The sequence below is a fragment of the Rhipicephalus microplus genome, chromosome 2 (assembly GCF_043290135.1).
Source record: "Rhipicephalus microplus isolate Deutch F79 chromosome 2, USDA_Rmic, whole genome shotgun sequence".
NCBI lineage: Eukaryota > Metazoa > Arthropoda > Arachnida > Ixodida > Ixodidae > Rhipicephalus > Rhipicephalus microplus.
The window spans coordinates 103,147,258-103,219,346 of NC_134701.1; positions in this window are offsets into that span (position 1 = coordinate 103,147,258).

Sequence of the window (72,089 nt, forward strand, 5' to 3'; positions counted from 1 at the left end):
TACAACCAATGGCAGCCCGCAGGGATCCCCTATCAGTACGCTACTGTGGAACATAGTAATACACACCTTACTCAATCTTCCCGTGCCACCCGGCGTACACATACAGGCGTACGCGGACGATACCATCATTGTCATCACAGATACACCAAGACTCCGGTTACAAGCAAAGGCTGAGCATATCCTGGCTTTATTATCCGGGTGGGCACGAGAACAAACAATTATGGTAAGCGCCGAGAAGTCCTTCTTCGTGTTCTTTAACAACGGACACATAGGTACATTGAAACGCCACCCATCTAACCTTATGGATGGCGTTTTTGTCAAACACAACAAAGAAAGTAAGATTCTAGGCGTAATAATTGACCCCTCTTTAAATTTTCATGCCCACATTGATTACAATGAAGGAAAAGCTGAAGTGTCCACGTCTCAATTCCTTGCGTTTGTTAAGTCGCACCATTCACTAAACAGTACACTAATTAGACGACTCTACCACCAAGTGATACTGCCCTCTCTCACATATGCATCTCCAGTATGGTGCCCAATGTTCCCATCAAAATTCCTTTAGGCTTGATTTTTATTGGTTCAGCAAACTGCCTTAATTTCTTTAACATTGGTGCATTTTACACCACACGTACGTCATCCCTACAGATTCTCGCTAACTCACCTCCGTTATCACTAGAGTTGGACAGACTATCCGCAGAATTTTTCCGTATTTATACTTCGGAACGTAACTTACTATGGTGTGAAAACATTCATACCGGCTGACCTACATTCATGCAGTCCGTGGGCTCAACACCCCAGCAAAAATATAAATTTACTTTCACTAATCTCTCACCATAACAAAAAGCGGCTGTTTTCCAAAGAAAAAGCCATTCACGTAGTATACACCAACAGCTCACACACGTCATACGGGGCGGGAGCGGCATAGATTGCTTTTACAGAAGATGAAAAAATCATAATTGTCAGGAATTTTGAGATGCGCAAGGCTACAAGCACATACGACATGGAAATAATTGTATTTCAACAAGGACTCAATTTCGTTTTTACAAATAGCTCTAACACGCTAGTTCACAATTACACAAACTGTCTATTGCTTCAAATGAAACTGTCAAGTCTCAGTGATAACGACGAAGGAATTTGGAACATCAAGCTGCTTCTTAGGCATATAATCACGTCAGGCAAAATTATAAAACTGTATCATGTACCTGGCCACATGGGAATTCTGGGAAGTGAACTAGCTGACGCAGCAGATGCATCAACAGGAAGATCAGGCTTCGTTCGTTACACCAAAATATCAATTTGTTCATTACGGACTCAGTTTAACCCTTTCAGCCCTGGATTTTTTATCTTGGTCAGATGCACTTTTTGTGCGCGTTTTTCTCGTAGTTCGGACCTCCGAAGACCACAAACAAAAAATTGAGCCACTGGTACGAGCAGTTTTGGATTATTTAGCGTGGCATCAAATTAGGTAATTAGGGCCCTGTGATTGGCAATTGAAAAAAGTGGCCTATTTTTTTCTGCCAATCGATGGTCCACACAAAATGGAAACCAACGTTTTACTTTTTAGCTTGAAACTCACTGAAACAGCTTCGGTACATCGTCCCGAAAATGGCGCTTACCCACCTCAACTTACGCGCCTTGGTTTCACGGAAGACCTCGGTCACGCTTCTTCTTCTTTGTGGTTTCTACCTCCACAAACGTGCCACAATATTGGTGTCAATTGCAGTGGGGATCATTGAAGAACTATGCCCCCCAAAATAAGCAGTATTGGTTACGTTTCCAAGATACTAGGAGAAAATTTGTGCGGTGGTGTCATTTGACACCGCCAGGGCCGAAAGGGTTAAGTAAACGTTGAATTTGTATTGGCACACACATTGGCAGACTGAGGGACCTGAGACAATGCTATTTTATTGGATCACAAGTCCGTACGAAATTTCTCAGCAGTTACCTGTTCAGGAATTTTGTATGGACTTGTTCAACACACTAAAATTTAGTATTGTCTTCATCGAATAATTATAACTGCATCGGTGTATCTGTGGTGCACCTTGCCTGAGCGAACAGCACTACCTTGATGAGTGCCCAAACACGCAGCACATTCTGACCCATGTCCGTTGGCACAACAGTGATGCAACACCACCCGCGCATTATTATAGGCTATTGACCAATAAAAAATCTCGTGCGTATCTACTTCAGTTTGTGACTGTCATGCGCAACTCTGTTTCTATGACATCCACATGACACGCATTAGCTATACCAATACCTTATCTTAAACTTTATCTTATACTTTATCCAATACTTTATCTTCTGGACGTCGCTTTATACTCCGAATCACCTCCCTTACCGTCGTTGTCCATCATAACTTTTGCGTGAATGCCCTCGATTATAGTCGCAGTTATGCCAACAAGAGAGTGAGAGAGAGATAAAGATGCAAGGAAAGGCAGGGAGGTTAACCAGACGCACATCCGGTTTGCTACCCTGCACTGGGGAAGGAATAAAGGGGAGAAAAGAGGTTGCAGAGAGATGAGAAAGTACACACAATCACGAGCACACTCGTGGAGCACACACAATCTACAGGCGGTCGCTCAGGTTTGTTGACTTTAGGTAAAGTAGCAGTGCTTTAGTTGCTTTCTGCGCAACTGAGGCAGTTGCCCAAGGTCCTAGTATCTTCTGCGCACAAAATGGTCCGGGGTCAAGTTGATTCAAAACCATCCGGAGCTGGCATCGCTGTGTGTCGTAGAAAGCGCAGCTGCACAGGACGTGTTCGATGGTCTCTTCAGCTCCACAGTAGTCGCATGTAGGAGTGTCTGCCATACCAATGCGAAAGGAGTCCACCTTTGTAAATGCAACACCCAACCAAAGGCGGTATAACAGTGTCGCATCGGAGCGGGAAAGTTGTGATGGTAGCTTTTGCTTGAGCGAAGGATCCAGTTCATAAAATTGGCACCTTTGGAAGCGTGTAGACGACCAGAAAGTGCGTGTGAGATCTTCATGATGGCAATGTCTATATTCTTGTACCAATTGTTCATGACTCCTCCTACGCATGGCAGACTGCAAACTCTGAAGCGCTGCCTTCGAATCACAGATTATGACCCTTTTTCCTGGACGTTCTTGAACGAGATATTGTAAAGCAGCCCTTATAGCAGCAAGCTCTGATGCCGTAGATGTAGTCATATGCGACAACTTAAACTTGATTGTCATCGCTGCAGCCGGAATTACAGCGGCACCTGATGAGCAGCTGGACGAGACGGACCCACCAGTGTATATCTGCATTCGGTCTAAGTACAACTCATGTAATAATAGCAGTGTTGCTTGCTTCAATGCTACTCTGGAGTGATTGCTTTTCTTTTTGATTCTCGGAATTTCTAGACGTACTTGCGGCTGGTCGAGGCACCACAAAGGACATGCTATTCACGCAGCTGGCGTATATCCTGATGGAATGCTGTTTAGGTGCTTGTCTATGACGTCTGAAAACGGAGCATGTGGTCTTCCGGAGGGTAGAAGGGCTAAGTGGTGGTCGGGGACACGGCTAGCATGCCGAATGTGCGCTCTGAGGCAATCCACAACTCTATATGTCCTGACCGGATGGTCTTTGGCAAGCATGATTGTGGCTTAAGTAGAAGCGCATAGGGGCAGTCGTAGGCAGATACGCAGTGCCTGACCATGCAAACTCTCCAATGAATGAGTATTGAATTTGCAAGTGTTAGTCAGTACCGGCAAGCTGTAGCGCAATAGACCCAGAAATAGGGCCCTGTACAGCTGTAGCATGGAGGCCTCAGAAGTTCCCCATGCTTTCCCGCACATGAATTTTATTATATGCACAATAGATAGCAGTCTCTTCTTCAAGTACGCACAATGTGGGCTCCACGAAAGACTTCTGTCGATTATTACGCCCAGGAAACGATGCGTCCGTGCATATGTGACACTCTGCCCATTGATGTAAACAGGGTATGGCGTCATTGGTTTGCGTGTAAACGCCATCAACACGCACTTCACAGTTGATATATTTAGGCCTTGTTTCTGAAGGTAGGCTGTTATGAGGGTTGCTTCCCGCTGTATTCGTGCACGCACCTAAGGGCGAGTAACTGCAGCACTCCAGAGGCAAATATCATCGGCGTATATGGATAGGCACACCGACTTTGGCAGAACCTTCACCAGACCAATGAGGGCAACATTGAACAATGTGGGGCTTAAAACATCTCCCTGAGGTACTCCGCAGTAGGTGTAATGTTCAGCAGTTGTACCCTCATATGTTTCCACAAAGAAACCCCTGCCAGTTATATAATCTTTTATTCATTGAAGCATTCGACCACCAATGCCCATTGCTGCGAGAGAAGTGAGGATGGCATCGTGAGCTACATTATCATATGCACCCTTCACGTCAAGAAAGAGTGCCACTGATATGCGCTTGCGACTTTTTTCTTGTTGAACAAATGTCGATAAGTCAAGGACACAGTCGATGGTGGAGCGGCCTCGACGAAGGCCTGCCATGCAAGAAGAGTATTTGGTGTATCGTTCCAAGTACCACTCTAGACGAAATAGAACCATTCTTTTCATCACTTTTTCGAGGCAGCTTGCGAGGGCAACAGGCCGATACGCTGTCAAGTCCAATGGTGATTTTCCCGTTAATCGACTTATTTTCCATTCTCGGGGAACACTGCCGCTGAGCCAGGAGTTGTTGAAGCATGTTAAAAGTTCTTTTTTGGTTTTTTGTCCAAGGTGTCCCAACGCACTATAAGTAATACCATCAGGACCTGGCGATGACATGCGCTTAGAAGCGACTAACGCACCTTCCGGTTCTTCCATGGTGAATGGAATGTCCATTTCTGGTAATCGCGTCTCAGGAACGATCACGGCGTCGATGCTCTCGTTCATAATATTCCCAGCAACTCTCGTGCAAAATTCTTCAGCCACCTCGAGTTCTGTTTTTCCATGATGGAGTGTCAAAGCTTTAAAAGGGTGCCGTCATTGCGGAGAGGAGCGAAGACCACGAACTGTTCTCCAGATATATGACAGCGGTTTATGAGGGTCTATAGATTCACGGAATGCTTTACAGCGTTCGCTCTCCAGCTTGTAAATGCGTCGTTGAATCTTTTTCTGAAGCCACCTTGCTTCCCTCAGATCGTAAATTGATCTTGTGCGTCTGTATCGTCGTTCAGCACGCCTTCGTATAGCTCGTAATCTTTCCAGTTCAATGTCAAACTGTGTTATTTTAGACGAAAATGGTAATTTACATTTGGACGCTTGCATAGCTTCCGCTATGGTATTTTCCAGGCTGCAGGCGAGGCCCTCTTGGCAAGCGTCCTCAACACGCGATGTAAACATCGACCAGTCAGTGCCAATTACAACACCGGAAGAGAAATTTTTTATGATACCATCGATCGTCACGTAGGTGGGTATGTGATCACTCCCATGAGTCTCAATATCGCAAAACCATTAAACTTTCTGAGAGAAGCACCATGACACCAATGACAGGTCAAGGCAACTGCCATACGTGAGACCCCGCAGATATGTGGGGGTACCATCGTTCATGATTGAAGGGTCGTAATTGGAAGTGAATGTAACAATGTTTCGGCCCCTTGCATTCATCCTAGTGCTCCCCCAAAGCATCTGATGGGCGTTGAAGTCACCGGTGAAGATCCAAGGCCCATCGGTTCTCATTAGAATGTCTATTATTCTGTCGCAGTCAAATCCCGATGACGGAGATATATATCCACAAATTAGCGTGAACGAAACTGCATTCTTCTTTACACGAAGACACACGTACTGATTGTCGTCATTTGAACTTATTGGGTGCGAAAGATAAGTCAAGTCTGTGCGAATGTAAACAATTACTTTGCTTCGTTCTTCACAAGCGGCTGAACAAAAAGTTTTATAACCGGACAATCTATAAGGCGTTGATCCGTTTGGTTCACATATGACAAGTATAGGGAATTGATTGGCCCGAACAAATTGGCGAAAATCCGAGATACGGGACTTCATGCCTGTGGCATTCCACTGAAAAATCGACGCACTTTTAACTTTAGTGTGGAAGATGAGATTTTGTTGAGGCATTGTGCTTATACGACGTTAGCAAGAACTGGAATCAGTGCATCCAGTATTTGCAGTGCACTCTTAGCAGACGGAGATTGTATGCTGCTCAGTAGCGTGCGAATCGTGGCAATTAATGATTGCACAATTGCAGTCACTTGCCTGTCTTGGTTGGAAAGATCTCTAACCGGGATCGCGGACTGGCCGTCATGAAACTCCTTCAGTTCGCTTGATGCTGCTTCCCTTTGAATTGCAGGCCACTCTGTCACAGTTAGGGTATGCTCACTGGCTTTGTCCTTTACAGCCTTTCCCACGGCATGTGGTCTGGGAGGCAAAGGAGATGGTACTGATGAGGGTTCTGACAAACGTGTCGAGAAGGTAGCGGGCGTCCTTGAAGACCGACGTCGATGTGAACGACGCCTTCTGACTTTAGCTGCGGCTTCTCGATGAGATGAGTGATCGCGCACCATCTCCTTCAAGATGGCAATTTCCTTCTGAATCCGCGGGCAGTCCTTCGATGTGGCTTCATGGGATCCATTGCAATTAGAGAATTTCTTGACAGTTGCGACGCACTTATCCGCTTCATGGGGCTCTGCGCAGCGGTGGCATACCACCGAATTCTCGCAGACGCCGCTCACATGTCCAAGTTTCATGAATTTACGGCACTGGAGAGGCTTTGGAATAAAAGGCCGCACAGTATGTCTGAAGTACCCCACCTTCACATGAGAGGGGAGTGATGTACTCTTAAACGCAATCTTCACACAGCGAGACTTGCCTAGCTGGTTGACATCAACAATTGGAGTATCAGTTGTTGACAAGAAATTGTAAGTCATTATTGGAAATAGCCACATCTATGTCGTAGATCACGCCGGTTACTACATCACGTCCCAAGGGAAGATGAGAGCACACCTGGTTGCCGTCTAAGTCAGTTACACTGCGCAGAACGCCCAACGCACTTGCGTGCAAAACGTCCACAGCCAGTATATTCTTTCTGGCGTTCACTCTTATGTCCGTGATCTCATTTGGCACGAGCGTTTCCAGAGACCTCGACACAGACTGTCTGTTAAGGCGTTTCATGCTGACAGGAAGTGCAGGCAGAAACAAAATGGTATAAGTGTTCGATTTTGGCGCTTCACTTACAGTTTGAATAGTTGAGGACGAGGATGTCCTCATGTTCCTCCTCTTCGCTTGGTTGGAAACCGTCATCAGCACAGGTTGGAAACCGTCATCTGAAAAGTCCTCACTGCTGAGATAGTAAGCATGAGTATCTTCCCTGTCGCTGTCACTCCCTTGTCCCATCCGCTTCCTGGAGGCAGCCGCCGCTGACGCCGCTGGCGCCGGCAGGCATCCGAGGGGGTCTACATCCATCCCCTCCAAGGGAGCAGCGAAAACTGATCAACTGACTTAAATTACAACTGGAATACGCCGGAGTTAGCAGAAGTAGCTCCTATTCAAACACACTTCTTCGTCTTCCGAACAAAGTCTGCCAACAAAGGTGGGGGAAAACCTATGCGACTGATAACGATAGCATCACTGCTCCATTTTTACTAAGTACATGAACCGTAACATCCGCAACGCTTGTGCGACTACCTATCACTGGCTTTTTTTCTAAAGTATGTCACTATTTCAAATGGCGCCTTGTCTAAGTTTGCAGCGGCAAACAGGCTGCTCAAGGTTTCCTGTCACATCGCTGGTTGGAACGACAGCCCGACGTGCCTGGCTACACTGCCCCTGGTGAAGAAATGGGCCTCGACATCAGAGAGGGTACTGCTACCATCCTCGTCAACGTTCAGCCCGTCCTCAATACCACTGGCTCGCATGCAACTTCGTGATTTTGTTTGGTGTTTCCCGCATTCAACGGCAACGCATTTTAAACACACACACACTCAAACACACACGCGCACGCACACACACACGCACGCGCACACACACACGCATGTGCGCACACATACACACACACACGCACACACAAACTCACACACGCACGCGCGCACACACACACACGCACGCGCGCACACATACACACACACGCACGTACGCACACACACACACTCACACACGCACGCGCACACACACACATACACGCACGCGCGCACACATACATACACACACACACACACACACACACGCGCGCGTGCGCGGGCGCATGTCAACCTTAACACTGAGCTTAGGGAAATACACTGCTGCTGCATGTAGACCTGCTCATTCCTGAAAAGCTAATAGGTTTGTTTATGGCACTTTAATGCCACACTCCTTAGCTTTTACCTTTGTCATTGTTTTTTGAACTATTTCGCTTTTTAAAAAATGAACTTGGGAAATTTCTCCTGTTCATTTATGTTAGCTTGGCTTGAGCCTATTACAGATCCTGGTGATATACGGGCTACCGCCTTTATTTTTTTAGTTATTTTCATATATAGGGCGCGAAAAAAGCACGCTCAAGCACATTAATTTATTTTTAAATGAGGTGTTTTTGAGCCCCACTCTTTTATATAACAGAAGAGCGGTCACGATACCTTTTGCCTTTCTGAGTAGCACTCGTCTTGTTCACTTCATTTTATTTATATATTAATTTATTTATTTATTTATTTATCTATTTATACAGGCTGTTTAAAAAACATGCTCACTATTATTGAAACGTTAGGGTAAAGACGTATCTACGTGTAACTTGCGGTGAACCCTTTGCTGCGGCAGAAGGCATCTACAGATTCGTAAAAGCATTAATTAGGCAGCGTACAATTAACTTTTAATCATGGTTATTAAGCGGGCGAGTCACATGGATGAGTTTAGGCCATTCCTGTTAATAGTCTCTAGCCGAAACCGAAGCCAACGCACCAGACAGCGCATCTTCGATCTACTTATTAAAGGTATTGCCCCCCCCCCCACTACCACCACCCATCGTGTGCACGGCTCTATCCTTGCGGAAGTCTCTCGCTCTCTTTCATCCTCGTTTGCTCTGCTGGTCATTCTGAAACTGGAGTGCGAGCCTAACAGTTGTGCTCCAAGAACATGATTTCTGTAGAAGTTCCCGCAATGGCAAAGGATGCGGTGCCTGTGTGAAGCGGTGCCCATGCGAAGATTCACTTAAGCTCTGAGATACAGCTTGTCAAGTCGCAATTTCACCGGAAACCAAAAGAGGCAGCACTCTTCAATCACCATTACTTTAACGTCATAAAATTATAGACTATGAGGAGTTTCAAGTCATCGAAAATTTCTTAGAGCATCCTAATATTTTTATATTGTTATTCCAATAAAACTGATAACAAAAATTTATTTTTAAGTTCCCTCGCATGCACCTTATTTTTTCGCTTACATTAACCACCAGCTTCCGGGCCAAGTTCTCGTAGGATGAAAGACACAGAATGAGGCTACGAAATTTAGAAACGTGCAAACATATGTGTTCAGTGCTGACGTGTAACCAATGGTGATTTTTGGATTTTCTTCTTTTTTAGTGCGTTATTCGTTGTGTGTATTTTGTAATATCCGGGATTTCACGTGTTTTTTTAGAAAATGCTAATTATTTTACTTGCTTACCTATGTTTTTGCTTAAGCGTTCTTTTCTTCCCATCTATGCTTCTTTTTATGTATTACCGCAGCATGGGCTTTTAAATGTTATTAAGTTATGATTAGGGTACTGGACAGAGGGACAAGCAAGCTATCAAGGAAGCTTTTTCAACGACATTCTCCCGAGCTTGAGTGATTTTATAAATGACACTAAAACGACATTCTTTCGTATAGTGCCATTAAACCTATCGAAAGAGATCAGACCGTAGACAGCTCCCGAAGTAACGCAACCAATTAGGATCTTGCCTTTCCCATGACTGCCATTGCGCTCGGACAGTCACGACAGGATATTTGGCACTAAATATACGACATGAAAGCTTATGGGTGATGGTCTGTCTGATCTGTCTTGAATACGATATGCCATTATTATGAGCTAAGAAAATATACAAAGCAAACTTCCAAAACAAACATTCAAACAACATTGCGCAGTACATGACGATGTGAGTAGCTGCTTCGTATTCAAAAAACGCAGGAACGGTGGGACTCAAAAGGCGTGGCTTATCAGTGAGAACATGGCCGAACTTCACATAAGATCGTTAACGTGAGTGGCGTAATTGTGATGCTGAAGCGGCTCTGTTACGGTATCATCAAGTTTTACGCTTGCTTTGTAATTCAAACTGCAGAGCACACCAAAGTTACGCCCATTCCTCGTAACGAGAAATGAAGCGGCTGTCTTCACGGTGAAGTCTCATTTTTTGTCAGTCGTTGTTTTCATTCCTCGAGTTTTTTTCGAATTCTTAACTATTTCATTTTTGTGTTTCAGTCAAACAGCATCGCTTTGTTTTTAGCAGAACAGACTTCAAGGTGGTTTGTGGACACAGGAAGTATACAGATCTCTCAATCCTCGCGTCGTCGTCCCCGAACTCACTCAACCATTCTACGATCGTGTGTATTTCTGATGGGAAAGACAGCCCACATTCTTCAAACAAATATTGCCTGCTGATCCAGCTAACATGAAAAATTTCATTTTGAGACCAAGATGACAAACAGTGCCGCCAACTTCTTAGATAAAGGTAAACTAATATGCGCAAATAAAGACAAGGGCAACGAAAATATTGGACAGGGACAAGATGTAACATCGGTTACGAATTTTTTTGAGTGAAATTGAGCGCCTTTTGTAGTTCAAGAATGGAGTTTTTGCCGAACACTGATGGCTTTCATTTTTGATGAGATTAGGTTACCTCGGGTAAATGAATTTTTCTCACACCTCTGTTGCCATAATCTTTTGTCGAGAGGCAGTAATATTGTCAAAATCATTCGCTGGTAGCACAGCAGAGGAGAACGAAGCGAGCATCACGAGACGTAGCTTCTGGCATTCCCAGGAAGACGACGTTGGGCGTCTGTTATTGTGTTGTGTTCATGTTTGCGAATATGTTCTTGTTATTCTCGTCGAAACGAAGTCGTGTGTCCTGTTCTTTTCGTGGGGCGACACTGGTGGATGTGCTGGGTGGGTGATCGATCGACTATACGGCTGATACTCGGGACACCTCCGCGGACTTACACTTTAAGTTCGACACCGCAACTCATTCCAGCAGTGGATACTACTGTCCACCACTACATTCGCCGACAGCGAAGCCTTAGTCCTGATGTGGTTCTCTCGGGACTTCTCCAGCAATGCGCTCCCCCCGAATAAGTGGCAACTACAGGTGCTTCACAGCTGACGTTTGAGCAGCTTCAAATCCCCGAGACCTCCTATGGTGAGGTATATGAAGACGTTGAGGACTCCTTAGCGTAGCACGAGTGACTCGCCAAGGCAAACCTCGGAAGCATCGAACAAAAGCTTTCAGGGCCTGTATACTTTGATTAAGCGAACAACGCTTGTACGTGGCATGAGAACTAAGGCTACGCTGTGTTCATGGAAAGAATTTCGGCAGCAGCTCCTTAGCACCATCTGAAACAGTGGCTGCCGTGATTCCGCCTAGCGACTCACCAAGTCACGCACCCAGAAACCAAATTAGTGTGTCGTTATGTTTGTGGAGGACTTGACCCGCCTATTTTGACTGGCTGACAATGAGATGCCTGAGCAAAGAAACTCAGACATTTGATGCGAGGCGTCAAGCACAGCGCTTTGCTGGTCTTCTTTGTAAAGCACTGACGACTGTTGTGAAATTCATCAATGAGGCTGCAGCTATCGAGTGAGAACCGCAGCAACGGTGTCGCTAATACGAACGACAAAACGGCGCCTCAATCATCGTCCCTTCTCTAATGGCCGGCAGTGACGGTTCTCTACGTGAGCTCATTTGAGAGAATATTCGCGAAGAGATTCGAAGCTTTTTTGTGACTTCACGAAAACCTGCGACTTCATTAGCTGCAGATGATGGGTGGCATGAAATTAAGTGATTACTTTCGCTCCCCAAATATCTACCAGGCCAGCGACCTATCAACTATGCGTCGGCCGTCCGTCATCGGTCACCAGTGCCGCACAATTAGTCTCCTCTGGCTCATTCTTACAACGCACCGATAGTGTCAGTCTACAATTCACCACCGTTGCCTGCGCCACTGACGACGACGACTCCCCAATATAAGGCACATGCGCAAGCATTTCTGGTCTACCCTCCACAGACCCCTAGAACTTTGTCGCCGAAGATGCACACAAGTCGACCATTCGATCGCCTGACGAATTTGCGGCGCACAGTCGACCACCGTTCACTCTGTTTCCAGTTCGGAGAAACTGGGCATGTTTACCGCATCAGCCTGTTGTGAGTGAAGTGCGCGAGTCAAGTGACTTTCAAATTTGGCGCGTAAGATGAACTACTGACAATGTGTGCAAGATGGCGTATTGCGCCAGTGCGGCGAACACTGGCGATTGGAAAAAGAAGAAAATTCAAGGGAATGGGAGAAAAATCCAGAGCCAGGGCATCGAAGAAAGAGGAAGAAGAGATTCGGGCTCGTGCTTGGGAGAAGAAGGCTAGGGTGCGGCGTGCGACCTCGTCGGGTGCGAGTACCTCCTGGGCGTCAGGGCATCCACCTAGCGGGCGACTGTTTCCACGGGGTCCTGGTGACCATTCAACCGCAGCGGCTATTGGCGAATCCTTGGCAAGACCTTGGTCTGATGTTCGAGCGGAAGACAGCGCAGCAGATGACGTCTACCGGGAGCGGGAGCAAGCCGTCGGGCTACGGGCCCGAGCTTATGCACTCTCACCACGGCAGCTTCCCCAATGGACTATTGAAGGGCGTGAACCGCTGGTGAGCCGTATCCGTCTTCTCTCGCGTCCGGACTCAAACACGAGGACTTTAACGAAAAGGACTGTTTAGACTCTTAGAGGTTTCCGCTCGCTAACGAAACTGACAGTGCTAGTTAGTTAACATTTTTCTGATCTTAGTATTTTCCTTTTTGTGGTTTTTTTTTGTGTGTTTGTGAAAGTATGATTTCTTTTTTGCAAATCAAACGCTCACTTCCTTTTCTCGTGAGAGATTAACGTTTCACAGCTAGCTCGACTGGCTTTATTTACTGAACCTGTCACAAATTGGCGTCCGCTACGACAGGACGTGAGTGTTTGCCACTAAAAAGTAGATTTGAGTAAGGCTAACTAAAAAAGTAAAATGGGCTCGCGAGAGTTGATGGCGCTGGCAGAACGCATGGGGTTGGAGGGAGCAGAATTGCAGGCTTGGTTTGACGCACGAGAAGCGCGTGAGCGCGATGAACGAGCCGCGGAGAGAGACGCGAAGAAAGAACAGTTGGAGCTGGAAGGCCGCAATTTACAGCTACGTCTTGAAGTAGCAAAAACGGAGAACCAAACCCGAGAAGCAAGCCAGCGACACTTGGAAGTAGAAGAGAGGACGCTGCAACTGCGCCTGAGAGTAGCTGAGGCCGGTGTCGGTCAGCCTATGGTGGCTGACACGGGCAACCAAAGGAACGCGCCTATGGTAGTGAACCCGCATAACTTTATACCCGTTTTCAACGAGGACAGAGACGACCTTGACGCCTACCTGAAAAGGTTTGAGAGAGTGGCGACAGGTCAAGATTGGCCACGGGAAAAGTGGGCCACGGCTCTTAGTTTGTGCCTTGGCGGAGAGGCTCTGAAGGTATTTGGACGGTTGTCACCGAACGATTCCCTGTCATACGACGAAGTCAAATTGGCACTGCTCCAGCGTTTTCGCTTCACGGCTGATGGCTACCGTGAGAAATTCCGGAAAAGCAAGCCTGAAGACGGCGAAACTGGAAAACAGTATGCCACGAGACTCCAAAGTTTCTTTGACAGGTGGATAGAAATGTCTCAGACAGAGAGGAATTTCGATTCAGTCTGTGACTTGATTGTAGCCGAACAATTCATGGCGAACTGCAGTAGTCAGCTGGCGCTCTTCTTACGGGAGAAGAACTGCAAGACTCTGGAAGCCATGGCAGAGGCAGCTGATATATATATAGAGGCAAAGAGATTGAAGAACTTATAATTAGTTCAGAATAAGAGTGAGGACACAACTGGGAAGGCTAAATTGATTTCAAGCCCGAGAGCAGAGATGCAATGTTTTGTTTGTGGCCGTAAGGGGCACAAGGCTTCTGACTGTCGAAGTAAACCTAAACAAGTATTTTGTACAAACTGCCGTAAGTGGGGGCATGATGTGAAGGGCTGTCAGAAAATGACTGGCACTTCGAAATCAACTACATCTTGTTTAATGCTACCCAAAGAAGAGACCGGTCCACAACAATCCATGATTGATGGCGACGACTCGGACCGAGACGACAATGTTATGGGCACGGTGAAGACGCAAGCGCAATGTAAGAAACGTCCCATGCCAGTGTTACCAGGGGAAGTGAATGGACAAATTGTTCGAGTCCTAAGGGACACCGGAAGCAACACGTTGGTAGTACGCCGGTCATTAGTACCTGATGAAGCACTAACTGGCACTACCGCGACGTTGTGGTTGGCTGATGGCAGCACCATCGTAACCCCTGAGGCGGAGATACGTATCAGATCTCCATACTTTTCCGGCATGGCCATCGTCAAGTGTATGCCGTCGCCACTGTATGACGTCATAGTTGGGAACGTACCGGGGGCCCGTGACGCCAATGACCCCGACGTTTCGCGGAAACTTTCTCAAGATCAATTCATTAAGAAAAAAGTTCATTCTGCGGACGAAGGTAACCACCCAAATTCTCAACTGGTTGGTGCCGCACGTCTCAATAGTTCGCGAAGGGCCATCTCTGTTGGGCTCCCTGGCCAGATGTCTCGCAAAATGTTTCGCGAAGAACAAGAAAAAGACCAGACACTTGACATCTGCAGAGCCAGAGTGGGTAAGAAGTTTCTTAGAAAGGGCTCGACATCTTTTTCTTTCGTAGCCAAGAATGGTATTCTTTACCGACAATACTTCCTGTCCCCTGGTAAGATCATTGAACAAGCCATAGTCCCGAAGTCCCTGAGAGGCCAAGTGTTACGTTTGGCTCATGAAAATGTCATGTCAGGTCATCAGGGTGTAAAAAAAACAATAGATCGAGTTCTGGACGCCTTCTACTGGCCCGGGGTACAAGAAGATATCCGCAGATATGTCCGATCATGTGACGCCTGTCAAAGGACTTTACCGAAAGGCAAGGTGGGCAAGGTGCCTCTAGGGCGTATGCCGTTGATCGACACCCCTTTTGAACGTGTGGCGGTCGACATCATTGGACCGATAACTCCAGCCTCGGCAAAAGGCCATCGGTATATTTTGACTCTTGTGGATTTCGCCACTCGCTACCCTGATGCAGTGCCTTTGACAGCAATTGACTCAGCTACAGTGGCCGAGGGACTTGTCGAGATGTTTTCTCGCATTGGTTTTCCACGAGAAGTCTTGGCTGATCAGGCATCGTGCTTTACCTCAGATCTAATGAAGGAGGTGAATGAACTACTGGCAGTCAAGCATCTTAGCTGCACTCCATACCATCCTATGTGCAACGGGATGGTAGAGAGGTTTAATGGAACACTCAAGCAAATGCTCCGCAAAATGGTTCAAGAACAGCCTAAATGTTGGGATCGCTTGCTAGCACCTCTTTTGTTTGCTTATCGTGAAGCCCCACAAGCAAGCTCCGGGTTCTCACCATTTGAACTTATTTATGGCCGACATATTCGAGGACCTCTGAGCATCCTGAAAGAGCTATGGACTCATGATCAGGAGAACGAAGAACTTAAGACGACGTACGGATATGTCCTGGATTTAAGAGAGCGAATTGAGAAGACACTAGAGCTGGTACGACAAAACCTGAGCCGAGCACAGGTGTCGCAGAAAAGGTATTACGACCGCCACAGCAAGCAACGGGACCTGAAAGCTGGTGACCGTGCATTGATCTTGCTTCCCACAAGCAACAACAAGTTATTGATGCATTGGAAAGGGCCGTTTCCAGTCATAGAAAAGAAAAACGACTATGACTACTGGCTGGACCTTGGACACAGCAAAAAACTTTTCCACATAAACATGCTGAAAAAGTATGAAGAACGCCGTGAAGAACAGCTTCCTCAGACATCCTCTTTTGTCGTTCTGGAGGAAGAGGAGTCTGAGAAACCACTACCAACTTTCAAAGTACAGGGTAGCTGCGGTATTGACTCCATAAAGCTTGGAGATGAAATCGGGGAGCGACAGCGGATGGAGATGACGAGGAAGATGGAGAAAAACAAGATTACGTGGACCACGGATAGAGAAGAAGCGTTTGAATCACTCAAAAAGGCTTTGTCTTCTGGGCCAATCGTCAAAGCACCCGATCTGAAAAGAGAATTCGTGCTTCGGTCTGACGCCTCTGATTCTTGTATAGGCGCTATCCTTATGCAAGAGCATGATGGCATCCTCCACCCTGTGTCATATGCCAGTCGTCAACTTCAGCCTCGCGAAAAGAGATACTCAGCAATCGAGAGGGAATGCTTAGCGTTGGTCTGGGCGATAGAAAAGTATCATGTTTTTCTGTACGGAACGTCATTTGTCGTACAGACCGATCACCAACCACTGCAGTATCTCTTAAGGGCAAAACACCTGAACAGTAGGGTATTACGGTGGAGCCTCGCGTTACAAGAATATTCATTCCGAGTCGAGCACATTAGAGGCTCTGAAAATGTCGGCGCAGATTATATGAGCCGGTTGTGAATTTTTACGTTTTCTCGAGACAAGCGACTACTTCAAGTTGTTTGTTTGTTAAGGACATCTTGTGAATGGACGACGCGTGGTGACTTCTCGCGCACTGAACTGCAGTTTATTTTTCTTCGCAAAAGAAACTTTTCAAAGGGGGGACTCTTGTTGTGAGTGAAGTGCGCGAGTCAAGTGACTTTCAAATTTGGCGCGTAAGATGAACTACTGACAATGTGTGCAAGATGGCGTATTGCGCCAGTGCGGCGAACACTGGCGATTGGAAAAAGAAGAAAATTCAAGGGAATGGGAGAAAAATCCAGAGCCAGGGCATCGAAGAAAGAGGAAGAAGAGATTCGGGCTCGTGCTTGGGAGAAGAAGGCTAGGGTGCGGCGTGCGACCTCGTCGGGTGCGAGTACCTCCTGGGCGTCAGGGCATCCACCTAGCGGGCGACTGTTTCCACGGGGTCCTGGTGACCATTCAACCGCAGCGGCTATTGGCGAATCCTTGGCAAGACCTTGGTCTGATGTTCGAGCGGAAGACAGCGCAGCAGATGACGTCTACCGGGAGCGGGAGCAAGCCGTCGGGCTACGGGCCCGAGCTTATGCACTCTCACCACGGCAGCTTCCCCAATGGACTATTGAAGGGCGTGAACCGCTGGTGAGCCGTATCCGTCTTCTCTCGCGTCCGGACTCAAACACGAGGACTTTAACGAAAAGGACTGTTTAGACTCTTAGAGGTTTCCGCTCGCTAACGAAACTGACAGTGCTAGTTAGTTAACATTTTTCTGATCTTAGTATTTTCCTTTTTGTGGTTTTTTTTTGTGTGTTTGTGAAAGTATGATTTCTTTTTTGCAAATCAAACGCTCACTTCCTTTTCTCGTGAGAGATTAACGTTTCACAGCTAGCTCGACTGGCTTTATTTACTGAACCTGTCACACAGCCCTTGTCGGGAACAAATTTGCCCGAGTTTTGCACAGACCACCTCACAAGCAATTCCAAGCGACAGCGCGCACCCGCAAGCACAGCCATCCGCTGTGTAACGTCCAGTCCACTCTTGGTCACTTCCGATGAGCTCTTCACCGCACCGTCATAGTTGCGCCGACGCTGTCCGGGGCAGGTCCCCAAGACCTCATCAGGGTAACTGAAAGCTGTGACTTTTAGGGCGAAGGTTGCTGCTCGTCCAGTTGCTGCAATACTTCTAGTATCAGTGGGATACGACGAACCGTGTGACGCCACTTACCCCAAACGAAATCGTAAGCGCCGACATAGATGCTTACATTTACGGACGTCCTGTCTCAGCACTAGTAGATTCTAGAGTAAATTTTTCGATTAAGAGCCGACAGCTTTCCGATTGGCTTAAAAAGTAGGAACTTCATGAAGAGGGCCTAACCTAAAAATCGTGGGCGGCCAACTGATGACGCCGACTGACAAGTGTAATGCAAGAGTTAATAAGAGTGATTCGGCTTTCGCGCCACGTTTGCTAACGAATTTCAGTGCTGAGCGATGAGATCTTGCGAGAGGTATGGCAGTAGCGTACGAGGAGAAGCACGCTGAGGTTGCAGGCTCCTTGACTAGGGAGAAAGCCAATGCTACCAGGGCAGCACCTCTATTCGTCGATGTTGAATTGAGTTTGCTTTCCACACAGAAACAAAGCCTTCTGGAGCTGTGTATTGAGGTTCAGATCAGCTTTTCTTCGACGTCCAGAGTTCGCCAAATGCCGTTGGCAAAACATCGTATCATTACGGATGAAATGGCCATACCCACACGACAGAACACATAACGAGTAGCTCCACGGAAACGTGAGGCCATAAGAAGTCAGGTGCAAAGGACACTTCAGAATGATGTTATTCAGCCGTCGAAAAGTCCCTGGGTCATAGGTAGCATTTATAAAGACAAAGAAGGCCCCTTACGTTTCTGCGTCCATTACCGTAGCTCAATGAGGTTACAAAAAATGAAGTTTACCCGCTACATCGTACGGACGATTCCCTCGATCTACTACTCCATGCACGTTATTTTTCGTCGATTGATTTACGTGGTGGATTTCGGCAAATAGCAGTTCATGAAAGAGATAAAAAAAACAGCATTTGTGACAAACGATTGTCTTTATGAGTTTAAAGCACTCCCTTTCGGCATGTACTCCGCATCGGGAACGTTTCAGCCGCTTGATGGACACACTTCTATCAAGCCTAAAGTGGCAACATGCCTGGTATATTTGGAAGATGTCATTGTAATTTCAGCGGCAGTTGGCGAGCTCATAAAGCGACTTACAAACCATACGATCGGCTGGGCAAACGCTTAAGCCAGAAAAATGTCAATTTGGCTTCGAAGAGTTTCCTTTTTTGTAGCACCTCGTGAGCAGTGAAGTTGCATGACCTGATGAAGACAAATAGACATTGTAGAAAATTTTCCCGTGCCTTCGGACAAGAAGGCAGTGAGACAATGTTTAGGTCTCTCTATCTATTACCGATGCTTCACTGCGAATTTTTGACGGATTGTCCCAACTTTGACACGTCTCACCTAAGAAGGCGTTACTTTCGTAACGTATGAATAGCAGCAGGCAGTGCTCAACGAGATGGGACATTGTCTTCAAAGGCCGCCAGTTCCTGCACACCTAGACGATGACGCTCCGACAGCGGTTCACAGTGACGCCAGCAATGTCAGCTTAGGAGCTGTAATCGTGCAGTGTCAATACGGCGCTTAACGGGTAATTGCTTACGCAAGTAGAACTCTCTCCCGAACAGTGGAGAATTACTCTACCACTGAAAAAAAAGTGTCTTGCCGCGGTGAGGGTGGTTTTGAAGTATCACCCATATTTGTATGGCACCTGTTTAATGTTCTCAGCGACCACAACGCTCTTTGTCGGTTCACGAACTTAAAGTGCCCGCCGGAATGATTGGCGCCCTGCAGGCTTAAGCCTCAAGACTTTGATATTGCTATAGTTTTTAAATCGAGGAAGTGACGTACGGACGCCGTTCGCATTCGTATTGCTCCATTTGTAGACGTAAAGAAGGACGAAGATGATCACGACGAGCCGTTTTTCGGTGTCTTCAACACGTGTACAGTCGCACAGCAGCAACGCGACAATTACGAGTTGCAACCCATCATTTTTGCTTTTTTTAGGGACGCACATATGCTATGCGTAAGCTCTCTACTAGAGGGCTATCATCGTTTTGCTTGCGCAACGAGGCCTTACATAAGGTGAACTTTTCTCCGAGTGGAAACACCTACTTACTTGTCGGCCCAACATCGCTCAGGAGAGAAGTACTACATGGGTGCCATCACGACGCGACATCTGATCATTTAGGTTACACACGAACGCTATGCCGAGTGAGACAGAAGTATTACTGGCCAGGGCTGAAGCCAACCATTCTACCGCACGTTCGGACAAATCTTGAGTGCAACGTAGAAAGGTTCCAGCTGGAAAACCAACAGAGCTCCTTCATCCAATTGATATACCAGAAACTTCATTCACTCAAGTTGGAATGAATCTCCCAGGACCATTTATCACTTCAGCTGCTGGTCGTAGATGTATATTTGTAGCTACAAACTACTTCACTCGCTGCGCCAAAACCAAGGCTATGGAGCGGGGTGCAGCTAGTGAAGCAGCCTGGCGTTTTATTGAAAATGTAGTCCTGAAGCATGGCGGTTCATCATTGTAGTAATAATCGACAGGAAAGCAGCATCAATAGCCGAGCAAATACACAATTTTATACCTAAGGGGAACATCTCAGTGGCGTTCAATAGCATACCACCCCACAAACAAATGGTCCGACGGAACAGCAGAAGAAAAGACTCAATTGATTGTATAATTGATTGATTGATTGATTGATATGTTCGGGTTTAAAGTCAGAAAACCAGAATGAGTAGTGGAGGGTTTCAAAAATTCTGATGGCCTGGGGTTCTTTAGCGTGCACTGAAGTTAGCACATGGGCCTTCAGATCTCGCCTCCATCAAAAATGCAGCCGCCGCAGCCAGGATTTGACCCCGCGTCCTGCTGGTCAGCAGCCCAGTACCTCAGCCCTTAAACCACCATAGCAGGGTCTGAATAAAACACTTTCGCATATGCTTTGCATGTATGTCTATGTGGAAGAACAAACTGGCATGAGATAGCGCCTTATGTCACGCGTAGAATACGGCAAAGCATTAGACAACACGCATGACACCGTTCCTTCGCCTTCATGGACATAAAGCCAGAAGCATGTCGACGCTTGTTGCCGCATGTAAGCGATGGCGTTGAAACTAGTGCTGACTGCAGAACTCAGCTTGCTGTAGAAGCCCGACCATTTACCTGCATATGTATTCGTCGCCAACGAAACTACGACACTAGGCGCTATAATCTTTGTCACCGAACAGTCTCCTGTGTACCGGAGGAGTAGGTTTTGTTCTGGACCACAGTTTGCCATCGTCGCCTCTTAAAGAAGCCTTTAAGGCAGTCTTTCGGGCCATATGAAGTTCTCAGATGTCTCAGTGATAAAAACCATGAGGTTATTCCCGACATTCCACATTGTTCAGAACCCCAGCTAGAAGTTGTGCACGTGGTTCGGATGAAGCCCTTTTTGTCAGAGTGAGCCAGCCCATGGGCTGCCAATGACTACAAACCCTACTGTCATGACGATTAGGCAGTGGAATGATGTTTTTTTAATGCGAAGCACTTCTTAGCGAACTTCAGTGACTTTGAGCGTATCTATCTATTTATCTATCTATCTATCTATCTATCTGTCTATCTATGTATCTATCTATCTATTTATCTATCTATCTATCTATCTATCTATCTATCAACCTATCTATCTATCTATCTACTATCTATCTATCTATCTATCTATCTATCTATCTATCTATCTATCTATCTATCTATCTATCTATCTATCTATCTATCTATTTGTCTATCTAGCTAGCTACCTATGTAGCCGACTTCAATTTTTAGCTCTCCTGGCCGTTTAGTTAATGGTATCAATACCAAACTTGGTATGGCATAACATGACTGTATGGAGAACACATTTTTTTAGTTATAACCTGAAAATGAAGACATATATTTAATGAATGCCATAATTTACATTTATTATATTAATATTATTATTATTATTATTTAATCTTCAAATGCCCCAGTATGGAGTGTTACATGAGGGGTGGGCTGTGGTGCACGACGTCGGGCGGAAGATCATTCCAATTCTTTCATGTTTGAACAAAGAATGAGCGAAGCTGGGCAGTTGTGCGAGTATGCGCAGGATAAACAGTGTTGCGGTGGCTAGCACGAGAAGATATTCGATGTGCGGGCAAGATACTGGATGCGTCAGACAATGAATGAAAATAAAAGAAATTGTGAAAAAGGATTAGTCTAGCGGCCTTGCGTCGCAATTCTAGATTCTGAAGTTGGGCTTGGTCTTTCAGATTTGTGACACTTGAGTGATATGAATATTCAGAGTTTATAGATCGTTAATAGTTGAATTGTTAATAGATCGTTTTGGAGAATGCAGGAGTCATTATGGTCGTCAATAGGGAGATTGTTGACAAGTCATCCGCGAATAAACGGATACTTGGCGATATATTATTAGGGAGGCCGTTTATATAACTTAAGAACAGGAGAGGACCGAGCACTGTACCTTGGAATACACCTCAGACTACTTGACGACAAGATGGTGATACCTGGTTGGCACAAACAAACTGTTCACGGTTTGAAAGAAAATTTTGGATCCAGTTTAAAATGGCAGGGTCAAGGTTTAAGCGCGAAAGTTTTCGAAAGAGGCGTTTATGGGGTACCTTATCAAAGGCTTTTTGGTAATCTAGAAAAATAGCGTCAACAGGAATATTATGATGAAGACATGTGCTGATATCGTTAATAAAAAGCGCGAGTTGGGTGTCACATCAGAGGCATTTCTCAAAACCATGCTGACTGGGTTAGAAAAACTTACAGAAAAAAGAAATTTTATGGTTTGAGAGTAGACAATGTGTTCCATAAGCTTACAGCATATGCATAGTAGTGATATTGGACGGTAGCTTGAAGGAGAGGACGACGGACCTTTCTTGAGAATTGGAATGATCTTGCCGACCTTCCGGTCTCGTGGCACCACTCCAGATGATAGTGATAGCTAAAGAATATGAGACAGTATAACAGCAGAATAATGTTTAGTGTTTATCAGAGCTTTATAATTTATGCGGTCAATTCCCGCTGATATTGTCACTTGTAATGACACGAACACTTTAATGATACCGTGATGTTCGAAGATGACGGTAGGCATAACAGGGGGAAGCACAAGGAAGTATATCTTTGGGTTCATCGGTGAGTACAGAATAAATTGTAGATTTAGTGTTTCTGCGAAATGAGACTCAGTGATTGTAATATATTGTGGATCGCATAACGAGATAGGTTTCAGACGAGTTGGGTTAGTGGCCTTCCAGAACTGTTTGGGGTTAGTGCGTACCATGTCTGAGAAAGTAGACGAGAAGAACATTCGCCTAGCATTTCAAATCATGGATTTGTAAAGCCTTTCAGTATTATGATATTTATGCCATGCTAGCTTAAAATTCGATGCCTTTGCCCAGCAGAAATGTCTCTTCTTTTTGTTGTTAAGACGTTGTAATGCGTTGTTGTACCATGAAGAAGTAGGACGTTCTGTAATAATGAAGGTAGGAATATAGGTGTTAATTAATTGTTGCATTTTCTCTTTGAAAAGCTCCCAGTTTTGGTCAACATACCGTTTCCAAAAATCTATGAGAAACCAATCATAAAAAGAGGAAAGTTCGTTATTCATACTTTCATAATCGGCTTTGTGGTATAGTGTCATTTTTTCTTAATTTTGTGGGAGTTCGGTAACTTGTATTGGAAACTGGTATGAATGACTGAGTGATCGCTTAGGCTGGTTAGATTAGAATACAACAAAATGTTATCAGGTTAAGACGTTAGGAGTAAATCTAGCAGGCTTGCTGAAATATAGGTTGTGGTCCTGCAGCTCTTGGAGTGGTTTCGTTCGCATGGCATGTTGCAAAAGTGGCATGGTAAGACATGGTCTCACGTCGAACCCAATCGACTCACCCTAACATGAAGATCATGACATGCGTGTAATGTAACAACATGACTACATGTCCTGCTCATCATGCGCTCACGGCCGTTTTGCTGGCGTCACATATATTAAATTTGGTATTACGGTACGTGAATTGATGACGAACGTATGTGACTGATGCGAACATGATAATCATGAGATGCGTGTCATGTAACAACATGACTACATGCTGCACTCTAGATGGGCTCACGCCCGTTTCTCTAGCTGCACATATGCCAAATTTTGTATTATGTGATGTCAATGGATGACGAAGGTATGTGACTGGCGCAAACATGATAATCATAAGATGCGTGTCATGTGAGAACATGACTACATACCACATGCAAGGCACCAATACATTACGACGTGACGCGGTGCGCGTGCTCACTGGCGTTCATTTCGTCGCGTCATGTCGGCGTTGCCACGTCAGGCACCGGTCTTGCAATATACTCGCCGCTGTGCGCCGCGCTGCCTTGCTTTGACGCGTGCGCGTTCCAGCGCATACGTAGTCCCTCGTAAAGAGGGAGATGCAGCGCTGTCTAGAAAGCGCATTAGTGCGAAATGCAGCACGTCACATTTCGCGCCTATTGCCGTCGGGCCACGCCGACGGACGCTGGTCGCACCGGTCGTGCCTGCCATTCGTCTATAGAGTGCTCGCGTTTTGCTAACGTAGCGTCGCTGTGCCCAGCGTGCACGCGCGTCAACGCTACATTGAAGTATATTGGTTTTTTATGATGCGCTCGCGGCTGTTTTGCTAACTCTACATATGCCTAATTTGCTGTTACGTGTCGTCAATGAATAACGAAAGTTTATGACTGGTGCAAACATGATAATGCTCACAAGCGTGCCATTTAAGAAAATTACAACATACCACGGTCACAGCAGGCTCGCGGCTGTTTTGATAGCTCCACATATACTAAAGATCGGTATCACGTGACGTGAATAGATGACGAAGGTAAACGACACATCCAAACATAATAATCATGACACGTAAGTCATGTACGACATCATTCACCTCCATCTCCTAACATTTTGCTGATTTTAGAGTGACATCAACCTTCCTCAATCGTGCTTCGCATATCATCGATTCCCACTGTATGTGAGCTCTGTCATTTTTTGGAGGTAGGCTAGTGTCCCGGTCAGTACCCAGCAGCACCATAGAGAATAACGAAGCAATCCGCACAAGCGGCAGCATCTGGCTTCCGAGGAAGACGACTTTGGGTGTCTGCAGTTGCGCTGCGTCCTTGTGTCCAAATATAGCCTTGCTGTTATCGTCAAAGGAAAGCATTGCGTCATGTTCTTTCCTCATTGCGACAATAAGTTTATCTTTAGAACAGCTGGAATCTTCAAAATATACATTACAAAGGCGCCTGATGACGTCACGGGAATACCCCCAATGTTGTTACATGCTGAAAGTTCCACAAAATATCAGTGATATACAGTCGACAGAGTTTAATTCAATGATTTTGTGCCGGTCTGGTTCTTGATACCACATCACACACAAATCATGATCGCAGCCCCTGAATATCTGCAGTCTTTGAATAGGCGTCCATGCTACTCGGTGTGATTGGGTTGAAAGCTCAGTAGTAGTAGTAGTAGTAGTAGTAGTAGTAGTAGTAGTAGTAGTAGTAGTAGTAGTAGTAGTAGTAGTAGTAGTAGTAGTACAAAACTTCATTATATACATAATCCAGACAGGCTTGAACTCCAGTGCCCCGAGGAATATACGAGGTGGAGAGCGAAGTCTGTCCGGCAGGGTGGTGCCCCTAATCCAGGGCCCCACTGGCGCGAGCCATCCGTCCAGCTCTATGGATTAGTCGCAGCTGATCCACTAGGACTTGGCTAGACAGCAGCGCTTCCCATTCCTCCCACGTGTCAGTGGTGTAGTGCTCTTCATCGTGCTCTGCACACTCCCACGTGATGTAAAAGCGTGTTGGGGTGGCTTCACAGCACGGGCATATATCTCTGTACGCCGTGGAGTAGATCAGGTGAAGAGTGTGCAGGTTTATGTGTGTGAGTCTGTATTTTTCTTAGCGCTGTTGCCTCCGCAGCGCTTAGCTTGCTATGTGGACGTGGGTACAGCTACCTGTTTTATCTGTAGTACTTTAAAATCGTTGCGAAACAAGGGTCTAGGGGTGTAGGGTCATCACTTGCATTGGCTTGAGTGGCTCGGTGATTTGTGAAGCCTCAAGCCGCCTCTTCCACGCGCAGGTTCCCTGTCACGCCCTCGTGCCCTGGTGCCCAAGTCACACCCTGTACGTATTTCACTGTGGGGTCCCCTGATGTCCCAACCAATATACGGAGCGCTTGTGCTGCAATTTCGCCCTTTAGATAGTTTGTGCAAGCTTTTTGCGAATCTGTAATGATTGTTGATGGAGCGTTTCGCGTCCATCCCTCTTTTTTTGCGAGTGCTATGGCAACCTCTTCTGCTTGTGTTGTCGACGCCTGATCTTGAAGGGCAGGCTGTATTTTCCCTCTATGGTCGGTGGCTACACACACATATCTCTTTGCATTGGTCTGATAAGGTGCGGCGTCAATTAATCTGGCCGTGTTCAAAAATCTTGTCTCTTTGTAACTCAATAAAAATTTGTATCGGGTCAGTTGGTAAGGATCCATCTTGCTAAGAAGCGCAGCCACTATTTCAAAGAACACACAACACAAGCGCTTGTGTTGTGTGTTCTTTGAAATAGTGGCTGCACTTTTTAGCAAGATTGTCTTTTTGTCTATGTAGTCAGCCCTTGCCTTTGTTCTTCCAGCGTGCAGAGTAGGATCCATGTTGGTTGGTATTGGCAATATGGTGTACCATTCTCTAAATTCGCTTGGTACTTCTTTAGTTTCTTGGTGTGTTTGTAATGAAGTATCACGCCCTAGTTTTGTTAGGACTGTTCTGCCCACTGGGGTCTGGAGAAGGCAATTTTCTTGCGCTAGTAACTGGGCCTCGGATAATTCTTCAATTGTGTTATGAAGACCAACCGCCAGTAGCTTGTCGTTAAAAGTATTCCGCGGTAATCTCAGGGCTGTCTTGTAGGCCATTCTAATTATTTGGTTTGCTTTTTGCTTCTCTTGCCTGTTTAAAATTCGATACGGAAGCGAGTATGTAATGCGACTGATGACAAGGCTTTTGACTAATTTTAGGGTATCTTGTTTTCTCATGCCTTTATGGTTGTTTCTTATTCGCGAGATCATGCGTGAGATCTGCTGTACTGATGTTTTGAGTTATTTAGTGTGTGCAGGCATCTCTGATTAGCCTGAAGCCACATTCCTAGTATGCGTACGGTATCTTTCTCCGGAATGACATTTCCGTCGAGCCTGACTTCCAGCTTTAGATTCGGGTCGATCCTCCGTGCTTTTTTTTTCGTGAAGCGAATGAGCTCTGACTTTTCGGCTGAGAACTGAAGACCCCGTATCTTTGCGTACTCTTCTAAGGTGCTAGCTGCCTGTTGTGACCTATCTTCTTTCTCTGATAGGCTGCCTGTGGTTGTCCATACCGTAATATCGTCTGCGTATATCGCATGTTATAGACCGGCATTATCTTTGAGTTTTCCTGCAAGGCCTGTCATGGCGACGTCAAAAAGTGTCGGTGAAATGACTGCTCCTTGGGGTGTACCTTTGTTTGAAAGTTTAATGATGTCGGATTCGTAATCTCCAAGCTTGATTGTTGCAGTCCTGTGGCTAAGAAAACTTTTGACGTAGTCGAACATTCGTTTTCCATAGTTAGCTTCCTCCAGACCTTCTAGTATTGTTTTGCGACTGATGTTATCAAAGGCTCCCTTCATGTAAACTGCCATAACGACGTTTTCTCCTACTTCAGAGATGTCCAATAATACTTGTTCTTTCCCCTACTTCAGAGATGTCTAATAATACTTGTTCAGCCAGCCAATGTTTGTTTATGTATTCAGTGAGAGCTTCAATGGCTTCGTCATTTAGGTTCCTGATCATACCATTGGTGATTTCATCTGCACGTCCGTAAAAGGCTTGTCTAAATCAGGTTGCAGTGATCCTTTGTACCGTCCTTAATATGAAGGCGTCGCTCCGTCTTCCCCAAAGCATTTTTTATGCATGGCTTGAATGAGGTCCTCTTTTAAACCAGGGTATGAGTGCAGCAATCTTTCAACGGCTTTACTGTTTTCATTTTTTGTCTTCGTGGGGTCTATCATGGCTTTCAGTATGTTCCATGTTTTGGCCGTACTCAGCGTTTCATTGAGTGAATCATAGAAACTGGCCTAATTATATGCAGCTAGTTGATTGGCAAAATCCTCTGCGTGCTGGGTGATATCTTTGAATCTTTCTTTCAAGTCACGGTTACATTTCTGTCTTTTCCATCTTTTCGTAAGGCTTCTTCTTGCTTCCCAAAGATGTAGTAGGTGTGAGTTGACCTCAGGAGCATTGCTTGATCGCGTTATTTCTTTACTGTACCTTTCTTTTTCACGCCTTATTTTGTCACACCAATCACTCAAGTTTGTTATATCTGAGGCAGTCAGGCTTTGTTCAAGTGATTTTCTGAACGCATGCCAATCAGTTAATTTGGCGATGCCAATCTTTTTACGTATCTGACCTGTGTGTATAGTGGTGCATAATATGTAATGATCACTGCCTAGATTTTCTAGAGTGTTGTGCCATTCCACCTCTTGACAATTTTTGCACATAGTTAGATCCGGTGTCGTGTCTCTGGAGGTACTGTTTCCTAGTCTTGTTGGCACTGCTGGATCCGTCAGGAGTGTCATACTTGTAATTTCAATTTGCTGGGCTATGTTTCTGTCTTTGGAATCCTGGGTGAGGTATCCCCACCTTGGTTCTTTTGCATTGAAGTCCCCCACCACTATGAGCGTGTTCTGCTTCGCTAGTTTTGCTGAATCTTCAAATAGTTTGTCGAAAATTGCCTTTCTTTGTCGAGGTGGGCTATAAATGTTCAGAATGAAAATGCTTTTCTTTTTCTTCTATTTATATAGGATTTCCGTAATGATATGTGGGATTTTGATTCCTTCTATTGGTTTATGGTGTATTGCGGTTATGGATTTGTGGACTAATGTTGCCACTCTCCATTCGCTGTTATTATTCACAGCTTCACCATGAGTGTCATAGCTCTGCATGCTTGGCCTTATTCCCACCTATTGGAGAGCTATCACAGCAGGTGGCCTCGGCTGCGTGGCCACCAGCTGTGAAAGCTGTTCCTTTTTCCGTCGGAATCCCCGGCAGTTCCTCTGCCATATGTCACACTCTTCCGTAGTTTTTATTAGTCGCCTATGCATTGTCAGTAGCTACTTGTATCATAATATGTAAGCCCGGCCTGTTGTATGCCTTATCTGCTTTTTTCCTTATGTGGCTGCCATTGGTATGCTTTCTCAACGCCTTCGTCAGTTCTATCTGTTGCGCTTGAATTTTTCTTTCCAACACGTCGAGTTTTCTGTCTACCTGCCCCATGACCTGGTCGACGATGAAGGGAACTATTTTTTACGGCTTCTTTCAGAATAGCTATCGTCACCACAGTGTCGTCATTCAATATTGGTACGCTTTGTTGCTGTTGTTGTCCTGCCGAGGAAGATTGAGTGGGTTTCTCATGTGGTTGTTGCGGCTGCTGCTTTTGTTGGCTTCTAAGTTGCCTGTTTTCTCTTTCTAAATCCCCCTTACTAACACGCATTAACTCTAGTTCTCGCTTGAGTAGCGCGAGCTGTGTGTGTGTTGATTGCGCTTGGTTTGGAGGAGGTTGGGAGGCGGCTGCTGCTTTGCTGCTGCTGCTGCTGCTTTGCTGCTGCTGCTGCTGCTTTGCTTTGCTTTGCTGCTGCTGCTGCTGCTGCTGCTTTGCGGCTGCTGCTGCTTTGCTGCTATTGCTTTGCTTTGCTGCTTTGCTTTGCTGCTGCTGCTGCTTTGCTGCTGCTGCTTTGCTGCTGCTGCTATGCTGCTGCTGCTGCTTTGCTGCTGCTTCGCTGCTGCTGCTTTGCTGCTGCTTTGCTGCTGCTGCTTTGCTGCTGCTGCTTTGCTGCTGCTACATTGCTGCTGCTGCTGCTGCTCCTCCTCCTCCTTCTCCTTCTCCTCCTCCTCCTCCTCCTCCTCCTCCTCCTCCTCCTCCTCCTCCTCCTCCTCCTTCTTCTTCTCCTTCTTCTTCTTCTTCTTCTTCTTCTTCTTCTTCTTCTTCTTCTTCTTCTTCTTCTTCTTCTTCTTCTTCTTCTTCTTCTTCTTGTGGTCTCGGGAATGGGATCTGGACCTTGACCTCGAGCGGGAACTGCATCGAATCCGGAGCGTGATCCCACGTCGGACCCCTCCGTGATATCCATATCCTGCCTTTCAGTGCTTAACCACCGACGCTTCAGTATTCCTAGAGATCGTTGTCCATTTTCGTGTCTAAGCTGCTGTACCTGTTCTTTTCCCGTTGGGGGACTTTCTTAAGCCTTTTAGTGCATTCTTTTGCCACCGTTGGTTGATCCCCGCCACAGTGCACACTCGGGAACGCACTCCTGGTCTTTGGAGGGTCTTTAAGCCTGCAGCCACCACACATATTCACAGTGGGATTTGGACAGACGTCCGTCCTGTGGCCTTGGCTTTTACACAGTTTACAGTATGCGTACTCTAAGGTTGTTGAGAAGTTTTTATTTCACTGTTTCACGTTCAAGTCCGTGCACAGCTCCTTTGAGAAACCCCTCGGGTGTAGAAATGTAGGTATTCACGAGGTGTCCGGTGTTCTTGAGGTCGAGCGCCTCGATTTTCAAAATTTGCCCGGCGACGTGCTCTTGCGGAGTACTTGCAGTGATAATGATGGATCCATTCCGGAGGCGCAGCAGGAGTTTGTCACCTCTGCATATTTCCGCGTCTCCACATGCACGTACAATCGCTTGTACTACTCCATATGTTATAGGAGCAAAGCTCCTTATAGCGGCACCCGTTCCTCCCCCGTAGTATGTAACAAGTATAACATTTTGACCTCCAAGGTAGTGCCGGTGAAAGACTTCTTCGGTGTGCTGTTGAACAATAGAAAAATAGTGTTCAATGTACATGTCAATAGCTGGTAATGGGGAATGAGAGACAGGAGCATTCGGCTTTTAGCGCGCAGGCTGCGATCGCCATTAGCAGCCATTGGCACGTACATTGAGCACTATCTGACAAGAAAGGGTTGCTACGTTATACTCGCTGGGTGTAACCTCCTTAGCTTTAGAAAGGTTTAGCGAGCGTTGAGCCGCAGTGCCAAGAATACAATGAACTTGTATATACCGTGAATGTACTCGAGGTGGTTAAAATTGGGAGGTAGATAGGAAGCGCAATCCGTAAGAAAGTAAACCCCGAATTCTCCGCCTCTCATTTCCCATTAGCAGCCATTGGCGTGTACATTGAGCACTATCTGACTGAAAATGTTTTCTACGTCATACTCGCTAGGCGTAACCTCCTTGGTTTTCGAAAGGTTTAGCGAGCGTTCGGCCGCAGTGCCATGAATACAGTGAAATAGTATATACCATGAACTCGAGGTGGTTAAAGGTGGGAAGTGTGCCCGAGGCGCAAGCCGTAAGAAAGTGTACGTGTGCCACCTCTCGTTTAGTCCTTGGAATGTCCGCTGGATGGTGGTGCTTCTATATGGGGAATATATGATGAAAAGATGCGAGATGGTGGTACTTGGAGTGTTGAATAGATGGACGAACGGACACATAGACAGATGCATGGATGGATGCATGAACGGATGCAGGGGCGGCTGCATGGACGAACGCAGGGACGAACGCACGAACAGACGCACGCACGGACGGGCTGATGGACGCATGGACGGTCACACTGACGGACGCATGGACGGGCGGAAGCAAGAACGAATGGACGGACGAATTCTTCGCCCCACTCTCCATCATTCACTCCGTGGATATGCTGCCATTTTTTTAAGTCTCTCACCACGAGCGCTGGTTTGGGTCATATATTAATTTTCATATCATTTTTGGTAGAGGCGTTGCACGTGAGTGTCGGTGGCCTCTCATGGCACCCGACGCGTCGGGTCTACTCCCGCGCACCTGCTCAGGCGTTCCGTAACTGCCACCCGCGTTCCTCTCGCTGTCTCTGAAGCTGCTGTCTGCCAGAGACGCTAAGTCATTAGTTGTTTTATTGTAAGACTTAGGGATAAAGTTTGCTGAAAATCACCAACTTGCCTGGGATCTTCCATGGCCCGCGCTTGCTTCCTTAGTTTCTTACGTTCGCGTAATGAAAGAGCAAACTGCCATTGACCGTCTTTCGCCTCGTCGTCAGCTCTCTTTGATGCTTGATAGTGTTAGCTCGCGTCACCGCTGGCTGACTCCACTTGTATCGCCTCGTCAGTCGATGGGGAGTATTTGACGAAATCTTCTGCAGAGTCCAGTTCTGTGCTCAAATCTTGATCGTCCGTGTCCATGGCTACCTTTGCAGTTACCTGGTCGTCGCTGCATTGGCACGCCCAAGAGAGTTGCTAGTAGTCGATGCACTGCCCCCCGGTCCACCACTAGTCCTAGCCTGGCGGCCAGGCATACCGGGCATTCTTGGTCACTTCAGAAAGGAAGAAATCGGTGTCGTTGTCCCAATAACTTGGTGTAAAACTGATCACCTCATACTTCTAGACACACTCTGCGTTTGCTTTAAAGAAGCCACGAAGTTTGACGCAAAAACAGGCAAAATTTTGAGGAGCTGAGACGAACGCGTCTGATCCGCTCGACACCACCTAGCGTCCGAAAGCTCAGGAATAACAATACTGGACTCTTAAAAATTTTACCGTTGCTGCTCCGGGACGTCCGAGCACGCTAGTGTCTCGCTTTAATCCCCCTACCCCTTCCCTCTTTACGCCGGATCGTCAATAAAGTTGTTTCACTTACTCGCCATTGTGAATAATACCGAAACACCCAACGTAATAACCAAACAGTTGATTTTGTGCTTAGAAGTTTTCGCTCGGTAATACGCAGCCATACGTTTGTTAACCATGCTGTCTACTTGGTTATTTATACACGTGTACTTATAGCTGAGTGTAAATCTCTTTGTTGGAAATATCAAAGCATAGCGATACGTCAATAATAACATTGTTAACTCCGGCTGAACCTATGTTTGAGTTTTTTATTGAAGCACAACTTCGCAACGAGCATACAAATAATGACGTATTCTTAAACACAAGGTAAAAAAGAGCTATTTATAATGACTTTTTCAAAGTGTATTGCGTTTCTAAAACATGCACTGCTCTTGTGTAACTGCGCCAGTGCAACCTGACAACGTGAATATGTTTCACTGGAAATGTGCCTTTGATAGTGTTCTGTTGAAATGATAGTGAAATGCCCATGAATGTTGTACGCTGTATAGTTTCCATTGTGCAGGGTCACGAAATGAGAGAGCAGAAAACAAGCTCATGCCCTGCTCATCCGTTGGCACTCAGCGATCATATTAGTAGAACAGACAGCCCCTTCCCCCTCCCTTTTTCCGAGGCGCTAAAGTAGAACATACTAATGAGCGTCAGTGCGCCTCTGGGAATGAAAAAATTATAGCCCGCTGCTGCTGTTAACCTATTCCTACGCACCCGCCCCAGTACAGTGGAGCAGGAATCCCTCAAAAACACGAATCTATAAAGGAGGTTTTCTTGAAAAGCGCTTGTTAGTGTAAGCACTCACATTAGTGCATTGATCATGCTCGACTGTTATCAGCTAAATTCCTTGATCCCTAACAACAGCAAAGTCGTTTTCCGCTAAATTTCCGCCAAGTGATTTCACCTTCAGTTATTTTTCATTACCATACATGTTCATTTATTTAGGAACGATGCTACCACTTTGCATTTCTACGCACTAATTGGAAAAAAATGTTAGCCTTCGCTTTTTCGCCAAAAATATCACCGGACAAATTTAAAAAATTATAAAAGAAAATTATAGGCTCAACCAAAATGAAATGCGTGTCACCTTTTACAAAATGGTGAGCTATGGTCTAACGTGCGCTCATCAACGCACCTTCTCGTCAACATGAATCACCTAAGACCACACGAAAACTGCTTCTGAGAACAAGGTATTGAAGAAGTATTTTCGAAAGAACTCGCGTGTTGGCAAGAAAAAATACCACATATCTATAGACTGATTGATGATGAGTGGACTTAAGCGTCCATCCGTCCATTTATGCATTCATCCACCGCTCCAACCATGGGTCGTTGTGTCCGTCCGCGCGCCTCTCCTTCTGTCTGTCTGTACGTCTGTCCGTCTAGTGATCACTCCAAACACCACCATCTCACATATTTTCATCATAACATGATTATCTACAAGTATCGCCATCTAGTGGACACTCCAAGAACTAAACGAGAGGTGGCTATCTAATACACGCATCAAGGACGCGCGACCCACGACACGAGGAGCTTTCGCTTACCGGCGGTTACAAATGGGTATGTGCTACCGGTGGCTACAAACATTATTGGGAGGAACGGGTGAGGCCATAAGGAGCTGCGCCCCTAAAAAAAGTTCACGATTTGTTCTGAGTTTACTGTAGCAGCCAATATCACAATTCTTCTTTGATAACGTTTACCTAATTAGTCAAAATTGGGTTTCTAACTCTACAAGTATATACCTAAGCACTAAAAGTTGAGGATTCCGTAAGCTTCACATTTATGAGTTGAACGCAACAGCGATATCCTGCCCCTAGTGCGCAATTCAAATATATAGTGCATAAAATCTTTTTGATTTGGCTATGCACCCTCTAGATAGCCTTGGAAACAGGCGCAGCGAGTGTGTGCCTTTTGTAGGGGGTGATCTGCTTTAAACCATGAAGCCACTAGGCTAATGACATGTTTTGGCACCTAGGGGTATTGTGTGCTTGTACCCCACATTACTAGTTCAATAATTCATTTTGTTTTGTGAATTGTGCATACAAGACACAAGTGTTTCTGGGGTACGAGTTACTTCGCCACATTTTTCAAGCAGAGGAAATTATTTTGACTGTATTCACGTGCAGACGCCTGGCTTTGTGAGAGAACACCCTTTTGCCACACAAACGACCATGTTAGATCCCCACTCGGAAACAGAATTTTTTATGATTTACTTTATCTTCCTCTCTTTCGCTTCTTTGGTGACCACAAAATGAACTTTCGGTCGCAAGCAAACGACGAGGACGCCGCCATTTCTGTGAAACTAGCTCTAACTCTCACACGTTAAAATATGAATAATTCATATGTAGGCACGTTGACTGATGGCAAACAGCGCTACTTCCGGGAAGTTACCAATTACACGGTCATTTTTTCCAGCACTGAAAAAAGCAAGTGAAACTTCAAAAAGAAGTGACGCTCACCTGCCACCCCCGCCCCTCACCCGTAAACGTTGCAACCGTAGTTGTGACTTGCAGCCTCAGAGTCATCCTCGTTGAGGACGGTACTTTCTGAGTGAAGCTGCAACCATTTACGTTTTTTTTTATCATGTTCTGTCTACTTATGCGTCTTCCTTCGAAAACGTATTTTTATATTCTTGAGCATACTTCACTGCAGCAAACTAAAATAATATTTAGCACGAGAAATCGCCCATGGCTGCAGAATTTCACAAATAGCGAAGTGCACAAAGCTACGGCCTCAATCAAGTGTGAAGCAGGCTCTTCAACCTTATGCAGTTGGCTCCCTTTTATGTCGCAGCAGTTAGTTCAATGCGGAGCTTCAAGGCGCGTCCCCTGTGGGTCATATAAGGGTCACCGTCGTTTCTGGAGTGGCCCACAGCTCCACGCGACATTTCCTGAACGGCGGCGTGAGCACTAATAGGTGTTATCTGTGATAGCAGCCTGTGGGGCGGATTCATTTGCCATTAACGCACAGGCCTACTGGAAAGAACTGCTGTGATCAGGGAGTATTTGGCCCGGGGACCACGCCGGAGAGATGAGATCCGACACTTATGCTCCGTTAACGACGTCGCCTATCTCACACCCTGCGTCCTGTTCCCAATTACCACCTGCTCCCTCGTTCCTCGGCTTCTTGGCGCTTCTGGTTCTGAAAATAGAACCGAAGGCTATACAACAACAATGCCTCTCTCCATCCAACACAGTCTGCACGGTAATATAAAATATTTTCTTTATTTTCAGCATGTCAGGTGCAAACAAAAGTTATGTACTCTTACAATTACACCGCCAAACTTCGTAGATTAGTATTATGCACTGTAGAAAGTATACAACTACTTAAAACGTCGTTTGCAGGTTGCTGGCTCACGCAGCAAATGAAGCAGCGAGAGCACGTTAAATGCTTTTTTTTCACACTCTACAATTTTGTTTATGCACCGAATCCGTAAAAAACAAGTTAGGACATAAATAGCCCAGTGAAAAGCGCCATGCCTTACGTTCCGTTGAACTCATTACGTTTCATAAGATAACTTGTTCAGTTAAGAATTTTTCCTAGCTTGTGTACGCAATTGAACATTTTTACCTTACTGTTCCAGTATACTTTTAGGAAATAAATGCAGACTGCATTGGCGGTGAACCTATAACAGATAAAATTACGTCAACGCAAGAAAAAGCGCGACGTAGGTGAATGAGGTATATAGACAATGCTGTCTTGCTTAGCAGTTGGCGAGATTGTGCAAATGGTTGGAGGTATGAACGTCAAAATTGTAAATGTATGTGAGGCGAATTGCAGGCACAAAAGTGCAGCAAAGTTATTACCGCAGCCTTTTTCTGACCAAATGCATCATAGAGAACATAGCACAGCCGAGACAAGAAAAAAAAACAGCGAACCAAATAAAGCTTTATGGTTTGCATGAATTTTAGTGTTGGCAATGCACGTGACGACCACCTTCACTGAGATGGTATGCATAAGTGTAGTTAAATAGGTTCCCCAAATAAATAGCGTAATTACTGCTTGCAGACGCCCCAGCTGCTTCGCTCTTTTTTATGCGTCTCGTGCCAGCGTTTTGCCGTGCTACGAAAGAAGATTATGTTCGCCAACATCGGCGTCGGGTCCCGATGATTGCTGCTGCTGATGCGCTCATACAGAACCAGCCAGTCGTAGACCTCTATGCCACTTGTGTTGTTCAATGGGCCTGGGTCACGACGTTGCACCACAACACACAACAAATGGCTGCGGGGCTGACGAATCTTGTCGACATTCAATAGCTTGGTCAGTCATCGCGGTAGCTGCAACGCGCCGTCCGCTGCAAAGATCGAGCTCCTGAAATTGTATGGCGAGTCGATACCCCGCACCTTTCACCAAAGATGTTATGGGGAAGAAAGCATAAAGTGTACGCGAAAATATAATTGCGAGAAAATACTTACCGTGCTGCTGCTGTCCGCGTTCGTGCCGCTCCGCACTTTGTCATGGTCATTCTCAATAATGCACTCATGCAGTGACAATATGTATGTATATATATATATATATATATATATATATATATATATATATATACATACATATATATATATATATATATATATATATATATATATATATATATATATATATATATATATATATGCAGACAGAGAGAGAGAGAGCTCTACCAATCATGTGGCGTCGCGTGTACCATTACGTGAACTCCAAGGCAGACCGACAGCTCTCCCGTTAAAGAGCGCGTGTTTGCACAGCCATTGAATGAAATGAAAGTGGCGTAGCCTAAGCGCTCGCCGTGCTGGGAGCAGCCACCTATATGTGTACTATTCATCGAAGCTTCAGTAACCTGTGTGATACAAAGATCTCGTCACTATCAACTGCGGGTGTTTTCTTTTAGGCGTAAAATCTTGCGCCTTCTGCTGTTTTGTCTCTGCTGCATATATTGCATTTCAACTGCAGTCCTCAATGTTTTACAGTCAAAAACCTTGACGGAAAACACCCGGTACTGCGCAAACGCGGAATAAAGTAGCTGAGAGGATAAGAGGACAACGAGAAAAGAAATATGCCACTTGGATGCGCACAGGCCAAGCAATATATAGCGTTTAGAACAACAACAATAACAACAACATAACAACAACAACAGCATAGGGGAGTAGAGGGCACCACTGGATCACAAATGAAGGTGTACTTTCAGGCATTGTGGTTTATTGGGCTACGTTGATGAAATACGGCGTTGTGCCTGCCCATGATATTGAGAGTTCCTGAAAGAACTGAAGTCCTTCATTAGTGAAGCTAACATGGGCGTTCGTCCTGTCAACTTCTACGAAAACAAAAAGAGATCAAAACACAAAACAATGACATATAGGGACCACGCTCTGACTTCTCCGCTTGGCTACAGCTGCCTGTGTGATACCAATGACAGGGTCCACCAGTCTCGCCTTCCCTTCCGAGCTTGTTCCACGGCAGCTGGATTGTCTAGCCTTCGCTTGGTAGCCGACTACCTTTCTGTTGCAACACCCCAGCAGTCCGTCAAGATAATCTCTTGTCATATATTAACCCCATCCGGACTTATTCTCTTTTTGCTTCTGTAAACATTACTTCCTACTTCGCCATCTTTAAAGGTACTGAGACATAAACCTCTACCTGCGCCACAGCGAAAGGCAGAAAAGAAAGTAATATGATATTATTCTTATTACTTGAATCACTCCCTCTCTCTGTATTTGTACATGCTGGTGTACATATTTTCACGTGCTGCAAAAGGTCTTCAACTAGGAAGAACTGAGCCGGCGGGGAGGCGCACCGAAAACTGGCAAGATGGCTGCTTCAATAATAAACAACTGGCCAGAGCACGCGCTGCCCCAGAACATCGTCTTCCATTCTCTTGGGCAGCCATGGCTTGCGCTCCCCGTAACTAGCGGCCATGTGGCATTATTCCCCCTCTGAGAAAAAAAAGGCATCACTCTGATGCTCGGAAAGTACAAAGGCAAAGTCGGGGCGAACCAACAGAAAATACGCACATACACAAAAACAGCGATATGGTTCATGCGCAGTCGCACTACCGCGTGAAGTACGGCTTCAGGCGCACCATGTGGACAATTTCTGAGGAGTGCCTTCGCCGTCGTGGTGAGAAGGTGCCGTCAGGGACTACCTCGTATTTCACATCGCTCACGTGTCGCAAGACTTTGTATGGTCCGAAGTAGCGACTTAGCAGTTTTTCAGACAATCCCTCGCATCTAACTGGAGTCCACACCCAAACTTGATCGCCTCGATGGTATTCAACTTGTCGATGGCGAGCGTTGTAGCGGCATGCGTCTGTACTCTGCTGGTGCGTAATGTGTAGGCGTGCTTCTTCGGTGTACTGGGTAAGCTGCACAGCATCAGGAGTGATCAAAGCATCGCAATTGTGTGGAAGCATCGCATCCAGCATGGTCTGGACCTCACGTCCATAGACAAGACGGAAAGGCGTAAATCGAGTAGTTTCCTGGACGGCCGTATTGTACGCGAATGTGACGTACGGTAGCTCCTGGTCCCAGGTCTTATGCTGGACATCTACGTACATAGATAACATGTCAGCGATGGTCTTGTTGAGTCGCTCTGTCAAGCCGTTGCTCTGTGGATGATATGCCGTGGTCTTGCGATGGCTCGTGTAGCTGAGCTTGAATACGTCACGAATGAGCTGGGCCGTGAATGCTGTTCCTCTGTCTGTGATTACGCACGACGGGGCGCCATGGCGAAGAACGATCTGGTCCATAAAGAATTTGGCGACGTCAGAAGCAGTAGCGCGTTGTAGTGCCTTTGTTTCGGCGTACTTCGTCAAATAGTCGGTGGCTACTACGATCCACTTGTTGCCGGCAGATGATAGTAGAAATGGCCCGAGTAAATCCATTCCTATTTGATCAAATGGCACTCTGGGTGGTTCTATTGCTTGAAGAAGCCCCGCGGGCTTTAGTGGTGGGGATTTGCGGCGTTGACATTCCCGGCAGCTTTTCACGTATCGCCTAACTGATGCAGAAAGCTTAGGCCAGTAGAATGCTTGTCGAGCTCGAGCGAGAGTTCGAGAGGAACCTAAGTGACCAGATGTGGGCTCATCGTGGCAGGCAAGAAGAATGTCGTCACGCATGTCTGTTGGCTCGACTAGAAGATTGGTTCTCTCATTGCCGTTGTAGTTTTTTTTATACAGGACCCCATCTCGCAGACAGAACGATGACAGACTTCGAGAAATACATCGAGGTATGGACGAGTTGCGTCCTTCAAGGTTTTCGATAACTGCGCGAATTTCATCGTCCGCACGCTGTCGCGTAATCAGATCTGTTGTAGTAAGGACGCCAAGGAAACCATCGTCATCCTCGGTGTCGTGGCCACAAACTTCGACAGGTGCACGGGATAATGAATCAGCATCTTCGTGCTTGCGGCCCGATTTGTAAGCGATCGTGAAATCGTATTCCTGCAGACGAAGACTCCATCGTGCCGGTCGCCCACACGGGTCCCGTAGGTTGGCTAACCAGCACAACGAATGATGGTCGGTCACTACCTTGAAGTGGCGTCCGTAAAGGTAAGGCCTAAATTTCATAGTGGCCCATACAACAGCGAGGCACTCTTTCTCTGACGTGGAGTAGTTGACCTCGGTGCGGGAAAGAGTGCGGCTAGCGTACGCTATCACTCGCTCTGTGCCCTCTTGTTGTTGTACGAGGACAGCACCAAGACCCACGTTGCTGGCGTCAGTATGAATTTCAGTATCAGCGTCTTGGTCAAAGTGAGCGAGGACTGGTGGTGTCTGCAAACGCTCCCGTAGTTCAGAGAAAGCTGCGTCCTGTTCTTCCTCCCAGACGAATGGAACATCTCCATGAGTGAGTCGAGTGAGTGGTTCAGCAATCCTAGAAAAATTGGCTATAAAGCGGCGGTAGTACGCGCAAAACCCAAGAAAGCGACGCACTGCCTTCTTATTACGTGGAACAGGAAACGAGGCCACGGCGGTACTTTTGTCAGGGTCTGGTCGAATACCATCCGCACTGACAACATGGCCGAGAAACTTAAGTTCCTTGTAACCGAAATGGCATTTTCTGGCTTCAGTGTCAGGTTAGCAGAGCGGAGCTCTTCCAGCACAGTCTGCAGACGCTTCAGGTGCTCCTCAAAGGTGGAAGAAAACACGACAACATCATCGAGGTAAACTAAGCACGTGTGCCCCATTAGACCGGTAAGAACAGTGTCCATCAATCTCTGGAATGTCGCAGGTGCAGAACAGAGGCCGAAGGGAAGCACTTTGTATTTATATAGGCCATCCGGTGTAACGAAGGCGGTTTTTTCACGATCTCGTTCATCAACTTCGATCTGCCAGTAGCCACTTTTCAAGTCTATCAATGAAAAATACTTGGCTCGCCGCAGTCTGTCGAGGGAATCGTCGATGCGAGGCAGCGGATAGACGTCTTTTTTTGTCACGCTGTTAAGTTTCCTGTAGTCCACGCAGAAGCGCAGTGATCCATCTTTTTTCTTCACGAGCACGACCGGAGATGACCAGGCACTTTTCTAAAGTTGGATAATGTCATCTTGCAACATCTCTTTGACTTGAGTATTTATAACGTCACGTTCCTTTGCCGAAACGGGGTAAGGGTGTTGTTTTATGGGTGAGGCGTCGGTATACGTAATTATTCGATGTTTGGCGATCGGTGTCTGACGAACCTTCGTGGTAGAGGCGAAGCACTTTTTAAATTGACATAGCAGTTCACGTAGCTCGGTCTGTTGTTGTTCCGAGAGGGTCGAGTTGACATCGACTTTTCCAAGTAGTGAAGTCACGTCGATTGGTGTCGGTCGAAGCCCGTCGTTGGCTGATGTAGATGCGAAGCATTCAGAAACGTCTGCGATAGGGTAGGCGAAAGCGATGGCGGTGTCACGAAACAGGTGCCGGTACTCGTTACTAAAATTAGTCACAAGTAGGGCAGAGTGTCCGTGATAAAGCGTGACGAGGCTGCATGCAGCGCAGATACCTAGCGCGAACAAAAGCGTCAAGTTGCCTTCGGCGACAACCTCACCATTTCGTAACTTGTCAGACACCACATCAACTAGGACACTTGAACGCGGAGGCAACGTGATGCTGTCGGCAGAAATGCGAAGCGTGCTGTCACGGATGTCGTCAGGTATGTCGGAGGATCCAGCTGTCGAAAACGTCACGGTACGCTCTCAAAGATCGATAATAGCGCCGTGCTCCCGCAAAAATTCGACTCCGAGGATTAGGTCTCGGGAACAGTCACGAAGTACGAGGCAGCTGGCGAGAAACGTACGTCCCCGAATGCTCATTCTGATAGTGCACATGCCGATTGGGGCGACTACATGCCCGCCGGAAGTACGAGCTTGTGCTTCGTACCAAGGCGTTACAACTTTCTTTATGTGCGCTGCTAGTTTCCCGCTTATGATCGAGTAGTCCGCACCTGTGTCCAATAACGCACTAACGTCGTGGTGACCGTCGACTACCACATGTATATCCAGAGAAAATCTGCTTCTGGTTTTCGTCGCTGTCGTCGGGGAATCGTTCCGTGTCCGTGCTTGCGTCGGCGGGAGGCCTTGCTTGCGTCGAGTGTCAGCGGCCTCGCTCCCGAAGGTCGCTGTCGTTAGTTTTCCCGCCGAGGGCTTGACGAGCGCACCGGCGCCGCTCCTGGGAGGCTCCGAAAATTCGGAGAAGGTCGCCTTGGAGATAGGGACCGTGACTGCCGCCGCAGTGGCATGCGCTGCTGTGAGAGGTAATCTTGAATAGCTCTCGGTCTTTCGCCAAATCTCGGCCGTGGTGCGTCGACGGCAAAACCCTATAGTCCGAGGCGACGGTAGGGACATTCCCGGTACACATGTCCAGCTTCACCACAGTGGTAACAAACTGGCCGTCTGTCTGGTGTGCGCCATACGTCGGATTTTCTGGGAAGTGGCTGCCGATTTTCTATGTGCTGAATTGGCTGCAGCGAAGGAAGTGCATCCTGATGCATAGGATTAACGAAGCGCGGTGAAGCAGGAATATATCGGCTTACAGCTTCTGCGTATGATGCACGATGTGGCTTCACCGGGACAGGTGGGACATAGCTGGAAGGCGGAACTTGGAGAGCCTGTCGTACTTCGTTTCTGACAAGGCTGCAAATAGACCCTGCAGTAGGTTGGGACTGGCACTGAATCTTTTGTAGTTCGTCGCGCACCACCGATCGAATGAGATCGCAAAGAGACTCGATGTTGACGTTGCCTGCCGCACCTCCGATCTGACCTATTTACGAAGCGGCACTCACTTGCCGGTCGTACACAGTAGAGCGCTGCTGCAGCACTTGCTCCATGGTTGTGGCTTCGGTCAAAAATTCCGCCACGGTTTTTGGGGGACAGCGAACGAGGCCAGCGAAAAGCTGCTCCTTCACTACTCGCATTAAATGACGGACCTTCTTTTCTTCGGCCATGTCGGGGTCAGCTCGACGAAAGAGGCTCGTCATGTCCTCGACGTACATCATGACGCTTTCATTCGGCATTTGGAGGCGCGACTGAATCTCTCGCTCGGCTCGTTCGCGGCGATCAGGATTGGCCCAACTTGCCAGCAAGTATCTACGAAAGACGCTCCACGAGAGAAAAGGCTCACGGTTTTCGTACCAAGTACGAGCGCCGTCCTCCAAGCTGACATACACGTTCCTCATTTTGTCGAAGTCGGTCCAATCATTGTAATCCGAAACCCATTCGAACTGGGCCAGCCAGTCTTCGACGTCCTCCAAGACGGAACCGTGGAACACCTTCGGCACACGTGGCTTCCACAGCGTATGATGCGTGGTCGCACCGCCTTCCTGTGCGTTGGAGGCTGCAGCGCCCTCCATAGCGTTCGGGGGTGTGACAGACGTCATCTCAGGAAGAGGTCCACGCTCAGGAGGTAGTCCTCGGAGTCTTCGGCTTGAGCGGTCGACAGGTGTTGTCACTGCAGGTACAGGGATACCTGGAGGCGTTTGGAACATCGGCTGGGGGTTACCCAGCACCTCCACCAGTTTTCACGTGCTACAAAAGGTCTTCAACTAGCAAGAACTGAGTCGGCGGAGAGACGCACCGAAAACTGGCAAGATGGCTGCTTCAATATTAAACAACTGGCCAGAGCATGCGCTGCCCCAGAACATCGTCTTCCATTCTGGATCATGGAAGGGCTTAGAAGAGAGGAGAACATCAACAAGGTATTTTTCAACACTTGGACATAAACATATTAAAAATACAAAAGCTGTCACCTACGTTTACTCTTCATTAAATTGTGTTCCCTGTGGCAACCACCCTGCCGTGGTGGTGTAGTGGCTAAGATACGCAGCTGCTGACCCGCAGGTCGTGGTATCGAACCCCAGCTGTGGCGGCTGCATTTTCGATGGAGGCGAGAATGCTGTAGGCCCGTGGGCACGCGCAGATTTGCGGGCACGTTAAAGAATCCCAGGCGTTCCAAATTTCCAGAGGCCTCCACTACGGCGTCTCTCATAATCGTACTGCCGTTGTGGTACGCTATACTTCACATATCAATTAGTAAATTAATCTATCAATTTGTGGCAATTGCTTACGTACCGGCCAGTTTGACAGATTTAGCACCTATCACAAGAGAAAGAGATTTTGAAAACCACGCTGTTGCAACATTAAAGAACTTTTTCGCATGTTTTCTATCATACACGCGAGGCTGTGTGTCTTCTTTTTTTTCCTGCGTGTGCCGGAGAAGTTATTATTGCTGAAAAGACAACACCGATGCCTCCTTCTTGTGCAACTTTTTATAGAATATCACACCCGCATGCGAAAGCGCAAGTCTCGATGTTCTTGAAGATTAACTCTTTTGTTGATGCCTATACATTTTTAGGGTGGCTGAAATCAGCTAAAAGATCTCCTTCTATAGGAGCCTGCATCTTGTCGCAGTATTCTGTCCTACGTATTCCGTCAAAGATCTGTTACACCGCGCGTGTCAAATGATCGCGACAACGCTGCCGTTAGAGCAGATTTAGCTATTATTCACCCAACAACTTTAAATTGCGCAGAACTGTAAAGTAAGAAGGTCTTCTTAAAGCAGCCATATAGTGCCCTATCACAGGATCATATAAAAACAATTCAAGATGAATAAATATTTGTGTTAGACTAGGGAATGCAGTTGTAGGTTTTTCGGGCAAAAAGTACCGAGAATATCTGAGCACCACGAATGTTGTCAGCATTATTCATCTCAAACAGTTCCGTAATTTCGTAGCTGACATACTCCGGCTTTTTCTACACTCACTTGTTTGTTTCATATGCGTTTGGTTTTACTTTTGTGCTTTATTATATTTTTACATCGAAAGCTGTTACGGGATCAAAACTCCGGTCACGTGCAGTGCCGTAGTTCTCCACCACCACCACCGTTGGCGGTGTCCATAGCCACTATGTTGAAACAAAAAACGAATGTTGTACCCAGGACAAAGCGGGGCTCAAACCCGGGTCCACTGCGTGCCAGCGCAGTATTGATTCACGTAGCCACGCCGGTGCTTGGGACTTGTTAGCCAACTTGCTTTAGGCAGGCTTGATGGGGGAAAGGAATCGCGTTAAAGTGAGTAATAAAGCGTTTTAGAACAGCAAAAGAACAGCGAGGCGTCACACAATGTGAATAGAGTACTGAGTGGGTCGTCCAATGCACCAACCCCTTAAAAATCTTGCTTTTGTTCAGATATTAACCGTGGCACATACCCATTTATGGCAAATATCATCATCGTCGTCAGCCACTGCATCAATAATTGGCCTCAAATTTATCGCAATAGTTTAGCATATACCACGCTTCTCAGAAGAATGACGAAAAATAGCATACCAAATGCCAGCCTACTACCATAAAAAATTTTTAATGCCGTAGTGGGCATCAAGCTAGTGTGCTTGCCGCAGTTACGCAATGAATGTTTAGAAAAGGCTGCGAAAAGCCACTCTTCTAGCTTTTGTGGTGACTGTGCTGCACCTTCCGCGTAGGCCTGCCGTTTTCTCGTTCCTTTTTTCTTCTCCTGATTTGTAAGTGTCAAAGTGTTGTTACCACTTCCCCTCTACAATACTCTCTCCCTGAGGGGTATTATAAAATGAAATTAAAAGACAGAAATTGAGAATTTGATAATCATGGTGCTCAATGATGTAGGGGTAGACCTGCGAATCATCAAAACATTGTCCACGAATACAAACACCTTGACAGCGCTCGTCTGTTGCACGCATTCCAATAGAGATCTGTCATACGTTGCTATAATGATATCGCTGAATACTGCGGTAAGACACGAATTTATGCAGACACCTTCGCTCTGCATAAAAAATTATGAACCATCTTCCCAAAGGGAAACATATTGGGATGCCAATCAGCAGCGTTGCGCACGCCATTGACCCGTCTGAAACGGGTGGCGCGACGTGTGTGCTGGAAGAACTTTGTTGAGCGAAACTCAATGTAAAATTTATTCGTGCTAACGTTTCTTCGAAACACAAAGGCACGGGAGGCGGGTCGGATTTCGTGCAAGTTTCATCACATATAATAGAGGTGCAAGAGTGTTGCCACTCGACATGTGGTCGAGCTTTGCGGGTGGTGGAGGGGATGAAGAGAGATTGAAGTGTGCTGCGAGAGGGGCAGAGGAGCAACGCTACCTAGTTGTGTTGGGAGAAACCGGCAACTGCTGCGCGTGAGGCAGACAGCGACGTCAACGTGGAGCTTCGTCTTGACGTAATTGCCATTCTTCCAACAAATGCGGTGGGGGAACTCGGTACGGGGCGTTGGCACAGTCACACGGACGGACCGCGTTACACAAGCTACTCAAAGAACTGCTTCGCATCTAAAACCTTTACCATCAAGCAAAAGAAAGGCTGCAAGCAAGTAAAAGCTGTGTGTCATTAAAACGTTCTTGATACCGATTCCACGTGAGTCTTAAAACCTGAAGCTCCCGTTGCACTGGATGCACTCGCTCGCCTCTCCACAGACATGTTACGACAGGAAGTACTATTGTAAGGCCGTGACATCGTTGAAAACGAGCTCTCTTTTGACGGACATCCTTGTGGGAAAAAAGTCGGACACCTCTTAATGCTTTCTGATGAGGCAGAGATACTCCCAATTAAAGAAAAATAGCGAATTCTACAGGAACCTTCCAACCAGGCACTGCCTTCGTTCTGAAAGGTGACGGGGGAGAGGACCTCCAGTGTATGCGTCTTCGCCGAGAACAGTGAAATTTCCATGCCCTTCGTTAACCGCAGTGATGACGGTAGCTTCTCAAATTCAGGCTCTTCAAAAAATTTGGCAGAAGGTGCATTGCCCTTGGAAGGTCTGAATTCCTGACTTCGAAGTTTGCTTCTATAGCAGCAGCACCCGCCTTCTCTTTGTAGACAGCCATCGAAGTGAATAGAAATCCGCCTTCGTTGTCTGCTTTAAGTAGCTTAAGATCTGCGACTCGTGACGAATGCGTCACGGAATGCTTCAGGGAACATCGCAGTATAATGAATGGTTCTGTCGGTGGCCATCAAGCTGTGAACAACTCCGCATGACCTGTAAGGGTTTGCTTGATCAGTGCACAATACTAAAACACCATGTAAAACAAGCATCACGTGAAATATACGACGTCAACTATATTGAAAAAAAGGTATGATATGTGTGTGAGTGTCGTCGACAGTGCAAGAAGCTTACGTGTCTCACATAGGTGATGGCTTTTAAGGGCGAGCTCCTTAAGGCCTAGGCTTGTCCACCGCTGTTTTTAGTAGTCGTCGCTATGGCGATGGCCAAGGAGTACTCGTTCAGCTATTACTCAGTTTTTAAAGACGAGTAGTTTTGAAGTACTTCGGCGCAAACATTTTTGTCTGTCTGTCTGACTGTCTGTATGTTATTCAGTACATTTGTCTGTTTGTCCGCCAAAACAGTGCCCCAAACGGCCAAAATCCAACCGCACCCCCAGTTCCTGAAGTTCTAGCATTCGTACCGGTGCTATTGTCAAATAAAAGGCAATTACTGTGCCTGTCTGAGGCACAAAAACAACACGTCAATATTCTGTGTGTTCCTTTATACTATAGAAGCCATAAATGAATAATTTTAAGGACCGTAGCGTTTATCCCGCTGTGCTGACAATGTAACGATATGCAGAAAAAGGCAAGTGTTTCCAACGATTTTGGTGAGACGACACGGTGGTGGCACCTGCCTATTGATTTGCGTTCTACACCTATTCGCCTTCGAGACAGGCGTGCACACCTTCCTTCGTTTTCGAACATAGATGCCAGACAACGCTCGTGTCCTGCGTGCTTTGATGCGCTCGTTCGCCTTCGCTGCACAGATCGGGACACTCTAACGCAGCGCCTTCGGAATACAATTCACTGATTTACTAGGGCAGAACATCAACGTTTTGTTCCCTCTCTCCAAAGGCAAGCCTATCGTCTTTCGACGACATTTGCAGCAAAACATACAGATACGGGGCCTTATTTTTTCCTAGATGAGGTGGCGATGGCGCTTGCGCTGTGGCGCTCGCACAAATAGCACTAATCTTGCTCACTAGATGGTGCGGTGGCACTCGCTACACTTCGATGCCTGCTCTAGTTTTATAGGACACCGATAGAGCTGCAGCAATAAAATGCGTTCGCTCTTGGCACGCATCCTTTTTCGGTGGCAGTCTGTGCGCTTAGAATAGGGGCGACGAAGATTGAGCTACGTCAGCGACCCTGACTCTTTATTTCTTGCACATTGGCCTCCATTTCATACCCTTCAGAAAATGTTTTGTAAAAAGAAACTGGATTGCATAAAAGTAGACCTTAGCACAGTAATTGAAACTAATTCCTCAACCCTCAATATTGGAATATAGTACAATGAAATCTTTCGCCCGCAGGCCAAGTTGCAATCTCTTATTTTTTTAACCACTACCATGAAATATTACTTGGTACATGCTGAAACAAAGAATGTAATAGCTACAGATGCTTATGTCAACAATGAAAAGGCAGGCGTAGGCATTGCGTCTGATTTTCTCGGAGGGTCTTCTTCAGTGAAACTTCCAGATTTCTCTCCTATATTTGAAGCCGAGCTAGTAGCTATTATTTTAGCTCTTCGAAAAATTCCTACGACCAAGACCAGTGAAATCATCCTAAAAAACTCACTTTTGGTGTGTGCAGCTCTGACAACCTCAGAACAATCTCGTGCCCTAGCAGCGTTCCACACATTAGCATCGCTGCATTTACAGCTCCTGAAATTAGTGTGGGTCCCAGGTCAATGCGGATTACAAATGAATGAATTTGCAGATGCTTTGGCACGAGTATCACTTGATGGATCAGTAATTTCAGTACTTCCCGAGTTGGAGTACTTACCAGGAGTTAGATATAGAACATTCGCTATTTTTACGGATAGTTTAGAAAATATCACACAATGGACACCATATGAACACCTCAAACTTCCATGGAAAGCCCAGTGAAGTCCGTCAAAAAACCTGAACTTATCTCCAGATTCCGGTGCCATGTCCCCCCATTAATTCTTTATTTACACAGAGCTGGTCTGACACTTTCCCCCTGTGTCCGTTTTGCAAAAAATCAGAAACTATTGAACAATATTTTGGCTCATGTAGGATCTATCCAGTAATTAGGAAAAGACTTCTAGATATTTTGTTTGCGAAGCTAGGTTTAAATTTAACCACAGAAAATGTTGTAAATTTTGGTGCCTCTGTTTTGGGAAATTGCCACAGAGATGCATTCGATGCGGTGTGTGATTTTATTCAAGACTCTAAATGATTTTCAACATGAAGCCCACGTTAACAGATACACCAAAATATAGCGGGTCGAGAAGTAATTTTCAAATATGTATAAATCCATGACATACCCAACTAATCGGTTTCGGCAAAACCATCTGTCTGGTCGGCTCCCAAAATCAAGGTATTAGCGTCTACTTTCTTGATTTTTTTCTCACTATCTGAATGTTTGGTTTCTTTTTTTAACATACTGTCTTGATTCTACAGCTGTTTTCCCTTTTTTGTTGTAATCAATCATTAAGTTATCTTCCATATGAGACTATATGTTCTCTTGGCCAATTCTCCAGAGTGGGTATGAGCCATGTATTGTACGCTACAAACAAACAAACAAACAAACAAGCAAACAAACAAACAGGGCTCGAAAAGCGGCTGTAGCACACGCTGCAGTGAGAGGCCACGAAGAGCATGCAGCTCAGTAGCACCGACACGGCGATCTTGAGTTGAGAGCCGATGGAGCGGTGATAAACTCGCAGAGAGTGTTTGTCGCGCCTTCACATGATGATATACTGGACAAGATTTACGGAGGTTTCACGGTTTACCATTGCATTTGCTGAGCTTCGGCCACTCATCATCATGAACTCCACGGATATGTTGTGTTTTCTGTTTATTTTTCAAGTGAATCTGCCGAACTCTTAAAAAATACCGGGTCATTGTTCTTTCCACTTCATGCTTTAACGATATTTGTGCGTATAGATGCTCCATTGTATGGAATAAAGCACTGTCTGTAAGGCAGCGCTTGGTTGTCAGCATCTGATTGTTCTGTTTCACGTTGTTTTCTGTTTGCTTGAATATCTACTTATTCGCTCAACTAAGCTGCATAGTACAATGTGCTTCTGCTGTTGTGTCTCCTTTTAAGCGCTGTTCGAGTTTCGTTTATATTTTTTAATTATTTATTTAGGAATACTGTAAAGGTCGTTAGAGACTCTTCCAGGAGTGATTTTACAAAGAATACTGACACTGTAGTATTGCTCAATGCATTTTGAATTACGTCTATATGGTTTACAAGCATCAATATAAGGCTTTACAGTTGTTACCGACCTTAAAATTAACAATGCAGAAAGGTAGCGCAAATAAGCTGTCTTCATTACATAAAAAGTTCAGCAATAGAACATAAGACAAAGAGCAAGGCAAAAACAAATTATAAAGCTGACTGTACCAAGTTACATTATAAACAACAAGCATACAGATAAAAAGGCAATAATAAATGAAATAGTTACAGCGTCGCTATCGTGCTGGTGATAGCACGGCTTGGGCAGCAAGTTTTGCAAGGTTTTCAACAGTGGGCTGTGGAAGCACCTTTTCTAATAAGGCGTTCCATTCCCGAGCAGCTTGCGGGCCGATTTAGAAAATTTACGCATTGTTGCTGCAAAAGTGTTATTGAAGTGTGAGGTGTCGCTAAGGATAGGGCTTTTCTGGAAGTGTTGTAGGAATAAATGGAGCCGTTTAAATTTTTTAAAGTTTCATTATACAGGATGAGTTACAAAAACTTGAGTCAGAACAGCATTGCTCGACTAGTTAAGGTGTGAAGACCAAGCTCTGACAGTATATGCGTAGGCGAGTCAGTGCGTCTATATCTGTTACAAATGAAAGGTGGAGCTCTCCGTTTCAGAGCTTCAATAGTGGCTATTTAATTTTGGGTAGTTGAGAACCACACGACCCATATTCTACATATTCTAAGATAGGAAGCCACCAAGCGTACAAGAGAATACAACAATTTGGCTCTTTTGGTAGAGTAATGCAAGGCCCTCTTCAGAACATTAGCTTTTGCATTGCTTTGCTTGTGACTTGTACTGAATGTGCTTACCAGCCGAAATCTCACAATATCACTACACAAAAGTACATATGGTGAGTGGCTGTGCTGACGATAATATTTTGTAACAGCAATACGAAAAAGTACGTTGGGACTTCTTTTCAGGTAATGCTATACCAACTGTTTTATCAAAATTGATGGATGCAAGCTCTTACATCATTGTGTTAACAAAGTAAAATCCTTGTTAAGACCAATTTGATCTTGCCGGCTTTGTATTTCACTCTAAATCTGCAAATTTGTTAACCTTCCATTGGAACTTACAAGGAATGTCATTTATGAAGAGAAAGAATGGTATAGGGGCCATAATGAAACCCTGAAATACTTCAGAAAGAGCGGAATAACTTCAGAAGTGCTGGACCCTAGCTAAACGTACTGGCGGCGGTCTGCAAATAGCACCTAATAGCTCAGTAAATAGCCCAGTTAGACTAAATCATAAAATATATTTTGCACTTTGGACTCACTCAGACTCAGACTCACCTAAATTTCTTCAACGAGACCCACTCAGATTCAGTCTAAAAAACATTACTCACCCGTACTCACTCGAACTCAGGGCTCGATCTGAGTCTGAGTTAGTTCGGATGAGTCAAACTCATGAGTGAGATCACCGACCTATGCTTTCTTGGTCTTCGCTGATATTCTAGTGGTGACGACGCCAAACAAGTAGCAAGAAAAGGCAGCGTAGTTGGCAGTGACATCTCTGCTCTTAATTGTTTTTTGTTACCTTGTTACCAACGTGCGCGCAGTGAAGCTATGTATGCAATTTTAGAAATCGTCGCTCTATTTGTTTGATCTTCTAATTCGTGCTAAACTTCTTCCTCAATACAAAATAGTGCTTGTTAGCTTATATATAAGGCGCGTTTTCGAAAACCTAATAAATGTCAATTTAGCCTCCCCAGTATTCCTTGCGCGATGATGGCTCGGTATTTGCACACCTAACATCATCAGACGTATGCGTGGTTCGTAATTTTTTTTTGTTTCAGCGCTAAAAGCCAACGTTTTCGACAAGCCGTCCATGCCGCGGCGAATTTCGTAGGTTTTTTGGTGAGCAGCTAAAGCATATTCGGGAACAAGTGCTGAATAATTGCATTGGAAACATTGAAATACCAAAATACTGTGGGGGAAAAATTCTGAAAGTCTCCTAAGCTTTGCAGAATATCCTCTCAGGTATAGTTTTATACTTTTTGTTCAGAGAACTTGTATTTTTGGGGAGGGCTAATGTGAAATTTAGATTGTATCTTTAGCAAAAACGTTTGTTCCAGGTGTTGGATGCTTGAAAGTGCTACAGCGAGTTTGCTTCCTGGTAAAGCTCCACTAATTTCTAAAGATTGTGCTCTGCTCACAGTTCTGCTCCTGTATTGTTGTGCCATGTGTGGACATCTCAGTAATCAATACTAACTCCACAAAAGACATAAAGCTCGTTTAAAATATTCGTCGGCTGCCAAATATTGTAATCCTTACGAGCCAATATTCCACTGTCGATAAAAACGCTGTCGTTGCATTATTTCTCGCCATAAAAAATGAACGCGATAACTTTATAAAAAAGTTGAACTATTAATTTGGCATTACACCATTTTTATTGGATTTTCTTAAGTTTTAGACAAGAAATTATTTCTCAAGGTTGTTTTATTCACGTCTTTTTCCTCCTTTTTCGAACAGATCGCTCTCTATTACAGTTCTGCGTAATTGTGAGTGTGGATTTTTAGCAGAAATATTTGACAGAATTTTGGTCTTTTACGCACATAACTGTTCCAGATGTAGGAATAAATAAGTTGTGTCAAAGCGTGCGCATAGGCAACTCATTGTTACGAAATAAACGCTAAACCCAGTTTGTTACCGTGATAAACGTTTTCTCTTTTGAGGGTGATGTTTCCAAGTACTCAATAAATGTTACATTGTGCCTATTTGCAAGGCGCTGTGACCCCGCTGTCATTGGAATCTCTCTAATACATCGGATAGGCGATATATGCCCCTATTATGAGCGAAATACAAGTATCAAACACACTGAGCGCCACTCTCGCATAAGCAGAAGCTGTCTCAGTTATTTCCACTTGCCTCTAATGCGGGTCACATCGATGACGTCTACAGCAGATCGAGCGTATAAGTCTCAAAACATCTGCTTCGGCCGATCCGCGAAAGGGGATTACAACGGCGGCGCATCTGTACTGTGTCTTTGTGGATAGGCACCCCTCCTCTCCGGCACTCCTCTTTTCCGTCCTTCTCTTCTCAAGAGAGAAAGAGAGATGAAATATTTAGAGGAAGACCATGAGAGATCTCCATGCCAGCATAGCTGCTTCGCCAGTACGAAAAGAAATCGATGACGCGCCCTTCACAAGCGGGATTCTCTGATGCGGGTGTCGGAATCAGTCGCTGTCGCCTGGAACATTCATGAACGTTTGCTCCCAATGACGGTCGGCGTGTTGGTGTAGCGGTAATGGCCATGTTCACTGAAAAAACACCGCAGTGCATTCGTAGAGTGTGATGTTGTACCTTCCCTATTGAAAAAAATTACATCGCCGGCTTGATGCCAGTACGGTTTTGGCACTGGTACACGCTGGAGACACTGGCAGACGCCGGTATTTAGTGGTACTTCGCTGGGCGCCCTGGGAAATAACTGTGTTGCATTGGCAGGGGTGCTGGCTTAACTGTCTTCTACTACATTTCTCATTTCTCATAACCAATGTCGGTCAGAGCTTTTCTCAAGAGAGAGCTGCACAGGGAACCTGAGAAAGACTTCAGTAAACATATTCTTCGCCTGAGCCGAGAGGATCACTCTTCAGTAAAGCTGTCACCTATTGCACAAAGCTGCCATTGGCAAAGTCGTCTCCTGTGGTGGGAGAAACAAGTACCACAAAAGAGCGTCTAGTGTTTGTAAATAAAATAGGACACCTGGCTGACCAACTATTAGCCGTTCAGTAGGCCCGTGAAGTGACCGACAGGCAACGGTTCCGACGTGGATGTCAGCCGCTGCGCACTAACGCACATCTTGCAGGGCCACAATTTTCACAACCAGCCACCATGAGTCGATGGAGAGATGGCTGAAAGTGTGACAAAAAGCCATCATCTATTGCCCCCCCCCCCTTCCCTGCAACGGCAACTGCTTTTGGAATCGCTACCAATTTGAAAACAGAACGCGCACGAGTCCATTCAAAGCCTCTGTTTCAACGCGAAATGCGCTCGGAGGGCCACTCAGCCATGACTTGCTATTAGAAAAATTTAGTTGTGATATACTGGCCTTCGAAGACAGCGGGGTTCATTGGGAGAGGCCGCCAACCCTATAGCTTGACGATTGTGCCATCGAAGGCATCGGTGCGCTTTAGGATAAATCATCAATGCTTTTCATATGTCACCTACTGGGAGCGCGCCTTTTCTAGCCATGGCACAAAAAGATGTGTCAAAGGACTTTGTTTCCCATTGCTTCTAGAGCCACCTAAACTCATTTTGTAGGGAAAAAAAGAAAAAAAAGTACGACACACCCGTGTCTAGCACAGTATTGCGATAGAATTGACACACCGTAAAAGTGTTTGTCTACTGAGAGACTAATATAGTTCGCAGTTGTATCTCTATACAGCTATAAAAATACTTAAAAGTATCTTTGAGGAACTGTCGCGCTAAACGTATATTGCGATAATGTCTATCTCTGTGACGGAGTCATTGTCTTTTTTGAAAAGGAAGTACATACATTATAGTGGAATGCACAGAAAAAGTGTCTGTAGATCTTTCTGCGCCTTAAGTTCACAGGGACAATTTATTCGTTGTAATACACTTCGCGCCACGTACGCACTACTCGGCGGTACTTACTTGTTATGAGGCTCTCAGCTTCTCGTCCCAGCGGACATAAAACGAGGGCCTGAAACGACCGTCGCTGCCGGAACACAATGGCCTCACGAAATAGTGGCTCTGACAGCATTTTATGGTCTATAGACACCGCGGGAAGATTTTGCAGAAGCCCATATATTACTGTGATGCCTCGCCAAGAAGGGAAAGACGTTTCATGATCTTCAGTCGCACTTTCTTAGTCTTGGAATAAAAAAAATTCTAGTCTCTCCTTCATAGAAATCGGTATAATACAAATTTAATATGTCCTTAGAGAACCAGTACCATGTTTGCTGTGCATTGATATAATGAGCTTGTACAATGTCTATCAGTGTTTACATGTACGGTAGACCATTTAGCGATGATGCATCCACGATTAAACTTAGTGATATATCTCTATCCCGATGACTAAGCTCCTTGAATTGTGGTGAAACACACCTTTGTGGATATAGAAAGTGGTAGCTGTCACAGTTCACGATGAGAGTGGTATCAGAGTCTCTGGTGTGGCATCCACAAGAGAGCGACTGTTTGAACGTCAAACTTGGACTAAGGTCGCCTTCTCGCGGCACGCTACAAATATATTGAACACAACTGCACGACTAGACGCAAACGTAAAGCATGTAGTGTCTTTCCGTTGGCCGGTCGCATGTCTCCGCGGAGTAAGCGTAAGTGGGGAACGCTAAGTTGCAGCCTGGCAATAGCTAGGTGAAGCACGCCAGCATCGCCGTGCTCTTTCATGGTAGGTATTGAAGCTAGAAGCGACGCCGATGATTCACGACACGTTGGTAAGGCGGTGGGTGCAAGCGTGTACAAGCGTGCACTTCTATTGAAAAGACGCTGACTGTGACATACGTGTGGAAACACCGTTTTGAAGAAAGTAATTGTGGTTGCCATGGCTATGATTCATTACGTCACTTTGCCAAGGGTACTGGCAAAGTACAGTGTTAGATATAAAACACGTATAAATGCCGTGGTGCCGTTGGTAGCATGCTCGGCATTTGTTAACATCGGTAGATAAGTCGTGAGTTAGACACCCGTTGCCGGAATATTTTTTCTTTTGCTTCTCACATGGCGTATTATTTCAACATCATTTCTGTGACGAAAATATGAGACTGAAGTCTTGGTGTGTCCTGCGTAAAACACCTTCATGTTAAAAAAAATCTACGCAACTACACAAAGTGCGCCAGGATGAACGGCTGAAGCAAGATCATAAGGTCTATAATTTCTACGTTGAAGTCACCTGCTAGTATGAAGGATTTATGTGTTTGTACGTGTAGGTGCTACATATACTTATGTCAAAATAAAGATCGACAATAGTGTATTATTAGGCTTTTTTAATCCCACATCCATGCACCTTCTCCTGACAGGCAACGCACGGACAAACCCCTCTTCTAAGGTGCTTCGCACCGAAAAAAAAAGGGTAACATTTCTTGCAAAATTGTGGTCAAGCTGTGGAGTTCTTCGAGAAGCTAGAATGTGTATGGGTCACTGAACATTATATGTAATAAATGAGAAGCATTTCTTAGCGAACTTTGTCGACTTTGAACGAATCTATCTATCTATCTATCTATCTATCTATCTATCTATCTATCTATCTATCTATCTATCTATCTATCTATCTATCTATTCGCTTTTGCTTGGGTGCTCCCGTGGTCACCCCCTTAACACTGCGTGGACCTAAATTTGCATGTAAGGGTAAGATGGTTTGATGAATATGACACCCTGGTCAAGACATGAATATTGCCAGAATCCCGTCGCATGCGTCATCAAACAATTCCCGCCAGACAGTGGCACATACCCATAGGAGGGTATGTGTGGCTGGTATGCGGGTATGTGCCGACTCTGATTAACACTTAATATCTACCTAGGAACGACGAAAACACACATTGGTAATTGTAACGCGCGAGCGGTAAGAAATACTCGACATCGGTAGCGTCGGCCCAACAAATGCAAAGAATAAATGTCAGGGTCTCAGCTTTATTCGAATCCAAGCATTCTGCGTGACTATGAAGCATTTAACCACACAGCTACACCAGGTCTTAAAAATACTTTTCAAATAGACGTTAATCTTTGTGAAACGTCAATAGTGGTTCCAGTGCTGCCAACCCAATTTTCTAAACATTACATATGTACTTTTTTAATGCAGCTGTCACGTCGGGTAAACGCAAATTGGCGTTCTTTACCATGTGCGGAAGCTGATGTATGTAGCAGTGTCCAGGGCCAGCGTCATCGCGGGCATCAGCGCTTCATATCAGCTTCTGGTGTTCCTAATACGCATGTTCGAGTTGGCATTGTTGCCCAACTGCAAACAACTACTTATATAAACATCTAAAACTTTCCAACATATATCTGTGCGTGCAAATTTTGTACATATATTTAGCGTCATTTGATGACGTTTCGCTCAACAAAAAAATTGCAACATAGTCACTTCCCTTCCCATGCTTCGCATAACTTCGTCTTCAAAGTACGTGGGACCTGCCGATATTTTTTATATCTATCACACCAGTCCTTCGTTCTATTTTACGACTACCCGGTACAAGTACTATTGCGATGTGTTATGATCTATGTGTACGCAATAAATACATGAAAATAAAAATACTTTATTAGTTACAAGGTATGTATTGTTGCATGCTGCGCCCTTATTTGCGTGTTTACCGAGGTCACTGATATCATTCGTTACCGGTGCAGACAAGAAGGCGCGACACACTCATAATAAATATTGATACTCGAAAGCTTGTAGGTTGAAAGGTCGTGTTGGTCCAAGCACTGTAGTGCATATACAACTAATGGTAGGGAACACAGCGTGCAGGTGTATTTAGTGTGGTACCTGACTTCCTTCTTAACTGAATGTTAAGGTATACGCAAAGTATCACGCCTGATGTTTACGTTCAGAACGCATAGGGTAAAAAACTAGCACTTTTTCTGAAATAACGGCAAAGCACGTGTAAATTTCTATGAATGTACTCACTATGGCCCACCATAAAAAATCGCCGCGATATCAACAAACTGAATGGTGGTACAGGGGATCACTCGCAGATAATCTGATAACCAAAGACTGCTCCTACTGCCACCGCCACTTCTACCACAAGAGCTTCAACGACCACAAGTACATGTTTGGCGAGTTTCGATGTCTCGAGCAGCACAGCTTCACCACGCTAACGCAACAGTACTTTGATGTCCTCCGAAAACACAAAGGAATATAATGAACTTGTCAGAAGGAGTCGTCACGAAGTACATTGAGAAAGCAATGCATCGATACAGGACCGAGTACAAATACGGTAACTTCGTACTCATCGGAGATGGCGGCACGCCATCTAGTGATCATTCTTCAAATCATCGAATAGCCTACACCTTGAGTGGCGCGTCAACTTGTTGAGTCACTCGGAAAAGACGCTTAGTAGGGGGCCTCGTTGCGCGCGCCACCGCTCAAGGTGCTGCCACCTCCCTCTGCAACTGTAGTGCCTGCAGCGTCTTCGCAAGTTATAGAGCTAATATGCCGGCTTTCTTCAGGATGTTATGTCTGGATGTTGACTTCTTCAGAGCTACAACCATTCGCGTTAAGCCAATAGATCACTACGTGCCAGAGCGACACCGGTGTGCAGTGGGAGTGACAATGGCGGGTGCCGCAGATGTCTTCACTCTAAGCGGAGGAGCGGACATCGAGGTACTCTGACGATGAATGTATGAATAGATTGATAAGGCTGTACCCTTTAGATTAGGCGGTGGCAAACGCCACCAAGCCGTAATACTTAGTGAACCGAAAACTAGATTTCTTTTTTCCTTTAAATAGTGAGGTTGAGAACTCGTACTTTGCAGTTTAGGGTTTAATTTTCACTCGTGCCTCGACTTTAGCCACCAATCAGATAACCTCCTTCTAGTTAATTCTACCCGCTTAAAATCTATTTTGTCCTCGCTGTCCCTAAACCCCAGTGCTTTGAAAAACTGTGCGCCATCATCCTGAACTATAGGGTGAAGCCCTTTACAGAACATTATCAAATGTTCCGCAGTTTCTTCTTCCTCTCCACACGCACTGCATACCGTGTCTACCCCATCGTAATTGGCCAAATATGACTTGGTTCGCAATACTCATATCCTGGCTTCAAACAGTCGAAAAATACCCTGAATATTATCATAGATCTTTTCCTTGGCAATTTCCTGCTTAAAAGTTTGATAGATCTCCAGTGCGCACTTCTTAATCATGCCAATTCTATACAAATCGGTCTCAGCTTTCTTCACTTTCTTCTTAACTAATAATTCTTTTTGGTTTGGCCCCCTGCTGTTTCTAAGTATTTACCAGTCAATTTGCTGGTTCGCTTCCTCAATTTTGTATCAACATTCTTCATGTACAAGAAGCTAAATGCCTTCCTAGGCCAACGCTCCTCCATTTCTCTCAATCGCCTCTCAAATTTTATCTTGCTGCTAACTTCCTTGCCCTCAAATGTTGGCAATCCCATATCACCTTGTACTCCCTGATTTGGTGTATTTCCGTGAGCTCCTAAGGCAAGCCTACCTATTCCACGTTGCTTAATTCCTAATCTTGCTTGAACTCCTGATCTCATGCACAAGACCGCGTTCCTGAACGTCAGACCAGGAACCATGACCCCTTTCAATATTCCTCTCACAACTTCATACCTATTGTAATTACACAATGCCCTGTTTTTCATCGCCGCTACATTTCTGTTACTTTTTTCGTCTTCACGTATATTTCATGTTTCCTTAGGTACTCAGCCCCATTGTTTATCCACATGCCCAGATATTTGTATTTATATGTTATCTCTTGCGTGACCTCCTGTTTTCTAAGCTCACTACCTTCATTATCATAAAAAACCATGACTGCTGATGTTCCTTACTGAATCTGAAATCTAACCTATCTCCCTCATTACCACAGATGTCCATCAATCTCTGCAAATAGTTCTTGATGTCGTCCATTAGCACTATATCAAGTGCGTTCATCAATGCTGGTAGTGCCTGTTCAATAAGTTTTCCTTGCTTGACGAAAGAGAGGTTCAAGCCCAGTCCACTTCCCTCTAATTTGGCCTCTAATGCTTGTAGGTACATTATGAATAATAGGGGTGACAGGGGACACCCCTGCTTAAGCTCCCGTTTTACTTCTGCAGGCTTGGATACCTGTTTTTCCCACTTTAAAACTACCTTGTTACCTTCATAGATATCCTTAAAAAGATTAGTGACTACATCTTCCACACCTAGTGTGTCCAGTATTCCCCACAATTCCTCTTGAACCATGCTATCGTACGCTCCCTTGATATCCAAAAATGCTAGCCACAGGGGCCTGTGTTACTTTTCTGCTGTTTCGATGCACTGTGTCAGTGAGAACAGATTGTCTTCCAATCTCCTGTGTTTCCGAAAACCATTCTGCAGTTCACCCAGCACCCCCTCATCCTCTATCCATGCCTGAAGTCTTTCCTTTATAATCTGCATCGCCAGCCTGCAGACCACCGATGTCACTGTTATAGGACGGTAATTGTTTATGTCAGCTTTGTCCCCCTTTCTTTTATAGATCATGCTCATCCTGCTAAGTTTCCATCCATCGGAAACTTCACCATCGATTAATATTTTGCTCACTGCTTCTCTCAAAGCTTGCTTAGACTTCGGACATAATGTTTTTATCAGCATATTTGGAATGCCATCTGGTCCTGTTTATGTACTACTAGGCACCCTCTTCTCAGCCTTTTCCCACTCTCGTTGTGAAAATGGAGCCATTGCGCCACTTGATTCATCCTTGTCTATTACGGTGCATAAAGCACTTTGTTGAAAATTTTCTGGCACCCATGTTATTATATATTTAATAGCTTCGTCCCCTTCTAGCCTAGCACCTTGCGCTGTAGTCATAAACCTTTGCTCTAGGCTCGTCTCATTGCTTCGGAAGTTTAGAAGGCTTTAAATTTTCACAGCTGAATTTCTATCTTTTTCATGAACATCTGCCAGCCACTTAGCTACCTTTCTTCTAATATTTTCATTGATCAGAAGAGATGCACCCCTTCTACAGCTTAGAAAGATTTCCCATTTTCTTTAAAACACATCTGTCGGTTCACCCCGCTGCTTAGCCTGTCTGTGTTCCCTAGACGTTTCCTGACGTTTTGTTGTGGCTCTCTCAGCTTCATAATCCCACCAACCCTTGAGTTCGTGTCTTCTTTTCCGGGATGACTTGTCGCGTGCCTTAGCAAGCTCTAGCTCAAACAGTGTAATTAGATTCGTGTATGTGCACACTGTTTTATTTTCATCAGTGATTACTTTCTCAATTTGTTTAGTAGCTATTTCTATTTGCCTTTCTGAATAAAAATTTTTCAGTAGTTTTTAATCTTGTCTTCTTCCCTATTTTACTGCTCTTCCAAAAGTTAGCTTGATACGTTGGCGATCACTGCCCAGACTTCTGGAGCCACCTTCATCTATGTGCATTTCCCTGATCTTATCATACATCCTATGTGACATCAGTGCGTAATCTATCGTCGACTGCAGCCTTCCTACCTCCCATGTTATTTGTCCTTCACGCTTCTCGGTACTCTTGCAAATAATCAAATCATGTCTTTCACACATATTCATGATCATTTTGCCTGTTGGCTCGGTATACCCATCTATGTCTTCTATGTGCGCATTCATATCTCCTAGTAAATATGTCTCGCGCTCTCCTCCTAATTCATCAAAGTCCTTTGATATACACTCTACCATTGCCTGGTTTTTCTCTCTGGCCTTTGCTCCCGTACACAAGTACACCAAACCAAGGAGTGTCATTCGCCCTGCCACTTTCCCTTTTAGCGATAAATGTTCCTTGCACTCCTGCTTGACCTTTTGCCAGTCTGTACTTTTATGAATGAATGCCCCAATGCCACCCCCTTTCTGCTGCCTTCTGTTCTATTACAATATTCCCACGAGTAGTCTGGATTGTTCGGAGGTTGTTCCATGTTCCTAAGATGTATTTCTACAAAACCGCATACCATCGGCCTCTCCACTCTTAGCTGTTCTTCTATCTCTTTCCGCTACAGTCTGTTCCTGCCACTCTGCATGTTAATATACCCTTTGTCTGAATTGGCTCGGCACTCGTGGCTACGTCTATTTCTGCCCCGGACTCTACCTATCTTAGATACTTGTGCCACTTTAGAATCGTATCTGTCCATACCATCTGTCAAAGAGTCTCCCTGGTTGTTTTCCTCGTTACTAGCTATCCTGCACCCCGAAGGGTCCGCGCGCCCCCCAAAAAAGCAACTGCGCGTCCTCCAAGTCACCAACCCACCTGATGACCTAGCCGCTCATCGAAGTGAATTCTGTCTCGTTGAAAACCACCCCACCTATGTACCTCTCTGTTTATTTCCACCACCTCTAAGCCTTTATCTAGACTCATCCGCCATATCTATCGGTTTGCCTTGACAACCGCTCTTTGTAGGTTGCCGTCATGCACCGGTACCTCCAGTATTGCGCATATCACTCACTACCTGTACCTGAGGAGAAGTGGATCGCATGCCATCGACCGCTTTCGCCAGTCTGGTCGCTAGTACTGTCATATCTTCATTCAATACATCGTTTTAACCGCCTGAAATTATCACGAGGTTGTGTCTAGCAGCTGTAGTTTTGAGTTTTGCGCTCGCTTGCCTCATGACTGCTTTCAGCTTGCGTCCTGGGAACGTCCCTACGGCAACCCTCCTGTCACCTCTTACCCTCTCTTTGATATCTTCTGCATATTGATTTATATTCGAGTCCCGAGCGATTATCACATGCTCTGACTTTTCGGCTGGAACATCCTGCACCTGGAGGTTACTTGCACTTGTGACGCCGGCTGCATTGTCCCCTCCCAGTCCCACCACTACTTCGCTGAAGCTGGGCCTTGCGACAATCGAACCGGCTGAACTTGTTTTTTCCAAACTTGCTAGCAGCTCTTTCTCATCCGCCGTTCGTGTTGCCCGTGCCCCACTGTTCTTTCCGTCAGCTGCTTCTTTTTTCACCTTGGCTAGTGCTTCTTCAACAGACTACAGCCTTTCTACCAATGCCCTCTTTTTTTCTTGATCTGTCGTCAACGCAGTCTCCAGCTCTGTGATTCTCAACAGCAGTTCACTCTGGGCAGCCATCGTTTTCTCCATTTATTCCTCGACCTCACATTGCCTACACTTCGAGTCAGCCTCCTCTCCATTTGCACTTGGGTTCATTTTCAAACTCACTCCGCATCCTGAACACTTTACAGCCTTTTTAACCATGTCATTATTGCACCAAATGTCCTTTTGACCTGTCTCCCTCGATAATTACAAAACACGATCCCTGCCCCCTTAAAACGTGAAAATCTAAGCACTACTACAAAATTTGCGTGTTCAATGTACGCGCGTTTAACCCACACGGGGGTGGCAAAAAACACAAAGAAACAAACATGCACACAAGCGAAAACTAGTAAGTACCTGGTGACCGACCTCCGGAAAAGCCATACAAGGTAATAAACGCTACAAAGATTTTAACTGCTGCCCTATAATTATAAAGGCAAGCTGAAACATGCAAAATCACTTATCTGCGCAGTCGATCGAGAGCAGTAAAAAACACGTCCATCCACCGTACCAGTCTGAAAGGATGGATGAATGGATATGGCTGTACCCTTTAGATCGGGCGGTGGCTAGTGCCACCAAGCCGTCATACCTAATGAACAAAACACTAGATTTATTTTTTCCCCTTAAATAGTGCGGTTGAGGATTGGTACTTCACAGGGAAGGGTTTAATTTTTACTCGTGCCATGACTTTAGCCGCCAATCAGATAACCTCCTTCTAGTTAAGTCTACCCGCTCAAAATCTATTTTGCCCTCACTGTCCCTAAACCACAGTGCTTTGAAAAACTCTGCGCCATCATCCTGAACTATACAATGAAGCCCTTTACAGAACATTATCAAATGTTCCGCAGTTTCTTCTTCCTCTCCACACGCACTGCATACCGTGTCTACCCCTTCGTATTTGGCCCGATATGTCTTGGTTCGCAATACTCTCGTCCTGGCCTCAAACACTAGAGAACTACCCCGAGTATTATTATAGATTCTTTCCTTGGCAATTTCCTGCTTAAAAGTTGGATAGATCTGTAGTGAGGGCTTCTCAATCATGCCGATTCTGCACATATCGGTCTCAGCTTCCTTCACCATCTTCCTAACTGATAATTCTTTTTCGTTTGGCCCCTGCTGTTTTCCAAGTATTTACCAGTCAATTTTCTGGTTCGCTTCCGCCATTTCGTACCGACATTCTTCATGTACAAGTAGCTGAATACTTTCCTAGCCCAACGCTCCTCCTCCATTTCTCTCAATCGCTTTTCAAATTTTATCTTGCTGCTAGCTTCCCTGCCCTCAAATGATATCCATCTAATATCACCTTGTACTCCCTGATTAGGAATATTCCCGTGATCTCCTAAGGCAAGCCTGCCTATTCCACATTGCCTAATTTCTATACTTGCTTGAACTTCTGATATCATGCAAAAGACCGCACGCCGAACGTCAGACCAGGAACATGACCCCTTTCCATATTCCTCTCACAACATCATTCCTATTGTAATTCCACAGTGCCCTGTTTTTCATTACCGCTGCATTGCTGTTACGTTTAGTCAACACGTATATTTCGTGTTCTCTTAGGTGCTCGGCCCGATTGCTTATCCATACGCCCAGATATTTGTATTTATCTGTTATCTCTAGCGTGACCTCCTGTATTCTAAGCTCGCTACTTTATTTGTCATTAAAAATCATGACTGCTGGTTTTTCCTTACTGAATCTGAAATCTAAACTATCTCCCTCATTATTGCAGATGTCCACCTATCTCTGCGATCTCTGCAACGCTTAGAGGAGTAACGTGGGACCTAGTGAGCAATTTTTGAATCACCATAGAGCTGACGCCTTGACCAGAGGCGCTTCATCTAGTTAGAATTGCTGAAATCGTCGGGGAAGTATAAGCGTCCCTGCCGGACAAGGCGTGAGCATAAGAAGCGTGCCAAGCAAGCTCATGAAAGTTATGCTGGCTACTGAACTTTCTGAGGCCTCATGTCATCTTTATGAAATATATGTTCCTGTTTAAAGGCCGACTTGTGCGTATTGCGTCCCCTGCTTATGTAACCTGGCGCTGTTTATTTCCTTAGAACGTTATGCAGGTCTCTACTCACGGCTTCTCCCTTCACGACAATCTCTGCTGAAAATGTCTACAGCTATATATTAGAGGCGTAGGCCCTCCATCGAGAGTAGCCGGCATATTTCACGAGAGTTCATTTAAGTAGTGAATTCTCGGAACGTCACATGCAGTGCCAAACGAGTTTGCGAGGAAAAATCCATTTGATATTTTTCTTTATGTACGCTAGAAATAAGAAAACTTCGAAGGCTTCTGCCTTTGCGTTACGCATTATTATTTGATACCAGAGAATAACAAATTGAACTAACATATAGGCCACGTTACTTGTCGTATTCAAAATTCATTGTAATTTTGACATGTGTATTGTGATATAAATGTAAATGAACTAAAGTGGACGAAAGGTGAACTTGCGTTTAGCGTGAAGCGAGTCTGCAACCAAACCATTAATCCGGCTTTGATCTTCATTCAAAGCCTTGTAGTGTACAGGACCATTCGTAGCCGTGACGTTGAGTGTGGAACAGTCTTCTCCTGCTGCACTTCAAATTTTTCATGAAATAATCGTTTTATCATTATTCGTTTAACTATTAATGAATCGTTTCACCATTATGCTCCTTATTATGGTAACTAAAACATTTTGTATATAGGCGCCTGCTCGCATGTGATGAAATCACCCGTAGATAAATTCAGCAATCGATTTCTCCCGTTTAATTCTAGAACGGCAACAGTGGCCTCACAAAAAAGGGCGTATTACATGACTAATTATGAAATGGAAGCGCACAACGTAGAAGCAGACGGAAAGACAGGGACAAGCGCTATCCAAGGACAAGCGCTTGTCCCTGTCTTTCCGTCTGCTTCTACGTTGTGCGCTTCCATTTCATAATTAGTCATGTATCACCAACTCGCCCAATCAACCATTTTGGCGTATTACAGGCGGGCATGTCGCAGACACCAACCTTCCCTACCAATCGAAAAACAAATCAGCTGCACAACCACTGCATTGTGATACACGTTCCAGAAGAATGCACTACTGTCATTGGAGGGCACATGTATCCTTAACACCAAAACGCAGTGAGCGAAGTTGTATAGAGGAATTAGTAGTAATTCAATGTACACACTCTTTATTGGTTTGATAAAGGAACAGTTTCCATGTTTAAGAAATTGTACCTCCCCACAGAATTTCAGCTGTCTTTATAACGGCCCAATTTACCGAAAGGACAGTACAAAATCGCAATACAGGAAACCTCTACTAAATGTTCCAATTCTTGTCACGCATCAGTTCTTTAACTGTATAGGTGTTCCCGTTCTTCATTGTTTTGAGAAAGAAACTGCAACCAGGAATCGACGTGCGGGTTCATGGCAATGTAATGAAGAAATTAATAGGACGGTGTGTTCCCCAGAAATCACGATTTGCAGAAATATTATGACTCACCAAAGTGATGAAAATATGGGAAAGAACTGGATGCACAATCTTTTCTCATATACATGCACAGTCCGTGAAAACTTCACCATATTAGAATGATGCAAGACTCAAGACATGAGCATCTTGTCGTCACTGCGAGCTCTTGGTGTCATTAAGCAATAATTACTGAGAAGCTTTGGTGTCTCATGCGCAATATAATACCGAAGTTTTCATTAATAGAATGATATAAATTGTCGCCCAAAGCTCAAACGTCAATCCTACGTCTGGGCGCACTCAGGATCACCTTTTAAAGATCTGAGTGATGGGACAAAGCGAAGTTTGTATAGGAGGGTAAGAGGGTTCTTCAAATGTTTCTTGCTGGTCACGACAGGAATAGCGAGATAATCCTACCACGCACATCGTGAAATCCTTTACTCCACTCACTTCTGATCATCATCATCAGCATCATCATCAGCCAGACTACGTCCAGGGCAAGACAGAAGCCTCTCCCATGTTCCGCCAGGTAACCCGGTCCTGTGCTTGCTGCTGCCAATTTATACCCGCAAACTTCTTAATCTCATCTGCCCACCTAACCTTCTGTCTCCCCCCAACCCGCTCGCTTTCTTTGGGAATCCAGTTAGTTACTCTTAGTGGCCAGCGGTTATCCTGTCTACGCGCTACATGCCCGGCCCATGTTCATTTCCTCACTTCTGATACATACCCATTTATCACGGCCGCAGTAAGCAGGCATGTGCCACATGTGACTGGCAGTCATTATCTAGCCAGCAACGCGGAGAACAGACACCCGTAGTTTCATGCGGGAACATTAAAAAATTGGTGGCGTATGTGTGTGCTTCGCGGCAAATGTCGAAATACGATAGTATTCTGCCAGTTATCTTTTTCGCGCATAGTGTCGCACTTTCAGGACAGCGTGAAAACACTGCTGCCTTTAGAATTATGTATCTACGTATTTACTAGTAAAGGATTACATCACTGAATACTGACCTATTAGTGTTTCGCCTCCGATATGCGTACTATTTCATTTTTGGCGGACAATGTTCACCAGTATAAACGCAACCACCAGTTCAAGATGGCTTGGCATTCAGCAAGCGCTTAGGAAGCGGCAGACAGGCATAAAATTTTGCGTTCAATTATCCCAAGAAGAGTGTCGTCTTTAACACACTCGCATAACCAACGTTGAATCAGTTACAGCAAAAAAATAGAAGAAATTCACACCGTCTCTATGAAGCGAACGCTGATGAGTGGCGCGAAGCTCCAACACTTCTCGGTAAAACCATGAAACATTTTCGCCACGCATTATATTGCAGCGAAGCGGCCTCCACCACCTACCTCCACGGTCCTAAGAACCCTGCAGGGCGTCTCGGGTTGGGGCCGAACCATGAGCTCCCATTTCATCCTTCCTTTACGAGCATTGCAAGCAACGTTCTGCTCTCCTCTCTGTTTCTCCTTCGTCTCTTTTACCTTCGCCACTTCCGGTGCACTGCATGCACTTGCTCTACTTTCCACTTTCTGGTTGACACAATAAAGTCTATGCTGTTTCTGAAAAGATGTACCCATGTCGTATAACCTGGCTCTTCGAAGTAGTGATCCGTAGTCCTTCGCGGCACTGCCGAAGTATCAAAGCGCCGTGCAGAGCAACAAGAAGCGCCTCGTATAACTTGGCTCTAGAAAGTGGTGAGCCGTAGTCCTTCGCGTCATTGCCGAAGTATCATAGCGCCATGCAGAGCAACAAAAAGCGCCTAGACACGGTAGTTACTGGCACTTTCGCAGTTTGGTAGCACTATTGGCCTTCTAGTTGGGGTTGACGACATGCCATTGGCAAATTTTTATTGCGATAATATTTATATGGACACTCTCGGTTAGATTGTACCACTGTCGACGTCGACTACCGCAATCCTTCACGTATGCATATACATTAATATATATATATATGAACTATTGCGGTTGTCGAGAGCATCGAACGCGTTATTCGAAGGTCGTAGGTTCATCTCCTGCTCACGGCTGGTTATTTTTCATCCACTTTTCTTTCTTCTCATTGACATTCCATTGGTTCTAATACTTCCCCTGTACATTCCTTGGCATTACTGTCTGTTAGATCTCATTAATATTGTGTTAAAACACCGAAAGCGAGCCCTAAGTTGTACACTTCTTTCCCCTATATATATATATATATATATATATATATATATATATATATATATATATATCATAGTAATGTATGAAAGTATAGGGAAGATATTAAAGTTACTAGACCTACTTTTATGTATATTTGAAGAAAGTAAATTGGATGACACATAACTTGCCGTGGGCAGAAACCAAACCAGCGACCTTCGAATAACGCATTCGAGGCTTTACCAACTGAGCTATCATGGCGACTATTCCCCCATCCACTTTATTTGTACATATATATATATATATATATATATATATATATATATATATATATATATATATATATATAAATCAAACGTGGGAGCGTAAGTCAGCGCCACAACCACCTATGCAGGTGATTGTGGAGCACTTTTTTCAATCTGTTCGGTGCTACGTAGCGCGTGAAGTTATTGCGAGCTGCCAGCTAATCAGTGATCCCTCTAAACTCACTACATCCACCAAGTCTGCCGGAACGAGACTCTCGTTAATCAATGAAGGAAAGAAATGTATACTTAAGCTTTTCGACCCTGACGTTTTTAAAAAAAGACATGAAGCAATTTTGCCGTCCATTTAGACATTGAAGTCAGAAACTGAAAAAGATATCCGAAATATCCTCAATACACCTGCGCAAGCATAGGCAGTAAGTTGTTTTTCGTCTTTTTTGGAACTCATTTTTTGGAGAGTAGCGAGAACATGGCAGCCGATGGCTCGTCGAAGGGCACGTACTTCAGATCACCAGGTCCTTCAGGTCCGGAACGGTAGCAGAGGCTGTTCAAAGTGCGACTTCAAGGCCTGAGCGTGCTGGAACGTGGCCGCGAAGCTCAGAGGCAGCGGTGCAGCGCTGGTCGCTTGTCCGTTGGTCCGGGGTCACCTTATGTTGAGGAAGGAGAGGCGAGACGGCGTCGCTTGAAACCGTGTCGTGGTCTTAGCTTTTATTCGCGACGCAAGCGTAGACGGGGTTCCAGATGCCACGTCAAGCCAGGCGAGGAGCTCAGCCGTTCTGAAATTTCTGGTGGCTCGCGCCACACGAGCCACGTGGCTCGCTTCTTTTTCGGCGCTGCCAGCTGGCCAAGTCTAGCGTGGCGCTACAATATCTACCACTTACCATAATGTGCATCTCGGAGAAACTATTGTGTTATCAACATTACCAAGGAGATGGTGCAATGAGCGCGCGTCACCAGATCATCTCAATGCGCGCTCGTGCCTTGATTTCCCACGCGTAATTTGGTCCGCGGAAGGGGGGTGAAGTAGAGACTCACGCATGCGCGCACTTATCTCGCGGGGGGGGGGGGGGATTATACATGTTGGGCTTTCGCCGGAATGATTCTGTTGTAGTTACCACGCGCACCAAGTTTACTGCACTCACTGCACAGTCTCAGTTTGCAAAAAGGGCGCTGTTTTCAGACACAGTGAAGTCACAACTGAGACAATTAGTCGTGTTCATCTGTACCTGTGAGTACGTTTCATGGGTCATTTGTGCGTCATCAACGCGGCGCACGTTTCCGTTTGGTTGCTTCGCATACATTGCTCTGCCTTTGAGGCTAAGCTGTGACACTTTTACTTACATTACGGTCCCCTGATTTCATGAAGATGAAATGTATTATGATTCACACATTTATTATTTATTATTTGATTTGCTTATTTATTGAGTAAAAATATCTTATTGATAATCAAAGCATTGCACTGATACGGAAGGTATTTTGAAACATTATAACACACAGAATTCTTAGTAATCTCAATTCGTGAGCCCTACGGGCCACTTCGGGGTGACGACAGTTGTTGCCAAGTTTTTTGCTTACATAACAGTCGTTTCCCTCCGAGAAATGAAGTAAACCCCTATTTACAATTTGCTTGCTTTCTATTTATTTATTTATTTATTTATTCTGTAGATTTACCTTATTGATCAATAAAGGGGCTGATCAGGAGAAAATTCAGACGTAGGTGGCTGGATAGATAGATAGATAGATAGAAAGAAAAATATATAGATAGATAGATAGATAGATAGATAGATAGATAGATAGATAGATAGATAGATAGATAGATAGATAGATAGATAGATAGATAGATAGATAGATAGATAGATAGATAGATAGATAGATAGATAGGTGTCAAAATCGCTTGCAGTTCGCACAAAAATGCTTCGCATTGAATAATATGTCACATTCTTCAATGATACAAGTGTGCGATGTTATTTCCATGGAACGTAACCCCATCCCAGTGTTGTTTCGAAGTGTTATTGTATTCGCACAAATCGAAATATTTTTAGTAGATCCTTGAAAGTGAGTCTACTACCCAACTTGCTTGAAATCTTCTTCTCTTTCTCTTAATAAAAGTTCTTGCGTACACGGATCAACGAAGTAAGGCTGCAGAGTGTGAAAGAAAATGTCCTCACTGTTACAGCAATAAATTATATCCACAAGAATTTCGGTAAGTGGTTGCAACTGCACCTCATGCCGGCTAGCACGCATTGATCGACAGTAACGATGTTTACGCCCTCACGTGTTTGACACTTCTGCAACGCTCACACTAGTGGCATTTGTTTTGTTTCCGATGTTGTCTTAGTTGGTTGCGCTTACCGGGAGCTGCCGCAAGTTGTAGCAGAGAAGTAAGTGCTATCGAAAGGATTCTGTCTCTCTTTTTTTTACGGATAGCGAATACAAAACTAAACAAAAGGCTGAACTTAGGTCTGAGCGTTTGATTTGAATAAAATACAACGCAACTTTGATCCTTCGGCTCACAAGAAAGAGTCGGAAAGAGAAAGACCCTCTAAGGCAAACGCATATGCACAAAAAAGATTCGCGGTGCAGAAACTCTACATATAGCCACGAGTGTACCACATTTATGGCAGAACTGACGTCATTGCCAGAAAGGAGAAAATGGCTTTGAGGTGGCATGGAAATGTGAATCTGTTTTTTCGCACAGAGTGCAAGTGTTTGCAAACGGTTCAACATATGAATTTTCCCCGGCTTTGCAGAAGTAGTCAGGTGACTCCGCCAAAATCGATTCCTGTCTGATGGCTCTGAGAGAGCACCAAAAACGAGGTCCCTTTTTTTTCTTCCACGAGGCCCTGGTACGACGCACTGGAGGTGAAACACTGTACTAAACTCTGTGCGAAACCCCTGCATTATATGGTAATCCCCTTGCAATATATCAACTGATTTTGCTATGTTTGTAAGCATTAGCTTATCAAACTGTAACTTATTTTACAGCTTCTCATAATTTATGCATCACCTCAATAAAACAATGTAGTTTCAAACAGCTTTAAATTTCACTGGTATAATCTTAAGCTATGAGAAGACGCCTTTACATCCCTGCGGGTGATTCCGAAGCACGGAGTGTGTGTGTCGAATTAAACATTTCTCTTCATCTCAAAACATTGGACGATCCTCCCTGGAATCAAACGAATGCCAATGACCGTCGAAACGCCAGCAGTGAGGAAGTGTGCAATATTGCGTTTGATGTTGGATGCTATTTTATTAAAACTAAATCACGAATCATCGTGCTGAGCTACTCTAGTAGCGAAATGGCGGCGACAAAAGTGGCACAAAAACCTACAAAACTTCCATCACAGATGATGTCATGTCTTCGCCCCATCGCACGACGTCGTTATGACATAGCAGGTGATAGAATCTTGAGACATCATCATGATGTCTTACTGATGCGCGAGCTGACATTTCCTCACGACCTCAAATAAGGCA